Source organism: Rhopalosiphum padi, chromosome 3 (assembly GCF_020882245.1).
Source record: "Rhopalosiphum padi isolate XX-2018 chromosome 3, ASM2088224v1, whole genome shotgun sequence".
Lineage (NCBI taxonomy): Eukaryota > Metazoa > Arthropoda > Insecta > Hemiptera > Aphididae > Rhopalosiphum > Rhopalosiphum padi.
In genome coordinates this window covers 59273998-59332576 of record NC_083599.1, presented here as the reverse complement: position 1 = coordinate 59332576, position 58579 = coordinate 59273998, and the positions used below count along the sequence as shown (strand labels likewise).

At 26.9% G+C, this 58579-nt stretch overlaps 3 protein-coding genes and 1 pseudogene across 3 annotated transcripts; 2 read left to right on the top strand and 2 right to left on the bottom strand.

Moving 5' to 3' along the window:
* Positions 1-228: 228 nt before the first annotated feature.
* LOC132927719 (uncharacterized) lies at positions 229-1334 on the bottom strand. Its single transcript, XM_060992307.1, has one exon. The coding sequence runs from the start codon at positions 915-917 to the stop codon at positions 324-326; it is 594 nt and encodes a 197-aa protein (XP_060848290.1). The 5' UTR covers positions 918-1334; the 3' UTR covers positions 229-323.
* A 5967-nt stretch (positions 1335-7301) lies between these two features.
* On the top strand, positions 7302-8652 carry LOC132925244 (uncharacterized; annotated as a pseudogene).
* A 1479-nt stretch (positions 8653-10131) lies between these two features.
* On the top strand, positions 10132-16596 carry LOC132926171 (death-associated inhibitor of apoptosis 1-like). The gene is made up of 6 exons (XM_060990509.1): positions 10132-10622; positions 12442-12757; positions 12884-13099; positions 13163-13350; positions 13414-13472; positions 14807-16596. Exons 1-6 carry the CDS (start codon positions 10383-10385, stop codon positions 15273-15275), a joined length of 1488 nt encoding a protein of 495 aa, XP_060846492.1. The 5' UTR covers positions 10132-10382; the 3' UTR covers positions 15276-16596.
* Positions 16597-20630: 4034 nt separating this feature from the next.
* On the bottom strand, positions 20631-50509 carry LOC132925242 (inactive hydroxysteroid dehydrogenase-like protein 1). Its single transcript, XM_060989652.1, has 7 exons — positions 50375-50509; positions 42481-42763; positions 31465-31587; positions 23441-23551; positions 23033-23265; positions 21873-22100; positions 20631-20836 (listed from the first exon to the last, which is right to left on the bottom strand). Exons 1-7 carry the CDS (start codon positions 50507-50509, stop codon positions 20726-20728), a joined length of 1224 nt encoding a protein of 407 aa, XP_060845635.1. The 3' UTR covers positions 20631-20725.
* Between the last annotated feature and the right edge of the window lie 8070 nt (positions 50510-58579).

Here is a 58579-nt window from a genome sequence, read left to right as displayed (position 1 = left end):
ATAACAATATTAACGATATAATAAAAAAAACTACGCATTTTAGAAACAAAATATTTTTTTATAACAAAATTATTGTAAATGTAATGATTAATATGATGATTATAACAATATAATTCAAATAATAAATTTAATTTATTTAGGTATAATAATTAGTATATATTATTTAGTAACAATCATTGTAATAATTCAATGATGTTAATAAAAAATAATGATAAATGATAATATATGTTAATATGATATTCATATTAATTTAGAATTCGAAACATTTTTATAATATATTCGCCTTTAACACATCACGTTTTTCAAATAAATGATCCGATAGTTTATGGCTTTTTGGTTGATTCGTCATTGTAGAAAATGAAAAGTCTTTCTACCGGAGCTGATGACGGAAGCGGAGTATTAAAACGAATAAATACTTGTTTGATTGTCGGATATTTGTTTAGATTTTGAAGGTCATTTTCTTCATCAGCGAAGTAATGTAAAACTTCTAATTCTGATTTTGGTATACCGGTTAACGTCAAAGAAGAAGATCCAAAGTCAAAAAATTCGTCAGTTGTTTGATTTTCATGTGATTTTTCTATTTCTAATGGTGTATTTTTTTCAACAAGTATCTCATTGGCTGTTTTTTTGAAAATTTGTAAGAGCTTTTCATGAAATTCCGTTTTAACGCATGTCAACCAACGTTTTTTAAAACGCGGATAAGACAATGCTGCTATAGCAGCATTAAGAGATTCGGGAGAAGTAAAATCTAAATAATTTCCAAATCTTTTTTCAATACTTTCTAACAATGCATTGATTATAGGTTTACAGTATATCCAAGTATTATTGTCAGGGTTTGCTAATATTTTGATTTTTCTTCTCAACGCTAATAGGCATGGTAGTACTACACCATAATATGTATTTACCTCGCCTTGCATTATATCTAAAGCTTCCGAAATTGGAGCTGTACACTTTAAGTGTTCTTCAATGTAATTAAAGTCTTGTTCCCGTAAACAATTTTTGTTATTTATTTATAGAGTTCTGTTTAAATTTAAAATATTATTTTTAATGCTTAATATTTGTCGAAGTGAGTCGTATAAACTATTCCATCGCGTTTCTCCGGGTCTACTTAGTGTATGTCCTAATATATTTTGAATTACTTCAGCTGATTTTGGCCGCCCGGATAATTTCCAAAGAATATTACATTTTTTAATTACTTGGTCGTGTATTAAAGACAATTCAACAGAGCTTTTTATTACTTTATTTATGTCTGTAGTGGCACATAAATTAAGCGTATGAGCAAAACATCTAAAATGTACAGGCAATATATTTTCGAGTTCTATCGTATGACCTAACTTTTTTTTTCCAGACCAAATATCTACTGTAGTGCAAACAAATTTTACATCTTTTAATTCTTCTTTTATTTCATTTTTATTTTTTTCATAAAAAATATCAATTTTTCGACAAAAAGATCGACGACTTAAAAAACACGAAGTCCACAATCAGATATGTTTAAGGCATCAAACATTTTTAAAAAATATGGGTTTTCAACATATCTTAAAGGAATCATTGAATGTAAAAAAAAATTAATCATTTCAGTTTCGAATTTTTCTTTTCTTTTTTTTAGTTTTTAATTGTTTAACAACTGTTTTAATTTTTTTATTCAGTGTTTCAGTCGATTTTAAATAATTTTTATATTCTTCAACAGCATCTAGGCCATGTCGCCGTTTTAAATGCGTGACAAAATTAGAAGTTGAATTTCCATAACCTTTTAATACTTCAACTTTTGGCTCACATTTTACACATTGTACAACCGTTTTATTTTGTTGAGAACATGATTTATCATTCAAAAATTTAAAAAATGTACCATCAATTGATCGTGGAGGTGTAGGAGTAGGTAGAGTTGTTAGAGATGAAGATGTACCGGAGCTTTCGCTTTGTGATACAAAATATCCTTCACCGTCATTCATTATATTATCATGTAGTTAAATACAAATACAGACAATACAGATAAATATATTACTTGATCAATCAAAAAAAAATAACGAAATGCAATAAATTTATTGTGCGTTTGTAGAACTCTACTACTGAAATTGAGAAAATTATAGGACGTTATGTTGTATTTTTATATAAAAAAAAATACCTCCTAACATGTGTAAGATAAGATAACGGAAATACCTAATTAATGGACTATATAATAAATATAATAAATTCCTGGTTCTAGGACTTTAGTTGAAAGATTAGAAATTCATACTATTTAAAGTCTAAAGAAATATAATATAAATAAAATCAGTAATAACGATTAACGATTACAAATGTAACCGCCATTACTGATTACTTTAAAAAATGATTAAACGATTAATAACTTACCTCATTTGGTATTTTTTATTACATTGATATAACATTTTATACTTTTTATATTCATTTTTCTTGAACTTTAAAACCAAAATGTTGCCATATATTACTCCAAGCACTAGTTAACAGTACTAATTTAAAGTTTTCACTCATTTTGTTTAATATAAATATAAAATTATTAATTATTAACGAAATAAAATAATTATGATGACTCACCGCGAGTTAATAACCGGCACTGAATTCAGATTAAATTAATTAGTGTGATGATTTCTGTTAGTTTAATGTGTCTAGACATTTTTACATTAGTGACTGTCACACCATCCGATACGCTGTCTGTGTTAATAGTACCGTAACCACGCATTTTTTAAAAATTTAGCAGTGTATGTTTCATGTTTTTCGCGTTATTCGTGATGTCGTTAAATATGTGTTTTATTTGTGACAAAGTGTTTACCTAGGGTTATGGCGTTACTGTTAAACGAAAAGGTATAATAACATTTTTAAATTCAAGTTTCATTCGTAAAGACGGTAAAGCCGATGTTATAAAAAATCTCGAGTCCGTTAAAGTGCACGAAGAATGTCGAAAACGATACGCGAGAATTGATCGAATTAATCCGCAAGACACTCTTGACCAGCCACCAGTTCGTTCACCCGTTAAAGCCAAATTGCGGTCCACTAAACCAACATTTAATTTTAAAGAGTCGTGTTTTTATTGTGAAAAAAAATGTATGACGCATTTTTAATAAATGAACGGAAAACACCTCCGAATAAACGTTCTAAAGTGTATAATGTCCGAAGTTTATCGTACCGTGAAACAATAATAGAGAGGGCTGTAGAACGAGGTGATGATATTGGAAAAACGGTTTGGAGAAGAGTTATCAGTGAACCAGATCTAGTATCCGCCGAGGCCATTTATCATCACGATTGTAACGCAAGTTTTTTTTTAATTACTGCTACTTCGGGACAAAAAAGGGGACGACCAAAACAGGAGAATATATCTGAAGCTATGGATATTATTTTTGATTTGATTGAAAATAGTGAAGAATGTCAATTTTCAATTTCTGATTTAATCGACCAACTTAATGGATATAAACCAGACGTAAGGACTGTGAAATCGAGGTTAATAAAAAAATATGGCAATAACGTTATAATATCTGAAAATTCCAACAAACAGCCTATATTATGTTTGAGATCATTAAACTGTTAAATGAAAACTGGTATATCAATAGAAATTCGGATGCTCAGGAAGAATGTTTGCGAATTATTAGTGCAGCTGCAGAAATAATTAGGGAAGATCTATGGTCACAGGTTCATGAATGTTCATCTTACGAATTACCTATTGATTTTCTAAAGAATGTTGATAATGTTGTACCCGATTCCCTAAGAATATTTTTAGAGAGTATAATTTTGAAAAAGAAAAGATCCGAAAAAAATGTATTGCGATTGCACATTCAATAATGTCTGCAACAAGGCCTAAGTCATTTATATCACCTCTACAACTAGGTCTTTCTGTATTTTTACACAGAAAATTTGAGTCAATAAATATTATTAATATTTTATCGAGTCTCGGATTTTGCTCAACATATTATGATTTATGAAGCACTATTATTTGAAGCATCGTCCATATCTCACCCACAACCAGATATTTCACCAGATTCATTTACACAATTCGTTTTCGATAAAGCCGATTTTAACGTCAATACTCTAGATGGCTTACACACGTTCCATAGCATGGGTGTTATACAGTGTGTTACATCTAGATCTGATGTTTGTCTTACAAATAAGATAAATCGATTGAAAAATTTACCATCAGCAGAAAGTATGGGGAATTTCAGACAAATAACGTTTAAAACTTTCCAACCTACTAATAATGAAGGTCTTAAAAACGTAATTTTTGAATATATAGTTAATTTTTCTACTGTACTTGAATACGTAATATCTCAACTTCATCTACTTTGGATATTTGGCAAGTTTATGAACATTCCTTGTATTCCAGGATGGTCTGCATTTATGGCAGAAATTACGAAAAATGAACCATTTTCGCAAACAAGCATACTTCCACTCCAATTTGTAAATTCTCCGCCTAGTAATTACGACATTATATACACAGTTTTAAATTTTGCATCAAAGAAATGCACAACGATGAATCAAAACACCTGCTTCGTCACATTTGATCAACCACTTTATATCAAAGCTCGTGATGTAGTCGAAAAAACTCTAATGTTGTTGAATGTGATAGTAAGGCTTGGAGGTTTTCATTTACTCATATCATTTATGGGCGCGATTGGGTACATAATGGTCGGTAGTCGTTTGAAGGAACTTTTTAGTATTATTTATGCACCAAACACTGTCGAAAAAATTTGGGGAAAAAAGAAGAAATTCAATTTTAAAATCTGTAAATATTTTATCATGTACTATAATATTTTTTTGTTTTATTCTATTGTTCAGTAATGTTTTTAAAAACAAAATTTAATAATATTTTAAAATCATGTTACTTTATTTATCCTATATTCTTCGCAAAAAAATTTAGTTAATGATACAAATGTATACTATTCAGTATAAATAATTTAAAAATTTGAAAAAAAAAAGTTGAAAATTTATCGAATTACAATTATAACATAATAGTAATTTTTATAATTTAACATTTTGTTATTTATAATGTTGAATTGGATGTGTTGATTTTAATTAAGTAGAAATAAGGATGCCGGATCGGCCAAGTTATTTTATATAGTCTGTGCTATATAACCTAACATTAGTAACATACTAATATTATCTGGAATTCCTCGTGGGACGGAAATTCTCGTCATAATGACGTCTGGCATACGGGCGATACGCCGATACGCCACAACAAACAGCTTTCGCCTATGGTTCTGCATCGTATGAACGATCTTTCTCAGCCATGCGTCGTACCAAAAACTGGACTAGAATATCTATGACACAAGATCGTTTCAGTAATCTTTCTATATTGCACATCGAGAGAGATATTGTTAATAATCTCGACCTCAATATTATACTAGACGAATACTCAAAGAAAGACCGAAGTTTAGATTTAATATTTTAATAAAAAATGTGAATAAAATATATTATGTATCATGTAGAAAATATAATAACATATAAATTGATATAATATATTATTATTAATAAATTATTTTTAAAAACAATTTGTACTGTCCTGTGTAGACCCTGAATTATGGTTTTTGTTTTGTTTTAGTGGTTAATATAGGCAAATAGTGGTGTTCCCATCGAGTCACATACAAACCTAGAGCTTAAGCACCCCTAGTTAAAATGACTAGTTGCGCCAATGGTATTTACAAAAGATTTATATAAGTACTGCAGACAATATCTACAGAGAACAATGAATATAAAAAGTATAAAATGTTATATCAATGTTATAAAAAATACCAAATGAGGTAAGTTATTAATAATAATATATTTCAGCAATACTATTTACAAAATATTAATATGTAAATAAAATTATCTATAAAGTATCCATCAATTATAAATGATTGAAAGTAAATCTCAGATAATCAGATAGTAAAACTTAATAAACTGTACCTAACAATTTATAGGTAGGCAGTATCGGTATTATGCTATATTTTTTCTCACAAAATTAATGACTAATTTATTTTTATTAAGTTAATAAAAATAAATTATTATATTTTATTATACATAATTTATTATCTAAAATAAAGAGCATTGATTAACTGAAGTGTGTGAGGCGTATTGGTAAAAATTATTTAGTGACTAACAATAACCCTTTTTATAATAATAAAATTGAAATTAAAGTAATTTGTTGGTTCATTTTAGGAAACTTATCTTATGCCAGTATATAAAAAAAAGCCTAAAGGTTCACTTTATCAAAAATATCACAACACAATAACCAAGTTACGTTGTAATGATCTTTGGGTTAATGCAAAAAGAATTTCATCATCACATAATAATGCAGAACAAGAAGAATACTTGCAGGAAAGTGATGATAAATATTTAACTGCAATCAATTTACTTAACTGGTTTATTTTAAATCTATAAACAAAAATGTATGATGCTTCAAATTATTAAATCTTAAGATCTGAATTTAAATTTCAGATGATTTTTTGATCAACTAACGTTGGCTTTAATACAATATTGAACTAATACATGAAGTGATTAAAAAATGGAATGAAACAGCCAAAAATCTGGTGAATTATTTAAAGATTCCTAATATTAAAATCCCCAATATATTAGAACAGTGGTTATTGTATAAACAATCATTTGGACATATTGGACATAGTTTGGTATTTAAATTAGACCCAATTAAATTTCAAAACATTAAGTCATTAGGTACTTACTTTTAATATCAGTACATACAATATAATTTTTTTAATACACAAAAAAAAATAAAGTGTGTACAATTTTGCAAGTAAAACAAATAAATTTTCATATAATTAAATGTATTCTGTACTTTAGATTGACATTGATTTTGAAACATTATACACTGGGAAAAGTAATTTAATTTTTGAAAAGAGGAATGAATTTGTTATTAAGTTAATTCCTCTGATGAACAATAATATAAAAGATATAAATAGTAAATTATTATTCAAGGAACTAACTGAGTTAGATGATAAAGAATTGGGTGATTTTAAATTTAAATATATTAAATTACACAAGTATTTTAGAATCATATAATCTCATGCATACCAATTTTGTTTTATTTTCAGAATCTAGAAACAGTAGGAGGAACTTATTATTGATAATATTATTGAACTCTGTCCTTGTTCCAACATCCAAATCATACTCCATTGATGAAGTCTGTAATAAAAGAAAAATTGTTAAAACGTTTATTGCTAATAGACGCAATTCTCTGTGCCTATCTATGTGTTCCTACACATAATGATTTATATTGCCAAGTCAACACTTTAATAGAAAACTGTTACAAAACCAAACAAAAGTTGTAGCCTTGTATTTGTATTATTGGTACAAGCTATGTAAGTATGACAGAATTTTATATTTACTATTTTGGAACTTACAATAAGTTTTCAAACATTGTTAAATCAATTGATATGTGTCTAAAAATATTTGTTGTAGGTATTTAATTTAAAATACCCTGTGCAAAGTGAACTAGTGTAGACTTCTTTAGAAAAATATTTTTTCAACGTAGATTCTCATGATAATAGTAGTACTTCAGTAGCTTTATTAGCAGATTTAAAATTGAAAAATTAACATACAAATTATTTAAAATATTTGTTTCTTGTTTAATATGTAAAATTAAATTTCAGAATTTCAATATTTTTTTTCTCATTTAAATTTAATACATTTACTATCTTCTAAAAAATCTCAATTCAAAATTAATTCAAATTTTTATTAAAAGTATTTTATATAATTTTTGTTAAATGAGTATTTAAAATAGTAGTTTTTATTATATACACCTGTAGGCTGTAATCGAAACAGTCATAGTAGGTAGATTAGCAACAACTCTTCAAATAATCAAACAGCATAATTTATAAATGTAATCATTACTTAATGGGCTTCGCCTCAAATGTATTGTATTAAGTTATTATTATATAAATAGAAAGGCATAGCAAGACTAAGAAATAAGAATATTACATGTTTACCTAAACAGCAAATTGTATCTGCATCTCATTCATCCAATACAAACCTCAGAACTCACATTAAGGTAATAGCTGTTATGGTTGTTATATTTTTTTAAAATTTAATTCTAAGGGTTAAACATAAACATAAAAGTTCTAAAAAGTAAAAATAAATGTAACTATTAAATTATACCTAAATTAATTGTATTTAATTTTTTTTTTTTACTTGTTCATTCTTATTGTTTGAATGATTTCAATAAAGTCTATAAGAAAAGAAATTGTAATGACATAAATAGGTTCTTAAAAACAATCAAAGTAATTGAAACTCAGTGTAATTGGACACAAGCCTATTAAAAAATTAACTCAAATTGAGTTCAATAATACAAATTTAAAACTTATTAATAATAAGTTATTATAAACACAGTATCATCATTTTCCCTTAAAGAACATCCAGTTTTCATCGATTATTACAAAATAACATTATCAAAAATACCAGTATCTCAAAGAACATTCAGGACTTAGAAATTCTTTTTGGCAGTTTAATTTAAGAATTAAATCTGGAATTCAAAAAGTAAAATATGTTTGTTTGACAGCAAACAAAGGAATGTTAAATATATTTTTACTTTTTAGACTTATTTACCTTAAACACAGTAAAGATTTAGCTTGTAGGCAATTGCTTTAATAACTTACATATAATAAAATAGCTGAAATTCTAGATAAAATTATAAAGAAGTTTAATTTACAAAATAAGACAACAATTTTTGTTTTTGTATGTAATTTGAGAACAGATAACTGTAGATATTTTAAATGTTCACTAAATATTTTATTATTACCTAATCACAATACAATATTTCTACTCTTTTTGAACTATTCATAGGCATGAGCAACTTTCAAATTTTTTTTAAATATTTTTTTTCTTTAAACATCTTTTAAAAATTATTTGTTGAGTAAATACGCTTGAAATTAAATACAAAACTCATTATATAGGTACTGTTCGTTTTTCAATTAAAAAATATTAAAAACCTTAAGTCACAATGTTTTTTTATAAGTGTTTAAATTTAGAATTTTGACAAAATCTATAAAAACTATGATAATTAGCAAATAATATAATACAAGATTTGTTGTAAATTATTCAACCTATATAGCATAATTAAATTTTTATGAACATTTAAATGTTTTAGACATTCGATATTCACCATTAAAATACTTATTTCTCCTCAAACAATTTTTGATATTTTGTTGTATTTCAAAAAATAACAGTAAATAATATAACTTTTTACTTATTTTAATTAATTTCCAATCTTCATTCAAAACATCTTCCCGGTAACCCCACTCGCCGACTTAACAGAAATTGGTCGAGAGACCTTATCCAAAATACTTTACTTACTTAATTAGATTTAAGACCCACTAAAAGGTAGCTCAACTGTGAGCTTTCCTTCACTGCCCTATCACTGTCATCCCTCCTCCAATTTACTCATTTTACATAACTTGTATAGATTGTAAATATTCAATAAACGCTATATTTAAAAAAAAAAAAAAAAAAACAGTAAATAATTTGAACAATTTAAACAAATATAATTTGGCATATTACTATAATAAATCCAATATATTTGAAAAAAATATATCAACATACTGTAATATACTTAACCTAACCTTTATGTATGTTCATACTTGTAAATAAATAATACAAATTAATAATTTAAATCAAAATAGTTTATTAAATCTTTCTATGTGATTAATATTTTTGTGTATTGTGTAAATTACCTACACTAGTATCGTATTTTTTGATATTATCTTCTAAAAATTAGATTTCATCTCTGTTTTCCAGGTGTTGTTTAATTATATCGGAGCTTCGAACGACAATAACTGTTGTAGTATTAGCTTTAATACTGTATAGTATATTTAAAAATTTGAATACATTTGGTTACGATGATTAAAACTGCGAATGCCGTCGTAAAAGTAAACGCGTATAACCTCTTGTTAAACATAATATTATACGGTTTTGGGAGCCAATTTAATGATCTCATTTCTTTCCACCTATTCGCTCCGCTCAGAATCGGTAATATTTATTATTTACCATTAAACCGATAATGTGGTTTGTAGAAGAATACGATTTTATATATTTTTTTAATTAAAGATGATTAATTGTGCCTACTGTTATCGTTCGTGTAAATCGTACCTTCGTGTTATCACTTGTCGACGCGCGAACGGCAACGACGGAACGTTTGGCTCCGGTCCGCCCGCCTCATCATCAACCATTTCCTGGTGTCGTGCGGCGCCGAGTTCTGGTACCGTACTTAACCCGCCCGTACGTAATCAGCGCCTCAGCGTGAGACCGCCGGACAGACGCCATATACACCGACGCGCCCCCACACTAACGCACTCGTTAGTCGCTGTCGTCTGGCCGTCGCCGCCATAGTCCGATTGTGTGTTCTGTACGACGCGATCGTTGTTGGGCTCAGTTACTCATCATTCGCCGACACTATGGACAACGGCCATGAACGCGTCCCGCCGAACGACTCGCCCGCACGGTGCGACAACGATGTCGGCGTTGAAGACGATGTGCACGTCGTAAACGATGGCGGCAACGACAACGCGGTCGACGTCGCAAACGCAGTGGACGTCGAAGACGACGGCGGCAACGACAACGCAGTCGACGTCGCAAACGATGGCGGTAACGCCGACGAAGTCGTCGGCAACGACCACACCGCCGAAACCACCGCTGTGAGTAGAAAGTCGCGGTCCGTGAGGTTTATTCGATTTTTATTACTCGTGGTTTGCCGATGTGACGTCGTCGTCATTGTCTCGTCATTGTCCCGTACGATTATGGTTTTCATGTTTTTTCGGTTCGATAGTGCAGGGGTGGCCAACCAGTCGATTTTCTTGAATTTTTTAATTTTTTCTGTAAATTTCTATATATCTTTATATAAACGAATATAAAAATTATACTTAGAAAATGCAATAAATAACTATGAAAAATGAGATTATACACAGATATCGAAAAAAAAGAAGTGTAACACGCATGTACATAACATATATTTTTTTTTGTTTTTGGTCGATCGCAAGTCGATTAAAGTTGGCCACCCCAAGAAGGTCCTGGTTACCCATTGTTTCTGAGAGTATTGTTTGTCTCGTAATTGAAACTGTGGTGTTAAGTAACGGAGCTAAATTTCCCATTTATCGGGTCATTTGTCGGCAAGCTACAATCGGGGCCGGATTGGTCCGGCGAATTACCGAGTACAACTACTCGGTGGACAATTTTTGCGCGTTTGGTCAAATTTTTTTTTTTTATCATAGCGATAAATTAGTACAAACATGGTTAGAAAATGTAATTTATTCGAATTATTTAAATTGTACAGTAGCTGTAATTAAAAGTTAAAAATTTTAAAAACTGTAGGTAGATATCTTGCACTAGCTAAAACGCCTAAAAACTGTTTATGAAATTGAACATAAAGACTAACGAGCTACGAGCAGGTGCTGTAGTGTATGACATTTGACTTGTATGTAATTATGGATTATTTTGAATCCACAACATATGTTGTTTCTAAATTATTAGTATTCGACTAAATATTTCCATTGTCAGTATTAAAATATCTAGTTAATTTAACCATTGCTTTTCATTCAAAACTTGAACTAGATATACATATTTTTTTTTATTTATTGATTTAGTCAAACAATATTGTAAAAATATTTCAGTTATTCATTAAGTATTTTTAACTAGTATACTATTTAAATCATTCATTATCACTTATTTATAAAATATTAGGAAGATAACAATAAGTCATATGTATTTTGAACTTAAACGAATATTAGTAATAGTCGATTAGATGAATAGTAAAACTTATTTACTTATGATAATAAAGCTTTGAATCAAATAAATATATTATTGGTACTTTGAGTTACAGTTCTAAGTATGTAATATTAACATCTCTAGTTGGGTGTAGAAAATTAAACACAACATTAATCAATATCATTGAGAATTACCTATTTAATTTAATTTTACATTGAATGATGTCTGCTTTTTAAATTTTACTGTATATTATTTTTATATATAGGTGTTTACAATATAGTACCTACTATATTACCATTAATGACTTATATTACAGCAATATATAGTCACTATTTCTTAGTTGTAAGTGATCTGCAATTATGATGATGTGTAAGGGTTTTAGTATCTTGCACTGAGCCAGTTTTTACAAATTTAGTCATTAGTCGATGAACTGTTGATTCATTAGGTGCCTCATTTCTACCCATGATCCATTGAAGATTGTGCACTACTTCGGCCTAACATTCATTGTGACAATAAAACGTTAAAAAACGACCAAAACGTGTTCTTAAAGAGTAAGCTGTAATATGTTAAGATGAATAAAATAAGTCAAACAACTTTCACAGTATCTCATTGCTACGAGATAAGTGATAATATTTATGAACAAAAACAAGTCACCCAACCCACGAAATAAAAATAACTGGGCAATTTATAAATCCTGTGTTATTAATGAAACACCCTATAATTTTGTAACTATTTTTTTTTTTTTTTCTACAGATTATTCCATCTCCTAGTCATAAACCTGTTATACCTTCTCAAAGTTCTAAAAACATCACAAAATCACCAGAGTCTACCATTCCTATCTGTGATATGAAAATTTATGAAAATCGTCTGAAGACTTTTAAAAAATGGCCATTAAAATTTATTACACCCGATAAATTGGCCAGGGCTGGATTTTATTATACAGGTATTCAAGATAAAGTGAAATGTTTATACTGCCCGATTGAAATTGAATACTGGGGAAAAGATGACGATCCGTATATTGAACATAAATTAATATCTCCACAATGTCAATATTTTAAAGAAAAACAAGGTTAGCATTTTTAAATTACATTATAAATATGTTTTACATTTTAATATTTATTGTATTTATATTTTGAACTATATCAATGTATATTTAGTAAAATATAATTTGTTTAATGACAATTTATTTTTACAGAATTTAATTTGTGTGAACATAAATCTGATGTTATGACTGCATATGTTCAGAATTTCTTATGTTCTGTTGGTATTATGACAGAAACAAGTATGAGAGTTCACTTTAATTATAAAGCTTTGACCTCTTTGGAATCTCGTTTGAAGACATTTGGTACATTCACAAAAAAACTAAACCATGATGTTTTAACTTTTTGTAAAGCTGGATTGTTCTACTTAGGTAAACTTTGAAATATTTATAATTTGAATAATTATGTATCTTTAATAATTTATTTAATTTCAGGTGAAAAAGATAGGATGATATGTTTCTGCTGTAATCAAGGTCTGATGGATTGGGAAATTGATGATGATCCTTGGGTTGAACATGCACGTTGGTCACCACTTTGCAGTTATGTTCTTTTAAGCAAGGGCAAGCGTTTTGTGGAAGAGGTTGGTGGTGAAGTAAACTATAGTTTACAAATGAATATGGAGGTCAGTATTTTTAAATTAATTCTTAAAATATTATTAAAAATATGCATTGCATTATTTTTACAGGAATTGAATAAGTTATTTACAATTCACAGACATCTAGCTGTTGACAGTGATACAATGAGGTTTGTTCCTATGTATAATTTATGGTTTAGTCAAAAATTAATGTATCAACTATGTAGACCAAGATACCAAAACAAATTAAAAGTCTACTTAAATATCTATCTCATTTCACTGTAAATCATATGTTAAATAAGCATATAATGTATTAATAAAATAATAATAATAATCTAAATATTTTTTTCTAAAAAAAACATTAATTTTAATATAAAATATTTTTATTAGCTATATTATAAAAAATCAACGAAAAATTAGTTTTTATTTCAAAATTTATAAGTGTATATTAGAAAAATATTGAGCAATATGATTTAAACCTTGAATGATAATGTAACAAAGTTTGACTCAATGTTATCATCGAGTATATCATCACTGTAATAGGTGGCATATTAAATTTGTATTAGGCTCTTTTACTCGCCGACTAAAATGTAATCATACATATGCAACTCAAATAAATACTAATAAGTAGAATATTTTGAGTCTATTATATATGGTTATATAATTTTTAAAATCTCATGATAATTAGTTTAATGCTAATATAAATATTTGATCTAAATTTTAAGTTCAATTATTTACTTATGAATTAATAAAAAAAATCGATTTTGTGAGAATTTGGTTTTATTTAGAATAAGCAATTTAATTGTCTTTGTATTTTTACATTAATTATACTAAATAAACCTTTTTATATTGTTTATAAATACCTATTTTAATTAATAATCATTGTTAACAATAAAAAAATTAATGTTTTTTTTTATAAAATATCTAGGTTTTGAAGAATTCGGCACTTGTATTATAAAAATTGCAATTTTTACTTTTTTAAGATAATAATTATTTTTTATACTCCTGAAATTAATGTCTTTCTTAATTTATTGAACTATTTAAGTTGGATTATATTTAACCAAAAAGTGATATATTATCTAATATCTAGTCTATAATATTTAATCATATTTTTAGTTTCAAAAACTGCAGTTTAATATAGACTAAACAAATGTAGTCTTCATAAGCTACATGTTTATTTTATGATGTATTTTTATGAATAACTTGACAATATTACATTTCCAATATACTCAATTTTAATTATTTAAAAATATTTTTTTCAAGACAAAATTTTAAGATATTTTTTTATTTAAATTCAATTTCACTTTAGACTAATTCAGTTCAAAATTTTAATATTTATTTAAAATGTATTTTGTCGCCTTTTTAGTAGACATGTATGATTAATTTGCAAATTTGCAATATTCTTAATGTATATTTTAAATACATAAAATGGAATAACTTGATTCAACTAAAGCATTTATCTTAAAGTAATAATGTATTGTGACTAATTTTTAAATTTTTATAGGAATTTGGAAACATCAGTGGAAAGTAATACGTTCTCAGACTTTGTAGAACCTGTGACTATTATACGTGTAAATCTACAGGAACCACCAATACCTGATTCAGTCTTGTGCAAAATTTGCTTTAAAGAAAAATTGGAAGTTCTTTTCATGCCTTGTCGTCACGTTATTGCATGTATCCAATGTGCAGTCACGCTTGAACTGTGTGCTATATGCAGACAGCCATTTACTATGACTATGAGAGTTGGCATTTACGTTACTAACCTAAAACAATTCAGTCAAGAATATTTTGGGTCAGAGAATGCAAATGAACTAATTGATCCAGTTCTTTGTAAGATTTGTTGCAAAGAACAAATGCAAGCTGTATTTTTACCGTGTAGACACATATCTACTTGTTATACATGTGCCTCAAAAGTAAAACAATGTTTAGTTTGTTTTGAACCAGTTTTTGCATATATGCAAATATTCATATAGCATTTATAAATGATGAACTGATTTACAACTAAAATTAAAATATCAAAACAGTTAAATATACCAATATGAATTATAATTTTTTTTTTTTTATGTTCAGTTTAATATTAGTTTGTTAATCATTTATTAAGAATTTATAACTGTAAGAATCAAGTTAGAATTAAGTGAATGGAACAATATTGTCGTATTTGACTGATTACTTGTCTAATGTTGCATTCATATTTGATTAGATTAAACCACTCATAAATTTTTTTACCACCCTTATTTATTATTGTATAAATATACTGTCATTGATAATATAATTTACATTACTTGTATTATTATTAAAAAATTTGCTTTAACTTCAATACGAATAAAGTAACACCTTGGATACTGTCCAATTTATTGAAAAGAATATAAGTAAATATAATATTAAGTTGAAATTGTCTATTTAAGTGTTACTCCCAAAAATGTACACAATGATACAAAATAGTTATCTTATTATTTTCTTGTACTCTACCTTACTTATCTTTATATTAAATGCCAATTTTTATTGATTCTTGTGATTCCAAACATCAGTACTACTGTTCTATCAAGTATTAATAATTAAGTTCATTAATTTATATTGATATTTTATTTTATTACCTTTTTTATATTTAAGTATATATAATTTAAGACTGTAATATTATTGTATTGCCAATCTTATTTATTTTTATTCCTAATGATAAGTTTTATATTGCATATTAATTTCAAGATAACATAAATAAATATCTTAGATATATATAATATATACTATCATTGTTTAGAAAATATTTCTTAATGGCTACCACATTGTTTTAATGTCAGTTTAAAAATTAGCTTCTATATTATACCATCAACAGTTTTACATATTATTGACTTTTAGTAGAGCCTGGAACTTGATCACCTGAACGTTACAAAAACAAACAAGAACTATTTAAAAATCTATGAAAAAAAAAAAAATAGAAAAAATTAAAAAAATTAGGTTGAGAAATAATACATTTTTTTTAAATATCAACTTTTATTTCAATAAAACTATAATATAGCTATAATGCTATATGTTGGAAATTATATTGTGGAGTAGTCATGCAACGAAGTGAAAAAATAAAATATCATGAAGTATTACAAATATAAAATTAAAAAAATTATTTCTCGATCACTTTTTGTATGATGACAACAGATCAATGAACAAAACTGGGCTACCACATAGGCAAGGTTTTAATTTAATTTTTTTTACCTAGTTTTGAGTTATTGTTTTATAGAATAAGAACCTATCATTTCTAATTTGAAAAAATAAAATGATGTATATCGTTAAGTAAACTGTAAACGTGTGTATTAATTATTCTAAAAATCAATATTATACATAAGTATTTAAAAATTAATTATATTATACATAAGATATATTTCTTTGTAATTGTTGAGCTATTATAGTTTTCAATACTATTAGCTATAAATAATAATGATAAAAATATTTTAAAAAATATTGTTCATGTATAAAATAATTTTATAACAAAATAATTTTTACTATTTTTTATATAAAGAAAAAAATTAAATTATTATTATTATTCTATCAGTTGAAGGATTGCTGCATTTGTATATACGCATACCCTTTGTTAGCAGCCTTAAATTCCACTTGTTTTTAATAACACAAATAATGAACGATTTGTTTCTGATTACCCATAATACTTTTGACGTAAAATCAATTTAACTTTATGTAACCAGTTCATTTTCTACAATTTCTATTCAATGGCACTTATTAATTTTCTTAAACATTTACTTTATTTTTAATCAATTATAAAAAACAATATTATCTTCAGGTTTTTATTTTATTTAATTGAAATCTAAAATGTAAAGAAATAAAACATTCATAGTTCACTGTTTCGTAGCTACACATAATATTATAGCTATAGTTGTAAAGTTCAAAACATAATTGGATTATCGCTTATCGAGCGTACTATCATAATTTAAAGTTAATAAAAATCAAACTAAACTATGGTGTAGACCAAGGTAGAGTTATATCCACCTTGGTGTAGATATAAATTAAAAATTCAAAAATATTAATAAAACATCATTATTTAAGTAGTTTGCTTGGAATCAAGCATAGTCAACATATACTGTACAGTCTATTTCATCTACATTCGTTATACATTTTGGTATATTTCCACATTCAGCAACTATAATGATATGTCTGATTTCTATAAAATAACCAAAATTCAATATATTGTAGGTATTATAAATATAAAAATGTATTAGAGCTAATTTTAAGTAATAAATATTTATAATATATTATAATATGTCTTGTGAAATATTTAACTATTAAATTGCATAATAAATATTTTGTATTTTTAATCAAAGCTTCAGTTTGTCAAAACAAATTTACCTATAACTTATAATATACCTATTGCGACAGTACCTATTATACTGTATTTAATTATTGTTTAGAGTTTAAACTTTATAGACTATATGAAATGAACCTGTATAAATAAATATATCATAAGCTTTAATTTTATTTTATTTTATTAATTATTAATAATTTTGTTATTTTCAAAATTATACTTATCTATTAATATGTTCGCAGATCAATTTTGTATACACATACCTTTGCTGGTTAAAATTATGTTATTTTTGTGATATCTATTGGCGTCATTACTCATTACTCATTAGCGTCACTGAATTTTTTTTTTTAGTCAGACGTTGTTTTACTCCAATAGGATTAGTGATATAAATATATTAATAATAACAATTATAATTCAAATATTTTAATATTTTTTTACAATATTAGTTATAAAATAATTTTGTAAAAATGACAAACATTTTATTACCATATTTTTACTTTTGAAAAAAACTTACAAATGAAATTGTATACTTTTAAATTACTTATAGTTACTAAATATTCATAATTGAATAAAAAGTTTTGAAACATGATTGATGACATAGTCTCAGGTTTTCTATGCAAATATCACAAAAATATTTTATATAATATTAAAGTTGTAAGTTATAGTATTAAGTTTTAGTAAAAAAAAATATTATTATAAATGAAGCCTATTATATTCAGTCATATAAAACCTAAATAAAATTGTTTTGTTTTTGTTTGAGTATGTACTATGTATTAACTATGCTATAATTTTAAATTATAAAAATGTATAAAAGATGTCAGCATATTATTTGTTTTTTCTCTCTGACCGTAGCCCAAAATAATGAAACATTTGCGTTCAGCAGAACCAAACTTATGCAGTTAGCTTTGGTAGGCTAGTGTGAATACTTTTAACATCTAATATAAATAGCTTACATAAATGATTATATGTCATGTTTATTACCTACGTACTATAGTAAAAGTTTTTTTTGTTAATATAGTATTTAAAAACAAGATTTGTCAGTTGCCAGACTTTGGGAAAATTGAGTATTATTACTTAGTACCTACCTACCTGATCAGTAGTGGATTGCTCAAATAAGAAACTGTATTGTGATTTAACATGTTTGCCACCAAATAATTATAAAGATTTACATGATAAAAAATTATCATCTGATACACTACTTGAATTGTCCTATTGTACCTATTTGCTCACACTTTCTTACTTTCGTGTACACAGGTAGTGATATACATTTCAAATTGTATAATTATTATTTTATTACTTAATATACGATATATTTAAATTACTTATGTTGATTTACCACGTACCATGTGAAAGGCCTTTCTCCAAGTTAAAGATAATTAAGACACGACTTAGAAATTCATTGACTGAAGAAAAGCTAGAAGTATTAAATATTTTATACTTATGAATGTAGAAAAAAGTATATTACATAATATAGACTCGGCAGAAATTTTTGACATTATAAAAAAAAGTAAAGTTTTCTTAAGTAATAAATTGTCATATAAGTTTTTGATTAACATACCTAAACTTGAATATGACATAATTAATAGTTATTGATCTATATATTAATATGTTAATAATACTTTATAATTAATTGTATGGCTTGTATGGCTTGTATGTAATAAATTAGGAATATTAATTCATATATATTATATTTGACCCAAATAAAATAGTTATCTTTTTTTAATTTCACTAAAATTTTTACATTTAGTGTTTTGTGCCGGTGAAATGAAATTCTTATGGGAAAGTTAAAATTCAGAATCCGTCACTGTAAAAAATATGATTATCCCAGAAATTTAAGTCAAATTGGTCAACCTCGGCCTATAGGTTTATAAATTTATAATAGGTAATAACTAATAAGTATTTATATTTATATGTACATCAATAATGTATCAATAATTCTATTTTTGTTTTATTGATTTGTCGAGGTATAGTGAGAACTTATCAAAACATTATTTGTTGTATGATATTAATTGTATGTAAATGTATTGTATGTATGTAAATGTATTGTATGTATGTTATTGTATTAAATGTATGATATTAATACACTATAATAAGAGCTAGGATGTGCAATTAAAATATGTTTAATTAATATAAAAGAAATACTTAGAATGCAAAAGCAATCTCACAAAATACTACTCTAAATAATAAAATATGTTAATATGACAAAATGGACACTTAAAATACAAAAACATTTTTAAAAAGTTATAAAATCTAAAATAAATATTGTTCTAAATTATTAACACTATTTAAATATATTTATAAAAAAATTATATGGTATTTTAAATTTTCAAAAATAAACGATTTTTTGTTGGACCTTAATACATTTTTATATTTACTAAACTACGTCCGACCTCACATGACGTAATTTTCCTAGGAGTTAATATTGTAAGGGAAATTTTCATCCAGAATTTAGTATTATAAACATATATTTTATTCCTCAATTTGTTTTAAATAGATGCGTGATAAAGTAAAATTATTTTTATATAAATTAAATCATTTTTATATTTCAATTTGAAAATAAAGTTATAGTTTTTTTATCTGAAGACAAAAGTACCGATTTTATATAATTTAAATTATCAGCATAATATAACATTTACGTGGCATTTAGCCTAGTTCCTCAATCGCTCATGAAGCTTGAGCTTTTTCACAAAATATCACATTGCGACATCATAGTTTCCAGTTTCACAGCTGAGCTTTGAATCCCAATGATTTTCCGTCAATTACTAAATTATCGTTTAGGACTGTAACTCTGCAGTCATAAAACTACATTACGAGTGTATTTTATAGAGCTTATACAATGTAGCAAAATAAAAATGCAAATACATTAAATTCACAGTCTTAAAGTAATAACATAAAAGTATGAATTACGTTTTATACCAAAAATTGTAGAAAATAATTTCTAGAAACCAGCTTTCGGAAACTCAATAATTCAATTAAGTACCATTTTTAAAACTCAAGGTATAATATAATATTATGCAAAATAATATAATTAATAATAAAATCTTTATTCATACACAAATGTTATAATATAATATAATTTTTTTTTAGTAACACTTTTGTTACATATACATTCTTAAAAAATTACTCTACTTTTAAACCTTTTTTTGAAAAATAGTCACTTCTAAAGGAATGAGTCATAAATTCTCCAATCAAAGTTCTTATCCATACTGGCGGCAGTCTCATAAAGAAATGCTAAAAAATAAAATACAATACAAAATTACAAGACTATAGTAACAGAATAAACAATTACTATTTATGGGCATTCACCTACGCATTAAAAAAAAAATAATAATAACAAATAATTATTTAACGTTCTGCTATATTGATCTTTATTTTATTTTCAAGAAAAACAAGTAAAAGCCATCAAAGTTGGGAGTTCAACATATAAGTGTGAAGTATTTCAAAACATTTATATTATATTTGATTCTGAATTGTTTATGTTGAATTTTATTCAGTATAGTATTCAATTAAAAATAATTTAAATTGCGTTATTTAAAAATATAATATTGGGTTATGTTAATACAAACAAATCGATGAAAAAATGTCTAATCTAAAATAAGATATTGGTTTTAGGTACTATTTATTTTATCAATAGCTTTTTCGGACAGAAAAACAGGACGCTACCCATTCGTTTTTAAGGGGTCTATTGAACCTCGAAAATAGGCAGTTAGTGCGACGTCCTCCTAGTAAAAAAAAACTGGACAAATTGTGTATGTCACTATGCACGAGAGTGACAGATGATACATCACATTTTTGTGATTTCATAACAATTTTATTGAGTGAAATAAATAAAAAATCTACGTGAAAAACAATCGCTTATAAGTAATAACAGAATATTTAGATCATCTGTAAACGGCATGAAACACATACCTAAGTAATTTTTCAGATGCGAAATAGTCACGTACGTTATACGTATAACACAATATACTAAAATATACACCGCTGTATTCTGGAATGGCAACGGTCAATTTGAGGAAAAAAATATTATAAGCTAGTATAAAGAAGCAATTATTTGTTTTATAACATGTATTTGGAACTATGTATGTACCTCATACATTTTTGTTTTTTGTACTTCCGTACATAATGATTATTGAAAGAATTATTTTTTTTTAGTAAATTAATTAGAATTTTACATTGTCTTTATATTATTATTTATTATATCCCTTGGCTATGGCTAATAAAAGTGAATTTCAACGTAAAATTAATTAATGATGTGTCGGCGCTTTACCTGAATACCATGGGCCCAGTAACCGGTGGAGTGGTCCACCATACCCAATGTGTTCACAGCATTCGTGGCGTACATCTTTGCATCGGGTACGAATAAAGTCGTCTCTTGTAATTTGTAGCTGAAAGCGTTCATTTTTGTGTTAACGAACAACGGGAAAAGATGTTGCACCGTTATATTGTCTTCTCCATACTCGATGCGAAGCGCTTCGGTAAAACTTTTTATGTACGACTGAAAAAAATGAACAAACACAAATGCGCACAAGTCAATAACATAATATATTTTTTAATTTAATTTAATTTAATCGATGATTACTCTTATTTTTTAAATCGGCAAATAAGGTTTTTCATATTTTACGTGAGTCGAATCAATAAATATTGAAGTAAAATTTCTACAATACTGCAGTAGGTATGCAAAAATGTGATTCAAAATCAGTCGATTAGTTACTGATAATATGGAATGCAGTTCAAATAAATAATATTAATATATCTAGCTGTGCATATGTTGTAAACCCGTTTTATTGGGTTGAAATAATTTAAAGTTGTGATAATTTCAATTTTTTTTTTAACTTTCTTAAGCAGCTGCAATAAGTTCTTTCATTCTTTGTTTTGAAAACATTGGATACCTACTTTAAATTATGTGACTTTTTTTCTTTTACAAAGAAGTTTTTACTATATTAACAAGTAATAACTGTCGATTGATTTGAAAAATATTAGAACATTACATTCACAAACATGCATGATAAGTACTTTATTATTAAGATTCTTTTTCAAATAATTATATAATAAGTATTAAAATACATATTATACAATCATAAAAATCGTTTTGCACGGATAAACAAATATGCACATACCTATATAGTTTCGAAAAAACATAATATATTATAAAAAATTAATCCAATTAGTACACTTGTTTTCAACACAACTTTTTGTAATATTTTATGTCTTAAAACACAATTTAAACGAATTTTTTCGTTAAAAAAATATTTAAAAAAAATCATGTCTTAAACTCTTAACCGTTGTAAATGTAAATTAGTCACCCTTCTTCACTAATCGAACGACTTATCAATCAACTATTAAGTTTCTGTAAAGATATCCCTATGACTTGAAGTCTAGTCGAGAAGATAAAAGTGATGTAACTAAATAAAACTGAATTAGATGTACCCAGATTGCTACCTTGGTTGCTGCATACACGGCCAACAGTGGCATGGGCTGCAATTCTGCACTGGACGAAACGTTTACAATGGCTCCCCGTTTCCGTTTTTGCATGCCAGGCAACACGAGTTTCGTCATGTGTGTGGTAGCACCAACGTTAACATTCACCAAGTCCCATACGGTCGATTCCGGTACTTCGGTTATGTACATTGGATATAAGTATTGCATGCCAACGTTGTTGACTGAGATACAATTCATAAAAACGATTAGCAAATATTTATTTAAGTAATGTCTAAGAACTAAACGGTAGGTACAATAGGTGTACAATGTAGTTTAGTAACTATATACAAATTATATATTAAAGGAATTATTTAAAATATTATTGCAATATATATTATTTATATAAACGTTACAAACTCAGTATTCCGATTTCGATGTTGTCTAATTCTTTGGCGATGTGATCGAACACGACCTGCCCTTTGCTAAAATCGGCTTGTATAACTTTGACTTCGACATTAAACTCTTGTTCTGAAAAATATTAGTAGATGCTAAATGTAAAATAATGTATTCTAGTCTTAAATGTTTTCTGTTTTAGGTTTAGTTTACTTACTTAGCTTTTTAAATATTGTAATTTTAATATTTTACTGTATTTTAATCATTTAATTATAATTTATAGGTACCTACACCTTAATTTTATTATTTTTTTATTTATATTTATATTTTTGATTAAATTAATATTATTGTTTAATCGCATCACCATCACCATCAACTAATATATTTAAAACAATATAAATTTAGGATTATGGACAAAATAGTCAGTGGTCGAAATGGCTCAAGATAAGTGGAGGGATGCTTTACAATTCAGATTTCCTGATATCATCATAATATTCTTCACACTTTGTGTACCTATAATATTTTTTTTTGTATTTTTATTTTTTTTTTTTAGCTCACATTTTGTTTATGCATCAAAACACTACAATATTTTATTTTTATTATTATAAATAATCCTATTTAAAAAAAAACTTAGTAAGTATTTATTTTTAATATTTTTTTGTACAGATTTGAGATTATAGGTATATAGTTAAATTTATAATTAATACTGACAATAATCAATATAATATGTAATACAACAAAATCTATTATTATTATTATAAAAGTATTATTTAATATTTAGTAAAACATTTTTTGTACTTAATTTAGCAAACACTTTTTCTTAATTAAATTATAAAAGTAGGTATATAAAAAAAACTCAAGGAATACCTAACTCTTTATCAAGAGTGTTCTTTGAAAGTAAACAAATATACAAATTAAAATTATAACAAATTTTTAAATGTAAATGTATAACATAGAATATTTTTATTAATTTTTAACAAAATAGATAGTAAGGTGTTGATTATACTTTATCTCTTATATTGGATATGTAGATTACTTTAATTGCTCCCAAAGACTATTGTATTCTGTGTTATATCTTATTTCTTGCTTTGAAATGCATTGTGTATGGTCAGCACATCTTCTACCTTTAGAAACCCAAGACTCCACATATGTATTTGCATAAAATTCACATAAAGGTGGACCAACGCATTTAATCCACAAAAGATCAGATACACGTGAAACTTCTAATGTATTTCGAGTATCATTATGAACAATGTTCATGGCACTAAAGAGCCTCTCACATTCAGCAGTAGAAACTACCAATGTATTCACAGCTTGTGTTAGAGGTTTAAGGTTGTCTGGAATAACAGATTTATTATCTATATACTCACGAAAACCTCTAACTGACTCTCTTTCATTTATTTTAAATATGTTTGAAAGCTGCTTAATTGCTCTCTCTCCATATAATATATCCACTTCTAACGGCCATTTTTGTGGGTTTAAAACTTCTAGCAGTTGAATAAACTCAGCATACTTATTTGATGTGTCAGATGATGAAGATACGTGTGATGATGTAAAGTTTAACATTCTAGATTTTAAATTATCAGCTAAGCTTCGATAGAATTGTTTATAGTTTATTTTATTTTTATTATTTTCATGAAGTTCAATATTTTTAAAGGTCAAACTACATTCAGAATTCTCAGCTTCTTTATAAAAACCATCATTACACTTCTCAGACATAGATTCAAAAATCAGAATTTGTCTTCTAATTAAGTTATGAGCATCAGGTAGTTTTGTACACCGTTTTTGAAGTTCTAAAGAAAGATCTGATAGTTCTGTTAGAGCATCATATAGAAGACCTAAATTTAAAACAAAATCAGTTGATGTTATTTTATGTTTTAAACCTTTAAAGGTTGCTTTTTCTTTAGATGTTCTCGAGCTATCCAAACTACATTTGTTAAAATGTAAATAAAGTGCTTCATAGTTTCTCCAAACAGCTTTAACTGACCTCAAACTTGAAGCTACCCATCTTGTATTTAAAATGCGACCAATTGAAAGAAATTGTAAATCTAATTCTTTGGAACAACTTTTTAAACCATACTGGTTTTTTGGTGATGAACTATATAATGCATAGAGAGTATCAAAAAATATTTTGAAATGATTTATGCCAGCTACCTCGTTAACTACATCATCAACAGCAAGTTCAAGTCTGTGATTAGAGCAATGCCAGACCAATAAATCTGGATATTTGTCAGTTAAAAGTTTTCCCACACCAGCTTTTCGACCAATCATATTAGAAGCTCCATCACAAGCAAAGCAAATAAAATTTTGTATTAAGTATTCATGAGAAAATTTGTGTTTGTTTAGACTTGATAAAAGTTGCAAAACTATAGTCTCAGATTTTGTATTTTCTAATTCTATTAAATCTAAGAAAAATGTTATTGGGTCTGTTTCATTTTTGACATCTGTGGAAGCCCTAATACAAACAACCAAACAAGTCTTTTTCGACACTGATGTAGCTTCATCAATTAATACTGAAATTTTAAAATTATTTTTGACAAGAAAATTTGTAATTTTTGTTTTCATTTCTATTGCTATATGGCTAGCAATATCAGCACAAGCATGATCGCTGTGTAAAATGCGACCCATATCCAATCCATTTAACTTTTGAAGTTGAATATCAAATGGTAAATCAGTAAATGGTCTTGTTTTTTTAACAATACTGTATACAGTATTAAACACTCTTATTGTACTCTCAAATTTACCAGAAATCCCCCTTGACACAGCTTTTGGCAAAATATTTTCTTCTTGTGCTTTTAAAATTTGTTCACATCTTTTATGACATTCACTAATTTTATGCTTATGGATTTTTTTTCTTAAGGATTGTCTTTTATCTTTATCACTAGCTCCATAAGTATGTACACTACACTCTGTCCATTCAATAGCAAATCTAATACCTTGTGTTTTATATGTGGCAAGGTTTTGAACCTGCACGCATATATTACAACCCAATTTTTGGTCTTTTACCATTATCCAAGGATATTTATTAAGAAATGATAAAAACATTTCATTTGTCCAGATACTTGGATAATCATTATCATTTTTATCGCCACTTTCATTAGAATTGTTTGAACTATTATTAGTATTACAATTAAATTCTGTACTCACTGTCTCAGCTTCATTAGATGATGCTTTTATTATTGCTTGAGTAGAAACCAATGAATCGTCGATTGGGTTCACGTTTGTTTTGGTTAACCAATTTAATAAAGACATGCTTAAAATATAACTATTTATTCACAGTATACTAGAGAATAATAAAATAAACTGTCGTCGAACCATCGAACACTAATGTACTAATACTAATACCGTTGTACAAAATATGTTTAATATAACATTAATTACTACTAACACAGTAACACGCATAAACCATAACCATTATCAAAAGTACCTATACATGTTTTTCATAATACTCATAACCAGTTGTTGTATTCTATCCATAGGCTAAATTTAGAAATTGATTGCTTCACACATACACATTTACTTATCAGTTATCAGCAAAATATTGTCAGAAATGACATCGTTATTGTTCTGTGATAATAATATTATATATTAGCCATGGACTAAGGTATATTATCTTGGTCCGTGGCTCTAAATATTAATACGGGTATAATACGGGTTGCGAAACGGCTTTAACTAAATATAGAAGATTTTCAATAACACCATATCGTTACGTATCGGTTTTTCGTAGTGATACGTGATACGATAAGCCGAGCGCCCGGGCCTGAATGTTAAAAACAATTATTTTCATCGAAAAAAAAATGTCTTATATATAAATAATACGTATAATAATGATAATAAGTCTGGCATCTTGAAGTATCTAAACTCCTACCAAACAACCAATGTGGTTTCCGGCGAAACCACTCAACCCTAGATCACCTTGCATATTTACATACGGACATCTGCAACGCAATAAATACCAAACAACATCTTATTCTTATAGCACTTGACCTCGAAAAAGCCTACGATATGGTGTGGCGCAACAGAGTTCTTCAAATTATTAAAAAGTGGGGCATAACTGGAAAAATCTTCACGTTCCTCAAAAATTTTCTTACAGATCGCTCAATACAAGTAAAAGCTCACAATTACCTCTCCAACGTATATCCCATTGAAAACGGACTTCCCCAAGGATCGGTCCTTAGTGTAACTCTGTTTCTAGTTGCTATACATGACATCTTTCACCAAATTCAAAAACCCACTAAACATCTAATATTCGCTGACGATTGCTACATCTACTGCAGCGGAAACAACATCAGTACCACCATGGAAATCCTCAACAACGCACTTCACTCCCTACAAGAATGGGCTGACAAATCGGGATTCATTTTTTCCCCCTCTAAAAGTAAATGCATAAAATATAACCTCAATTCAAACAGCATTCATAAACTCTACCTTAATGATATTCAAATTCCGATTCACAACTCTATCCGAATACTTGGAATGATATTTGATAGCAAACTAAACTGGAATATGCATCTTAAACATCTAAAAACCACATGCAAGACTAAAATGAATATTATAAAAACTCTCACCCACCATACATGGGGAGCAGACCAAACGTCCTTGATCAACATATACAAATCATTAATTTTATCACAAATTAACTACGGATCCCAAATTTACAACACAGCCAAGTCTAGACACCTCAGAATCTTAGACCCTATACATCATGAGGGAATACGCCTCTCTATAGGCGCCTTCAGAACAAGCCCCACAGAAAGCATTTTATGTTTTTCGGGAGAAATGCCTCTCCAATTCATAAGAGACAAAAACACACTTTTATTCTGTATAAAAAGGAAAACTACTCCTGAGCACATAGGCCATACAGCTCTTTTCAAAAATAAAAACCCAATTATCAACCGCAATGTAACGAAAAAACTCACTACAATACAGGACATATACTCAAACCTATGCATTAAAATGAATATTTATACCTCGGTCGAAGAAAAAATCATCTTCCAAAAAACTCCTCCATGGATATGGAACTTTAAGCTCTCGACAGAATTATTCACACTCAAAAAACAAGAAACTAACCACAAAATAATAATGTCTAATTTTTATGAAATTATCCAAAACAGATTCCCTACTCACATTCAAATCTACACTGATGCTTCAAAATCTGAGCACGGAGTCGGTCTCTCAATTATCCACAACCAAACGATAATTCAACACAAGCTCCCTGAAATAACAAATATATTTACCGCTGAAAACTTTGCAATTCTTGAAGCAATCAAATTAGCAAACTCACTTCAAACAAATAACTTTTTGATTATTAGCGATTCCCTCAGCGTCCTAACAGCTCTAAAAAACCCGTGGCCTAAAAATGAAATCACCCAAAAAACTCAATCGGAACTAATAAACACCCAAAAAAACATAGAATTCATGTGGGTACCTTCCCATGTAGGCATAAAAGGAAACGAAATGGCCGACGACGCAGCCTCACTAGCTAGTAAAAATATAATCAATAACACCATTGATAAAATATCTTCCATGGACATCTTCACTTCAGTTAGACATAAAACCCTCAAGTCATGGCAACATCACTGGGATTCCATTCCTCCAACCAACAAACTTAAGCACATTAAAAGTTCAGTGAAACAGTGGTACACTCCCCCGGAACTCAGCCGTCGACAAAACATTGCCATCAACCGCATAAGAATCGGCCACACATTTCTTACACATTCCTTCCTCATCAGTAAAGAACAACACCCTATATGCAACATATGCCAAACTCGCATCACTATAAAACATATCTTCGAAGAATGCCCAATGTATGAACCAACCCGCACTCTTCTCAACCTCCCACGCAACATCAAAGAAGCTCTCAACGAAGAATCAACTTATAAAATCATCAAATTCATCACTATTAACAACCTTATAAACAAAATCTAATTTTAATTCAAACCCAATGTAAAGTCATTAATATTATTAAGCATTATTAGTATTTATATATTGTAAACATATTTCATAATTGTTCATATTATTAAGCAGCTTAAAAAATGTTGGCTAATAACCCTAGCAGTTGAAGCCTGTAAATCTTTAAATAAAAAAAAAAAAAAAATGATAATAAGTATATCATTTTAAAATACAAGTCTTAAGAGGAATGCGTTATTCTAGACAAAACAAGTAGAGGGATGAAAACTGTAAATACAAAAAAGTAGAGGGATGCCATCCCACCGTATCCCCCCCCACTTCGAGCACTGAAAATAGTCGATATTTAAATAATTTGTCATGCCTATTGTCAAAGATGTAAATATGATTGAAAGTCTGTGTGGTCTAGAAATATAAATTAACACATATTAGCATAATTTATAATAGGTACTCACGAGTTTAAACTATGAAGTATTAAGATCCTTTTGGAATTTTTTTTTTGGTAGAGAAACTAAATTCTCAATTTACGCCTATCAAGAAAATTGTTATAGGTAACCGATATTACGATAGAATGTATTTAAAACATAGACTGATATACATATATATATATATATATATATATGGAAAATAATTAGAATTTCACCGAATTTATGATACATAAATACGTCGTCACTAATTGCAAATTGTAGCGAAAACCTGGCATGAGTTGCACTCAATATATTATCTTTTATAAAATAGTTAAATTTAATTTTAGTCAAGGGGATTGCAAACGGTCAATTATTTCAACCAAAATATACGAGTATTTTCAATTTTGTCAATCAATATTCAATACGGATCGTCATGCGATTTAAAGTTATTCGACTTTTGAAAACTAATATGAATTATTTATTATGCCTATTTGAGATCGATTTGTCCACTTTATTAAATTTCATATCCCAACTCTTAATTAAATTTATAAAAAATTAATATTAATCATTATTTTATTTTTCCCAAATTTTGGTATGAATATTTACAATTTACGAAATTTGAAATGTTGATCGTTTTACATTTAAATCAAAAATCTTAAAGTGTGGCTTGATCGATCTCAAGAAGAAATTTTAAAGAATTCAAAAAATTTCCAGAAGATTCAACGTATTATCAGCCATCAGGTATGTCGGAAGAATTAATAAAAAGTATATACAAAATAATGTAATATTTTTTTTTTTTATTCACGCGCAAAGCATTGGCGCATATTTGTACGTGTACCTGCACTAATGATTATACTTACTCTACGTACACATTTAAAATAATGCGTGCACGTGCTTATTCTTATATTGAAATCTATAAACATTGTCTATTTCCCTTTTATAAGTTTTTTAGTTCTAAAATCACATTAGAAAGAGTAATGATTTAACAGCCATGGCTGAAAAAAATACTACTACTATATTGACAAAATAGATTTGTTTGAAATTAACAAAATATGTAATATCTATTGAAATGGCATTATTTTATGACTGACAAAAATATTATTTGATTAATAAATTATTATTATTACCTATTTCTTATTTTGTCAAAATTATTGGAGTTGACAATAAATTGATAATGTTTGTTAAATATAATATAATTATTTAATCACCCTAATAAAATCGATTGTAAAAATGTACAAAACTATTATACTGTTAAATGCAGTGTATTTTTATACAAATAATAGCGTTTCTTTTAGTTATAAATAATAATTATTATTTATATAAAAACATTTTAATCGATATGGAGAATATCTTACAAAAATTATTTTAATATTATTATAGGTACGTAAAAGTTACTTATTCAAGTTGGGTTTTTAATTTCCACAACTTGGGTATTCTGTATTATAATACAATACAACCATAAGAAACATATTAAAATGTTTGGAAAATGCCTATATAAATATGTAGTGACTCAATTATTTAATCAATGGGTATTGAGCTACTAATATACATGACTAAGTAAATTTATCATAGTTCATAAATATATATTGATTTTAATCATTGATATGTTACTTCATTTTTTAAATTTTTTATGAAGTTGAACCTGCGGATGTTATTATTCTATCAATGAAATTTTTGAGTTGGTGAAAAATTTCCGATATCTCCGAATTGCGTGCGAAAATTACTATATCTTACCTATTTCTGAAGCAATCTTATTTAATTTATCAATTGATCTGCTAATCAATACAATGTTGAGACCTCGCTTGGCTAATTCCTTGGCGTATTCTTTCCCAATACCGTCTGTAGAACCAGTGACCACTATAAAAATTAAGATAACATACAATTATTAGGTATGTATAAACATTTATGATATGTCATATACTTATCAATAAAAATATTAAATTTTTAATTTTACAGTTCATTCTTATGCTGAATAGAACTACTATTTTAATTTATTCAAATTTATATTTTGTAATCTTTAATAGGAAGTTTCACAAGTATATTTGTAATTGTTATCATTACATTTTTGACAATAATTCAATATATTAACTAAGTTATCAAAATTAATTTAATTAATAGTTAACTCACCATGAGTCGCATCACGGTCTAAAAGACCGTGAGTTTATTATTTTACTAATAAGTCATTGTGAGTAATTTACTTTATTTAGTGCATTTTGTAATTTTTTTGAATTAATATACGGCAAACTAATCTTATTACCTTTTGCGATCCTCGAGCAATTTTAGGAAAAACGTTTGTCAGCGGACAGCCAAAAATTATATTATACGACAAAAATTAAAAATAAACTTAGATCCAAACATTTTAATTATTTTATTTACGATAAAAACGTTGGTGGAGTAAAAATTGATAAAATTATTAAATAAGTTAAAATTTCTCAAAAATAATAAAATGGAAATATGCTCTAAAAAAAAATTATATGCAAAATTTAATTTCAAATCTAGCTTTGTGAACACTAAACGTATTTGTTTTGTACTCTGCTATTTTTGTCACTGTGCAAAACAAATATGCAGTTGCTACAAGTTATCTGCCTTAATTATAAAACATAATCAATTAAATTAATTGTGTCTACCGATATCTCATTTAATGTTATGGCTTTGTATTTTTTTTTTCAATTTTTGTAGTAAATCAAGAGAAATGTGAATTGTAAATGTAACTATTAGCCACCAAGATAGCCAAAGTGGGTTAGATTATGTAAAAACAGGTATGAAAATTAATTTGAGGTGGTCGATCAGGTATACATTGTTAGGTAAGTTGACTGTTGAGTTACTTGTTACATAAGTACAAGCATAAATTATTTTATGATTAAATGTTATTAAGTACCTACCGGTATAAACATTTTTTTTATAACCATAGTACCTATATATACACAAATTAAATCTATTATTAGGTATCTACACACAATGAATTTTTAATTTCTATTATTGCTATATAAGAAATTTGTAGCGTAGATTTTTTTGAGAATACTTTTCGCTTATAATTATCTTTTATATTTACTAGTTATTTATAATTATAACGTTTTCAATAATGCTATAGTAACAACCTTTTAAATGATAAAAACTTTAAGGCAGCGTTAGAGAACTAAGACAATTTAACTTTATAATTGTAATAAATATTACAAAATATTTAAAAAATATGAAACTTTTTAATGAAATTTTTACTCAACCATCTCCAATTCTTTTTTTTTTAACTCAATATTTATTATCTTTTTCAACAACCAAAATTATAAAAATTGAGCTCAACTCGTATTATTAATTGTTATAAAATGCTATGTCATTTTTGTTTTTGTATTTATGCTTTGTTGATGTAAACAGTCTCGAAGTATTACAGTTGAAGCCACAAGCACCCAAATTTACATCTAATTCCCATTTATTATACTTTATACTATTAGGGATACCTATTTAGATATTTGAAAATCATAATATATGTATTATGTAGTATAACCCAATGTAAAATGTAATTTAAAATCTTATATTATTTAATGTTAAAATATTATAATAAGTGTAGGGAAAATAGCTTTTTATTTTTTATAACCTTATTTAGTGAAGTTAACTGTTAAGCTATAGGTATTTATTCTTCAACAATCTTGGTCGATGACCAATTTTTTAAACGTTGATTCCCGAAGGTATATTTCCTCGACCCCCTACTTGAGAAATTCAGAAAACTGACTATGCCAATTGTTTGTGCTCTGTTTGTGCATTAAATTAAATAAATCTATATTAGATAAAAAAATCAATGTTAAATTAATAAAATCTGTTTAATAAAAAAATCTATATTAGATAAAAAAAACCAATGGTAAATAAAAAACCTTTATTTTATTTTATAAATCGGTTAATCGATTGAAAATATGCAATGCTGGGCGGGACAGTTATGTTAAATTGATATGTCGGAAATATCATCTATAAACCAAATCAGAAAACCAAAAATAGTTTTTATCCTTACGCTAAATGTTAGCATTAGGCAACCAAACTTAACACGGATGTATTTTGTACAGGCAACGAAGTGCATGGGGACAGCTAGTATACAATGTCATATTATATTTATAAATATTTAAATTGTCACAATTATTATCGTCATATGTGAATTTAACGATAATTTTGGTCATTCAATACTGTACTCTTACCCTTTAGAGTTTAGGGTGTTACATATATTCATGTATTTAATAAAAATCTATTATAATAATTATTATTATTATAATCATTTATGATTCTATATTCAATAAAAAAAAGACCTTGATTGAATAAACTAAACCTAATTAAAAAAAAAATAAAAAATCTTAACCAACAAGTTTAATATCAACATTTTTTTTTATAAAATATAGAATATTTCAATTAAATGTAGATTTTTTGTATCAAATATAGTTTTTTTTGTTAAGTATAGATTATTTTAATTTTATGTATTTTTTATTTACCATTGATTTTCTATCTAATATAGATTTTTTTATTAAACATAGATTTTTTAGTTTAACATCGATTCCCGATAATTTATTGAATTTATATTCAACAGAAATAGACATACACATACAACAGCATGCGTACAATAATACATAATAATCAACTATATGAGAGTAAAAATACAAAATTACCAACGAGGCCATGAACCGTTAAGGTCGATGAATTACATATTATGGCATATTGCGTACAACAAAACGATTATTGTAGAAAGGTAGTGCAGTTGGTCAAAGAAAGTGAAATTACAGTGTCGCTTTCCGCTTCCGCCAATATACATATATATATATTGCAGTATACCTACTATATTTGTACATTTTGTAGACAATAGACGTATATACAGTTTTGTACACTATATACATGATATATTATCATGTAATTTTTATTATAAATGTATACGAAGTGATCCATTTAAATGAGTAGGTATATTAATTTTCAGTAAACTTTTGTGTTAAAAAAAAATTATTTTATATAATATATTATTTACGAGTATAGTTTGAAGTTTTTTTCAATGACCTATATTTTGTATTTATATTCAGAAGCAGAGTACTTTTATAAAAACCGTTGTGACATAAATTTAATATTGGATGGTGAATTAACATATATTTTTTAATAATAGGTAAACATTTAAAATTTTTAAGAAAATTAGTGTAATGAACCAACATTTTTACGGGATAACCTATCTAAACTCATAAAGTCACAAATTTAAATGCTTATATATATTTGTAATACAACTTAAAAAAATATATATTTATGTTCGTTTAAACGGATCATCACGTCATACATAAAAAAATGGTATAATATCAAATAATAAAAAGTTATTGGTTTACGTCGACCATCGTTTTATTATTTTTACTATATTAGAAATAAATGTATTTATTCTTTATTCTGCTGTTATTTTAACAATTAAAATCCTACGTTTATATGAATCTAGTGTATATTTAGTGGTAATGACTGGTCTGAAGCTTACACGTTTTAGAGTGAGTATATCTATATTTATAAACTGCCAATAGATTTTTTTTTTTTATGAGTTTGATATAGGCAATTTTAAACAAATTTAAAATAATTTATCTAACATTAATTAGTACTATTGACAGTGTTGTTGAGTAATTTATTAAATAATAGTTAAGATATTATATTAAAAAACGCGGAACAGAAGTAAGAATAACACATTTTAGCCAAAAGTAAAGAAAACTTTAACTGTATAATATAATTTTATTTTTTCAATATCAATTTTGAAAAACTTAAAAATAATGAATGTAAAAAAAAAAAAATAATAATAACTTTTTTTAAGAAAATAAAAACGATATTGCATGGAAGATAATGTACCTCCCTTTTCATGATGAAAATTTGGTTTTTTATAGTAACTTAATTATGTTAGGTAGTCCTTGTTTTACTACATGAAGGTTTTTAACAAGCTATCCATGGAAATGTGGCGTTATTTGTATGACACGATCCGTTAGGTTACTTTTAGTTATTCTAATCAATGTTTGTCAGTGTTTTGTTTAATTTTTTAATTTATTGTAATTAATAGTTATATAGTAGTAACATGTAAGTAGTAGCGACAGTGATTGATTGATTAAAATCTATATCTATAGATTACATAAAACCTTGAAATGTTATTTAATTATTTTAAGTCACAATTTTAAAAATACACCGTTTACCTATTTCTAGAAAAATATATCTGTGGCAGGTAATAATTGTTTGTAGGATTATAATAATCTTTACCAAAAAATTAATAGTCCGGTTGAATAAAATGTCCACATTCTAAAATATTCATTTTTATTCGACCGTTCAAAGTGATTAAGAACCAACTATTATTTATACTGTGAAATTATTTTTACGTAAACAATTATCTACATTACTTTATCACAACATTATCATACTAATAAATTGTTTAAGTTATGATAAAAAATCTAGTTGTATTGAAAATACATACAACACTGCAGATATGCCATCTACTGTTACATCACAAAAGATCCAAACAAATCGTGTGTAAAAACATTTTTATACATAGTTTATACCATTATACGTCTTATATGCATACACATTATATAATTACAGGTTTGCGCAAACGTGTTAAATGGAGTGAGATTCTATACAATTATTAGTGTATCTAGGTAACTATATAACGTAATTCAATGTTATGATAAATTTTTATTTTTTCTAAGTATTTATTTATTTTTTTTATTTTTGTTTCCACATAACTCAATCATTAAACCATTTGTATATACATAAATATATAGTAAAATAAAGAAAGGTAATTCGACACATAATCATTATCGAATGTAAGTTTCTCAAAATATAATTTCACAATTTTATTCACAATTGGTACATCACTATAGCAATTTGCATGTTAATAAACAATAATAAATAGTAGGTATCTATCTAGGTAGGTAAGTTAAAAGTTAAGCGGTTACAAGATGTAATCTATTACGTCTTGTATATTATATTGAAATGTTATACCGATTTTCTGTGCCAATTTGTGCGCTTCTGAATTGTATGTTTCTACAAAGTTTAAGCTTTTGAAGGGCCTTACCCACACCGCATTATGCAATATACATCTACCTACTATTTTGCCAAAAATTCTTGTTCCATTGTTTTTTATAACTGACTATTTTATTTTGACTTTTTATTAAAAAGCGCTAAATAACTTAAATTGTAATAGTCATATAACTTTAGTATGAAGTTCCGGAACTAAGTATAACCTATAAGATTATCTCAAATTTATAAATATTTTAAACATTTTAGTTAGAAGTACTTACTAATCATCATGCTTTAACAAAAGTGATGTGTTTATCATTATTCTAAAAAATATTAGTCAAAAAATTATAGTTTGAATACATACAGGTGTAAAATATGCCTTAACTAATAATTTAAACATTTTTGTTTTCAGACTAATATTTGTGTAAATATATGTACGGTGTACATGTTTACATATAATATAATATGTAGGAAGAATAATAAGCTTTAGTTTACTGTTTAGTACTGAGTAGTTTAATAGGTACTTAAAGTATATAATAAACATTATATTTATTATTATTCATAGTGATTGTTTTAATCATTATTTTGAAAAGAATTAATTTGTTTAGATATTTTTTATTAAAAACGTAAAGATATTTAATAAAATTGTAATATTTATAAAATGCATGGGTCTTAGTATGTGGTTATAATAAACACCATAACACAGTAAAAAATAAACCACAGTAATTATGAATACATCATACATTTTTTAAATTTAAAATTAATATTTTACTTTTTATTGAAAATTTGATTATAGGTATACATATTTTATAAACATCAACTTATAAAAGCATTCTGTCGTAGATTCTAAATTACAAGTTTAAGTTGTGATTTAAAAAATAAAAAAAATTGTCCATTATTTAATGTATTATTTGGAGGTAGTAAGTGGATGGTAACAGTAAGTATGCAAACAATCACGATTGTACAGTGTACACACTACCTATGTATCTATTTATATTATACACTGCAGTGCAACGTCATTGGCTCTTACAATTTCTTGACTTTCACGAAACCGTAGAGTTTATAAATGTGAATAATATCATCGAACGCCTTTCTAAATTAAATCAATAAAAACACTCGACTCTTGGCCAAATAAATATTGCAATAACCGATGATGATTATGGTTTTTATATTAACATTACCAAAATATTATATATTTTAACCTAATTAAAACAATGCTTAATATTATAAATTACAATACATAGTATTATCTCGATCTCTGAGCTCACAGTTTCACATATTGCAACATCGTCGTGAATTTTTATTGTTATTGTAAAGATAATATACCTTTAAAATTATAATACATTATTACAAGCTATACAACTGTAACAAAAGGAAATAAATAAAACTAAAAATGAATAGTTACTAATAGTTATAACATCGTTGACGAATAACGTACAATAATATACCTAATGACAACTCAATGTTTAATTTAATTAATTTATTAATATAAATTTCCAGTGATTTCCTAAAACAAATTATATTTGATTCGTTAATTAGTAGGTTTACATATAATAGGTACAAAAAAATAATGTTACGTTTCGAGTCTTAAAACTGAAATAAAAATATTATATTATAGCTCACGAGTGTTTCGTTGTGGTTAATCCATCATAACTTTATTTATTATTTATTTAATATTTTTTTAATTTTTCAACTTATTTGATACTTTTGATCAAAATCAAAAAGAATGTGTGAGTTGTGCTATGCTCGCATATCAGAGACTGATACATTTTTATCTAGTTTCTAATGATTTTAAATTAATTTAGTTTTATAGATTAGCCAATTAGTATTTATATAAAATACCAATACAAACTCTAAAATTAATTTAAAATATATATAATATATACAGTAAACGCTGGTTTTAAGACTCACTTTATGTGAAGTGGGGAAAAAAACAAATTTTAATTACATATTTATAAATTTTATTTTAATTTACTACATATTACTTATTACAATTGTATAACTATCTACCGGAATCAAAAATAAGTACTTATTAGAGCATTATTATTATTTATTACTTTACCTACTTCAGCCATGGGCGTGTACAAACAAAATAAACAAGTTAATTCCAGTGTTTTCATCATTCCTCTTTGATGATTAGTAAAGATTAGTTGATGCATTTTAAATTTTTTTTGGAATTTTTTAGACCAGCGGTTCCCAAACTGTGCACCGCGAACACTTTCTAAGGGCACTGTGGACCGCTGTGGTCCACGTAAAATTGGTTATCAATGAGTATTTTTAAAATTTAGACGATGCTCTCCTAGCCACAAATGTGTTTCATTAGTATGTGAATCTGAACTAATTTTTATTTTGAATTTTTTGGTGTTTATTACTTTCTAAGTCATTTTTTCACAGTTTTAGGTCATTTTTACTGATTTCACATTAGTTCACTTTTTATCATTATGCCGATAACTTACTTAAAACTTTGAAATTACCACGGACTAAGAATAATACCTATCCGATTTTATCTCACCGATTACAGTCGTCTTTGTCGTGTTGTAATGAATATTATATACCTACATTTTATTAATTTTTTTGTAAAATTTTCGAAATATCAAAAAATGTTAAGGACATTTTTTGTCATTTTTATGTCATATTTACATATTTTTTTAAAGTTATTTTTTAATGTTTTTAAGGTCATCAACTTCCGAGCCCTAAAGTTATTAGTGAATAAATGAAAAAATTGTGATAAAATATTAAAATTATATTATTACAAAAATGATTACTTATTAATAAAAAATTATGAATTATGTATGTACATACTTATAATTTATGAAAAAATATTTGTAATTTTGGTTTTTTTCGAATTATGTTATTTTTTTTATTATTATTTATTTGTTGTACACATTATATAGCATGAATCGAAAACAGTAATAACCAGCAAAAATATGTAATTTTTGAAAACCAATTTTTTTTTAAATTTTAACCGATAATGTTTAATTTCTACAATTTTTTTTTTGAGTCTTACAACAGAATTTGTTATAATGTTTTTAGATACGTCTGGACAATTTTAAGTCTAATAAGCGACTGAACCTTATATCCGTGAGTCTTATAAGCGGCGTCCACTGTATTGTATATATATTAATCAACATTGATCATGATCGCCGATCAATGTATAATAAATATTTATTACCTATGTATACCGAAACTGCGATATCAAAAATCAACTCGGGTATTAATTATCATATTTGTTAAATCGGTAAAAAAATCTTAACATAATATCAGACTTGCCCGATTGGAATTCTAAAAATAACGAGTAATAAGTAGGTACCTACCTAGTAACGTAGGTATTGATTACGTCTGTACCAACACAAAATAATGTGTAATAAATGAATACATATAATATAATTTATGTACCATGTAAGAACAAGAGGAAGTTCCAGATAATTCTATACGTTCACAATTTTTTATACCCATATTATAATTATAAGTCTTGTTTCCTCCAGGCACTTTTAAAGGTAATAAGCTGTAAGATATAATACAATTCGAATATCGGTAGATACACAGTCGTCTTTGCATAAACAATAAAATTGCACTCAGATAGATTTTAATAAATTTTGAATGCTTACGTTTGTTCAGCGGTTATGTATATCTAATGAGGAAACTAATCATTAAAGAGGAATGATGAAAACACTGGAATTAACCACGTTTAACTTGTTTATTTTGTTTGTACACGCCCATGGCTGAAGTAAAGTAATAAATAATAATAATGCTCTAATAAGTACTTATTTTTGATTCCGGTAGGTAATTATAAAATTGTTTATTAAAAATCCCACGTACGTACCTCTGCGTATATCATAATATTATCCTCTTCGATATTACCTTTATGTGGACCCCATTCCATAAGCATATAATTTATTTTTAAACAAAAACAATAATAATAATAATATTGTTTTGTATTTATATACCAATATATACCTATACCTATTACCTATGCAATATGCACGTTCACGTGTAAACGCTGAAGTTACCGACTTACAAACTTGATTTTGAATGCAAATTTTATGCAATAACGAAACATTTTTTTTTTACTTTTATCAAATAGATACACGATATTAATATATAAGCAAAGTAACACAGTATACTAAATGACCTAGAGTGTAAACGTAATGTTAAATTATTCATCACTATCCTTCCTCTTCTAAATGAATACATTAAAATTTATATACGTAACTATAACATAATTTTAACAACAAATAGGTTCGATTAGCTACATTCAATATTTTATAAAACGTGTTTAACCAATAAAAATCTGCCTAAATTTAACAAAATATAAATTAATATTTATTTTTTTAAAACAAAATTATTCAGACCAATTAAGTATTAACACAACACAAGAGAATAATAAATTACTAGTATTAATATTAATATTTTTTGTTATTTAAACGTGAATTTTTAAGCTAAATTAAAAGTTAAAATATTATTATTCATCACGAAGTATTCATTAATTTGTGAATTTTCAATTGAAGTATTCAAATTTTATAATTTTATTTTAATAAATTTCTGTTTAAAAATTGCCCTTATCAATTTTTCAATAAGAATGCAAAAAATAAAGCAATATATTTTTATTTTAAATTTAAACAGACACACAGTATTACAGAAGAAATATATGCCTAACTGTTGAAAACAAAACTTAAAAATAATGAAACTATGAGTTAGAAAAATATATTAGTGAAAACAAAAATCTTACTATAAGTTGCAATAAGTTAATTGGCATATCTATATTTAAATTTTTAGTCAAGGGAATTATACGTGGAAATTTTTTAGTACAATTCATTGTAAAAATATTGGCGTACTAACTACTAGGTAACTAATTATGTATATTTAAATGTATTTTATTTTAATTTAACGGTATCTATACATTTTAGAGATCAAGGTTGTGTGGCCACGTGTCACAAAATCAATATGTTTTAGCTAAAACAAGTAAAATAAATGTAGTTGTATGTATAAATTGCATTAATACCTATCGAAATAAATAATAGGTGTCTACCACTTTACAAAAAAAAAAAAAAAAAAAGGTTTTCATATGAAATGATAACATTTATGATACATATACCTAAATTGTCTAACTAAAATTAATTTTATGAAATTTGGTATATTTAGATAAGTTTAGAACAATTGTTAAAAACCAACTTTATTTTTATCAACCAAAATATATGATGACTTTTTAATAAATAATAATTGTAACTTATAACACAATATCGAATACATACCATATAGGTAGGTAATTATCTCATTATACACCAGCATATTGATGAAATATGTAGATACAGACATATAGTATTTTATTCATCTAAGTATTTTTGTGATATTTACACATTTATTTAATTTCAATTCTAATGAAAATATATTATTTTATTTGATTGAATAAAATTCAAATTAAACTTAAACCAAGAACTATTTTATAGTTAATATAGCGAACTATATTACATAAATATTTTTAAAATAATAACGAAAAGTACCATATGTAAATAAAAATAATATGGGTTGGTTAAAAATATTCAATAAAAAATTTGGGTATGCAAACATAAAAAAAAAAATTAAAATTGAGTGAGTTACACATATTTAAAGTTCAAAACGTGCACAATTTTTGTGAAAATACGCTATAGGTAAATCTAAAATTTGTCGAAGCTCATTTTGTCAGTGTCTTTTTGCAGAACCAACGCGTGTTACCTCCTAATATTTAATGTATTTTACAGTTCATCAACATCTGATTAGACTGACCTGCCCATTTGCCGTACTTGGCACTCAGCGGAGTCCGGTCGGGTATCACCAGTGGCAAAAGATGTGCCGCACATCCCTTCGCAATCTCGATTAGTACGTCGCATATCAGCAGCAACGCGGCGAAGAACCCGATGACGGCGAACCCGAGTACGATGGGTCCGGTCAACGAGTCGTTCGAGTTGAACACCTGTGTGAATATGGACGCCGTCTTGACGATTTTTCGGACGGGGTTTAAAATAAAATAAATGCCAAACACGAAGTCAAACAACTGTCCGGGAATAGCCTATGAGAGGGCCAGAAGAAATTGAACGTGTCGAGAAAGTGTTCGCGTTTCGCCAAACGATCGTGCCGACGGTCTCAGGCGTTTTGAACGGTGGCGGCAACCGGCAGTCGTAGTGCGGCTATGCACATTATTATTCATTCTAATCCGGTCCGGGTAAACGACACCGGCGATAGCGGTGGCATAACATGCCATTAATATTATATTATCGTGTTATTGTATATACATACGTCATCGTCGTGTTTTGGTGGAGGTGCCGAGCCGGCTGTACTTCGATAACTACAGCGCCACAGCGGTAGCCTATATTATTATTCAGCACGAGAAACTAGGTCACAATACAATATTATAAATTATAATGTACAATAAAAAATATTCATATAATATATAATAAGTATAATTATAATATACGATAAAAATGATTTTGTACGGAGACGGTCTGTCACATATATGTCTACTAAGTAATTCACGATTTTGAAATTCGTTAAGATTTTAAATTAAAACACTCATAAAATATAATGTATATAGTTTTATATTAGACTTCTTGTAAGAAGAAAATTATGATAAATCTCGCGTTAAATTTTCGAATCTTAGATATCAAAATTTAAAATTTGAAAAATAGTTTTCGATAGCAAATTGGATTTAGTTTGTACTTTAAAAAGGTAAAAATCCCAGAAATTTATAAAAAAAAAAAATGAAGAAAAACAAAGTGTTTTACTCAAATAGATACTGCAGTTTTTGTCAAAATCAATTTTATTTTATTTTTTGTTTAACTTGAAAACAAATAACCAGAATAACTTGAAATTTTCATCAATAGTTTATAATATAATTTTCATAATATTTATACTCTTTTTGAGCTATTTATAAAATTTTTAATTTTTTTTGTAAATGTAGGTAAAAAAATTATACCTTAAAATGGATGTTGACCAGTTGCCCTCAACTGAATGTGCCTGCCCTCACATATTATTATATACAAACCCGTTAAATAAGGGAAGTAAATATGTAAATAATAATCATAGTCTATAAAAATAATAAAAATTGTATTAATAATAATAGCTCACCTGATAAAAAGAGAGAATTTTACCAGAATGCGTAATTTTAGACTTATTTCAGTAGATAGCCAATAGACGATAGACGAGGCTTTATCGCATGTTATTATATCATATTTTATTTTATATTTATTAGTAGTGTTAGGGTTGTTAGAAATTATTATATGTATACTTTGTTGGGTACATTTTAGTAGACGAAAATCTCTGACATCATGGAAAATGAGTGTATACTGTATAGTGAAATAGCCAAAATTTATTAGTTTTAAATAATTACACTTTTTATAAAGATAGCTTTACACAAGCAGGTGTTATATAACAGTGTACATTAAAGTCATGTATTTCAGCTATTTATAAGTGAAGATGAAAAGGTATTTTTAAAATCGGTACGCGTAAAAATTTAATTTTATGTTAAAAAATACAATACCTATACATATCTTTATATTTATAATTGCAAATATCAATTTTTTTTCATAATTTTATATTATTTTACTTTTTTGACAAAATGCAGTATATACCGCTTATAATTATTGTATTTATCTTTCTACTATAAATATTATTATTTACATATTTACCTCCCTTATTTTATGGATTGGTATTATTTACGTATTATAATCATGTATATTATAATATGTGTGGGCAACAGGTACAAGCCCCTTAAAATGCTTGAAAATTTAATATAATATACCTACTTTATAAATTGTTCATAAGTTTATTAAATTTTATTATTTTTTTTAAAAAAATGTTGTAACTATAATTTTTAATAAAGTATTCAAATTTATAATTTTGACATAAATACATAAAAAAAATGTCTTCTGATACCTAAAATTTGAATGTTTAATACAAGGTTCTTTATAAGGTTTTTAATCTATATGTAAAAAAAAATTTCTACCACTCAAATAATTTTTTGACGAGCGTTTGAGCTATACATTTTTACAAAATAACATATTAACTATAAAATAACTATTTTTTCTCAAATAGTTTTTGATATTTTGTTTTAATTAAAAAACAAATATTCATAGTTACTTAAAATTTTCACTAAATGTGAATGTTGAGTTATACATTTGATATTTTCATATTTTTTTTCAGTTTTATTTCTAAAAATCACGTTAAAATGTTCTTGATTAAGAAAAAAAAAAAGCTTGAAAATGTAATACAAGATTCTACTCTACATAAGTTGTTTTCATAGCAACTTAAAATATTTAAATATTATTAAAAAGTTTTTGAATAATTTATTTCTATAATAATTTAAAGTTAAAATTCTTACAAAATTTATTTTAATCGAGAAATTTGCAAATTGTTTTGTAATTGGAAATGTATAGAGTATGCAATTTTTATAGCTGAAGCTTGAAAGTTTCTCATAAGGTCGAATGTAGACGAAATTATAAATTTAAACTATGAATAACGATATTCGTTATTTTTTTTTAGTTCAAAAACAATATATTATTCGTATGAACATATTACATTTTATATACCTATTATTATATTTTATACACGCAATAATATTTTCAAATTCAAAAATTCATAAAAATTGATTCAATACTCCAATCCATTGTATCATAAATAGTAAAACAAAATACTTAATAATACTTTTTTTAATATTTAACTGTGCTGGTTATATTATCGTAATATAATTATTATTACCTATGTATATAATTGTATATGTAGTAGGTACTATGATATAATGTTGGCGTAGCGGAGAATATAATATCGCAACTTTCTATTTTCACTCATGGATTACACAATGTCAATGCACCTTTCATAAAAACATATTACAAAAATAATAATAAATGTAAGTAATTTTTTTTATCTAACGGGTGATTTAACGGAGCCATAACACCGTATAATGCTGTTACTAATTTATTATTAATAAAAAAATTATTTTTGTTAACAAAAAACAATAAAAACTAATTACTTTTTTTTATGGTTATTGTATGATATCATTAAATCGTATTGACAGCGTAAAAAGACAAATACCTACATGGTTGTGTTTTCTTTGTTTATAACTGATTAATGCTGATAAACTCGTATCAATGCGGCAATGCATTATGCATTACAAAATATTATTTTATTCATAAATATGTACCAACCAAATATTATTATTATTGTTTGTCTATGGTATAGAATGTAGATATATAGATTAAAGATAGGTAATATATAATACGAGTAATAATAGTTATTTATTTTACTATATAGTATATTAAATAATTTAAACTACTCCATGTACAGTGAAATATCTATTAGTAAAGTAATAAAGTTAAATACTTCATTGATATTCGTCTTTTTAAAAATATCGCAATAACTAATTTTCAAGTAGGTACCTATAAACCAATACTTATTGTACTTAATGATAGCATATGCAAAAGTGTAAAAGTTACAAACTTAGACAATTCATAAGGCTATATAACACATAACTGGCATGTTTAGATGTAATTTTGTTATACAATATTCAATATTCAATGTACCTATTATAATAAATAATATTTATACTATTTACTATAATGTAGGTACACAAATAATCTACAGGATTATATTTTTCTTTATATTATATTATTATGAATATTGAATACATTTTCAACATATTCAAATTTATTTTTCTAACTTACAAGTTAGGTACATCTAACATTTTCATAAACACTGAATTATCTGCTGAAGAATTTAAAAAAATTATACACCTGCGTCACCTAGGTGTATAATTAATAATACGATGCAACGTGACTAATCTTTTATTTATTAATGTTAATTACTAATCATTAGTATTAAATAGGTAATTAACTGCACAATATATATTATTGTAAATTAAACTCGTATTTTGAAATAAAGCTTTTTGTTTTATATAACTACTAGTATAGGTACCCATAGTACCCACATATCTATTAAGAAATTTATAAAATATAGGTTAGGTACCTACTTATGATGTTTATATTAATACAATTTGATTGAAATATTTCAACATCGACAATTTGCACGAAAGAATAATTGATACTTGAAAGTTAACCCCAATAATATTGATACCTACTCCATGTTAAGTTACGCTTAATTATAATAGCAATGTATAGTGTATTTTAATATTATTAGTTACTTATCAGAGCCAAGTATAATATTATACACTTGCTCACAAAAAATTTTCAATGACATATGTACTATATTATATTATTATCTATGTACATGCGTATAAAAATCAAAATCAAATATTTTAATATTAAAAATATGATTGAGAATGGACTCTTTAGATTTAGTAACGTGATAAGAACACTTTTATATTTTTTCTGGCGCTGCTTTATTCAATACTTTGTATGGAACAATTGAGGTTAAAATACATCTTAGATATTAGTCTAATATATTTTGATAAGTATATAATACGGCATTACGCCTAACTTTGCAATAAGATATAATTATTGTTTTATGAAAAATCAACTAAAAAAAAAATAAAACAACCTCAGAAGTAAAAAACCATAGAAAAAAAAGAATTTACATTAATAATTTAAAATGAAAGCATTATTGTTTATACTGTTTATAATATTTATTATTATTATTAAATATTATATACTAAGTTTTTAAGTGATATTAATAAAATGTTATTTTAGAAACGAGTTACAGGCGAGTAGCCCTGTAATAAGCTTACCAAAATTAATATTTTCAGTTTCATCAAAAAAGTAATGTAGTTAATTATATTTAACTATTTAAGTACTGAATAACATATTTTTGAGAGTGAACCAGAGGATATGCATAATTTTCTTGATTGGCCTAATCAAAATGGTTCTAAAAATGATTGTAATAATAATTGATAATACTATTAATATGCCTCAACGAGTGTTAAAAATAGGTGTTAGACGGATCTAGTATAAACATATTTAAGTACTGAATAAATAATTATTGTAATTATTATTATATTATTATTACATTGTTACATTACAAATTGCAATTCTTTAATTTTGATTTTGCATATTTTTTTTGTTATTTGACGTTTGTTTTTCAAAATTTATTTTATCATACGACATTTTACGGTATCATAACAATCCAGTAAGTATATATTCCTAAACGACATTATACGGTACGTTTTAATTATATAAAAATTGATGCAAATACAAGTGTTACATTGAGTCACATTGTGTTGCCTATCCTCTATGCCGCAAAGACAAATTCTTTAACATAAATAAAAGCCTATCAGGTACTAATGTAATATTGATTAAAATTGAATGACATTATTATAATAAGAGCCAAGAGGTTAGAGAAATAAAATATGTCAATTGTTAAAAACGGTATAATGGCTATCAAATAATATGCAAATACAAGTGGATTTATTATAAATTAGTATCCGAGATTTTGTAAAAATCAACATGATATGGTTTTGCAACTCACTGACAAACAAGATCATTGGTGTTGTTCGAAACATGATTGTCAGCAATATGGAATAATGTCCATTGCGTGCGGATAATTTTCTGGCTGATTCTCGTCTCAAGTCTTGACTACAAAACAATAGTTCATCTATTTTTGGAGTAAGGCAGGGACGTAGCCAGGGGGGTCCATTGGGTCCGGACCTCCCCCCCTTCCCCCAAAATGTCATTGACGAAATTTTTTTTAGAATGTTTTACAATGATGTTTTTTTTGTGCTCGTAAACCTAATAATTAATAATATGTTATGGAAAAAATTACAAAATGATACTGAAATCGCCTTGGTGTGATGAAAGATATTATTAATTTATTCAGGAATATTTCTTTAGCCGGATAAACTCTTAAAAATTCCACTTTAGAACTTATTCCAGAAACCAAAAAAACACGTTTACTTGGATTATGTGAATCACGTTTTATTGAACGACACGAAGCAGTAAATGTTTTTGTAGAGCTTTTTGAACCAATTATAGTTAGTCTGCAAAATATTCAAGAAACAGATCGTGCAATTTCAGCAAAGGCTTGTTCACTTTTGGCAGCTGTAGAAAAAAGTTGTTTCATAATTTCATTACTTGTCTGTGAAAATCTTTTAAGTTTCACTCTACCATTGTCACATTATTTGCAAAGCCCTAAACGTGATCTTTCATCTGCTGTTGATTATGCTAAACATATTATAAAGAGGCTGAAACATATGAGACAAAATTCAAATGAATCGTTTACACAAATCTTTCAAGAGGCTAGTAAATTATCTAAAATGTATTTTGTTACTGAAATTATAGGGATAATTATTCATGTAATTCACCAGAAGAGTATTATAAAATATCTGTATTTTTACCGTGTTTAGATGGTTTTATTTTACATCTCGAAAATAGGTTTGAACAGAATAATGACATTTTATCGTCAATAGAAATATTGTTACCAAAATTCGCTTTAGAAAAAAACGTCGAAAAACTAAAAAATCTCACCATTTATTTTGAAGATAAAATTAGTGAAAAAAATATAGCAAGTGAGTATTTACTTTGGTGTGAAAAGTGGAAAAATAATGAAGAAACCCCTACAGATATTATGGCTATTTTAGAGTCGTGTGATTCGACTTTTTACCCAAATATAAACCATTTGTTACGAGTTTTGGCTACCCTCCCAGTATCTACAACTGAAGTTGAACGATCATTTTCAACTTTAAAAAGAGTAAAAACACTACTTCGAAACCAAATTGGAAATGACCGTTTAATAGGGCTAACTCTTTTATCCGTTCATTGGGAAATATCAGTTTCAGCAAAATACGTGCTGAATATAATAGCAAAATCAAAAAGAAAATTATAATTTTATTACATATATTATGTTATATTTTAGGTATACCTACATTTTTTTTTATTTATACAATATTTTTATTTATTATAATACATACATAATATATAGCATTCTGTAGGCCATGAGTTTACTTAATTAATTAATAAGAATGGATATTATTTCTTTCTATTATTATTTTTTTTTACTTGACTTGACCCCCCCCCCCCCCCCCCCAAATAAAATCCTGGCTACGTCCCTGGAGTAAGGAATAAACTTCAATCAAGTTTTGTGAGGTCGAACTAAACATGAACCACAACACAACGGTTGACTGGATTACTAGAATATGTACATGCGTGAAGTCTGAATAACAAACAATAAAGCTTGACCAAAGTGGAATCTACAGCCTTTAACTGTTATCCAGAAAATGACTTCTTCACAGCCGTATGGGCAGCTATTTCAAAATCGAGATGGATAATGTTTATATTTAAAACTTGTCCTAACTCCGAAAATTCGAACATATATTTTAATATTGACCCACATTTTTAAGTAACACGATTCAGTTTTAGAGGGTAAAACACAATGTATTAAAGGAAACTAATAATTTCTGCTCCATCCGTGTTATAGTATACAGTTGATAAAAATATTTTGGCTTGTATGTAAAAGTACAGTCAGCCAAATATGCATCACAATGATTACATAAAAATTCAATATTTTTTTTACACGTAACAATTTTCATTTCATCTTATTTATACACGAAGGTCATTTTTTCATATTGGTAAGTTAAAATGTCGCTATTTGATACAAAGTTTAGAGCGTCTTCCAAACTTTTCGGTAAAGTTGGTAAAAGTTTCCTACGTTAATTATATATCGACTTCCTTATTAAGCTTACGTCATTGCTTCCTATTACTTCATTATTCTCTATGGGTGACATCTCTTTCCGTATTATTTTTCGTGGTCTTTCATGAATGTCATTAGAAGCCTTGCGTTTACATCCATTACGTACCTCTTGAATTTGAATTTTCATTGCTCATGTTTGTGTGTGTTATTAGTTTTTATTATATTCTTAATTTGACTGCATGTTGTAACCGGGGATGTACAATTTTTAATATAACACCACCAAATCCATTATTCGCCATTTCCACTATTATTGACTCTAAATTTTCTGTATTTAAAATAGTCAAGTAATAAACACTTGCCCCCTTTATTACTTTCAATAATTTTATAATATTATGCTTCCTTCCGTTATTAAAAATCAACTTTGGAAAACATGAGAGATTATCATTTCCCTGTTCCTTATAATATAAAATAGGGTTTTCGTCTCCTTTATCCATCATCTCTTATACCCAGATATTTACACTCATTAAAATCATTTGCATGTCTCTTTGTAGAGTATGCTATAATAAAATCTCTTTGGATATTATGTATATCTTTTTTTTCGAGCAGATAAATTTTTTTAATTTCTCCTTCAATTTTCGTTGACCTTATATCTTCCATTAATCGATAGTCGATTGCCTTAGGCAAACATTTTTTTTATAGCCCTTCGACTGGCCATCGACCATCGTATTAAGATTTAAAACATTTTAATGAATATTAATAAATAATTAAAAATTTGAAAAATACAAAACACATAATCACGATTAACGATATAATAAATCGTGATACAGTTATGGCGACACCGATTGTCACCACCACTTTACTGGTCGATCCGCCCGACCGATGTTACCATTTTGTATACGTGAATTTTACCTTATTTTATATTCGTTTTGATATTTTTACTTGTATGTGACCTGCAGGCCGAAATGTGCAATCTGACCGCCGCAGCTCCAAAAAACTATCAGCAACCCGCTCGCGTTTTGCCAAAACGCCCGCGCCTGGTGTACTATTACCACCAGCGGTATGGCTAGTGGTAATGGAGATTGAACATATTCTTTATATAGCACACAAACTAAATAACATAGTTAAATGTCCTTAAAATTATTTTCTGATGAGTTTATATTAAAATATTTATTTTTAGGCTTTTTCTATTTTTAGATAGTTTAAAAATTATTTTTTCAAATCATTTAAAGATGTATACAGAAAACTGTTGAGAATGTGGTTGTTAGAAACTTTTATCCCTAAATGTCAATGTGAAGTATATTAAAACAAATTTGGAGCTCCTTAGTCCTTACCCCCGGAAATGTGTTTTTAGTTACGCTCTTGTTATACTGTGTTCAGCGAGAGAGTACGCCGTTTCTGCGCATACATATGCACATTGGGAATATACGTATGGTTGGAAAAGGCAGAACGGCCGTGGCGTGCTCCCTCGCTGAACAGAGTGTAGTATCTATCAATCTATGATACAAATTCGCCCCCTCCTTAAACGAGCTTTAGATCCGCTACTGCGATGTTATTAAAAAAACCGCAGCTTCCAGCAAAAAAAAAGTACAATTAGCTCGACCAATAAGTCTATGCAGAAAAAAACATTTATGATTTATACACGATATATTTACAAATATAGGTAGTTGTGGCGTGGAAATAAAATGAATCCACGAATTGGGGCTGGAAACAGTACAACGGTAAATTAAGTCCAGTTTTCACAAAAAAAATTACCAGCACCGGATACTCTTTTAAAAGTAATTAGTTATGCCTGTACTTGTGAACACAATTGCAGCTGTCGGAAATTCTATATTCGGTGATATGCAAACACTGTCAAGGGAGAACATGTTCGAATCAGTAATCAATAATTGATGACGAAGACGAGGACAAATATTTATTTGTGGATAAGATAGAAGAAAACCATACACCGCCATTAATTAAAATGAGATTCACATAATTTAATTAATTAGGTACAGCATGATTTTAATAATTAAATATATAATATAATCAGTGCTGTAGTGGAGGGTATACGGCGATATACGCCGTATACCTTCTGATTAAGGTCGTATACTCTAGCTATTGTAGTGAAATCATCACCAAATAATATAAAGAATAAAACCATTAGATTATTATTATTATACCAGATAATTTTATACCCATTTTAAATACTAGCGCATCATTACCATGTTCGACAGCTGAGTGCGAAAGAGGTTTCAGCCTTATGAATAATATTATTACACATTTGAGGGCATCACTTTTAATTTCAAACGTGTCAAGTTTAATGTTTATTAAAAGTAACGGACCACCTATTGAAGTGTTTAACCCAGAAATGTACGTAAGGCCGTGGCTAGAAGACCATCGATCAGCTGATGACAACCAATCAAGATTGAGAAGAAATAATTTAACAAAATCGGGATCCCCACAACATTTATGGAATATTTTTCAATAAAATATTTTAGTAAAATGCTTTAATAAAAAAATTGTTTAGTTTTAATTTTAATTTTGTATAAATGTATGTGTGTTGTGTTATTTACCCTCCACCAAAGTATTCGGTTAGACGATTATGTGTTTTCGCTACCTACTTTAAGAGTTTAAGACACGATACCTAATGATAGTATAAATGTTTAATATTATAACTCATAATATACCCTCTACTTTTTTTAGGACTACAGCACTGAATGTGGGGATAGAAATATTCCCTCTAGGAGCGTTGTCGTAAGACTTCAATTTTTGAGCAATCAGGAGCAATTCAGAGAGCACAAAGAAAGTTCAGTAGACCTCAACCCACTCAAGGCTATCTATATCAAGAGATTGGTATAGGGCAGTACGGTGGTAGAAAAAGGGGAAAGTCTACCAGACGCGAAGAAGTCCAACAACGATAACGGAGAACGGCAGCATAGACTATGGGCTACTAAAGCAGAAAGATATGCGGCAGCGAGAAGGAACCGTGAGAGCGCAGCTATGGGTACTCTCGGCGGGGATGTGGGAGCGGCCATAGCCAATGCAAACCCTGCATTACAAGCACTGAATATAATATAAATAATTAAATATGAAAATATTAAGTACATAAATTATTTTTATTTGGACTCACAATCCAACACTAGAAAATATTATTAAAATTTAATTTAATAACATAGTCTAAATAAATAAAAAAAAATGTACCTACAATTTTTAATTTTTTGTATTTATTTTATAAATTGTAAAATAATATTTATTTCATGATTAATTTTTTTTTTATATTTCAATTTTATTAATATATGTCATAAAATAATGTATTATTACATTTTAATTTTAAAATTAGTTTTTAATTTTAGTCATATCAATTTTTTTGATAAGAAGCGAAACCAGTTAAATAAGCGCTAGTATAAACAAATAACGAGATGGTAAACTGCGGCAAAAAAAATTTAACATTATACAATCTTCGAAAAAACCGATAAAATACATTATACAAACTGCGGCAATTTATTTTATATACCTATACCTACTATAATATATAGTGCATGTTTTATTTGAGCATTCCCATTTTTTATAACCACTTATTTTTAATTCATGTTTAAATTTAAATTTAAAATTGTTTACCATTCTAGCCAGGGTTGGACTAGCTTTATAGAACGGTCCGAGCAAAATAATTTCGAATGGCCTCAATGAAATTTCAAAAGTATAATAACTAAATTCGTCAAAAAATTAAGAAAAACCCGTCATCAGATAATCAAAAAAAAAAAAAATGGAAAAATTGAGTTATGTCCTTATCCGTAGGGGTGTTGGTGCAACATTGTAAATTTGTAAATTCAATATATTATTTAAATATAGTTCTGCTCAGAACGTCACTGCGTTTATAATGTATTCAGAGGGAGAAAAAAAGTAAGTAGAAAATTCTAAAATGTATTATTTTTGTACAAAACAGCTATACCTAGATACTTAAGTGATTTTACCATGAATCATGATTAAATAATATTTACATTATGATTGCCAAACTAGTGTTTTACGTATAATTTCACTAAGTATAATTTTATATAGCTGTCCTGAAACGACAGAAAAAATTTACGCTGGAAACAATTTTTTTTTTGTTTATGTTCATCCTGTACGTATATTTTATATTATATAGGTATTTATACGAGGTTGTTCGTGAGCACGTGCGTGTCGAGGGTTCGGCGTGCTCGCTGGGTCGCGTACACTGCACATAATACTATAGAAATATAGACGAACGCGCGAGAATATAAACACGGTCCGCCGCCTCCTTTCAGACGCACCTCAAACCAAACAACCAATTACGCGTCACCCACGGGCGGGGCCGATCTCCCGGAAATAAACATATAAAATAATAATAATGTATAATTCGACTTTCCGGGCCAATTCACGCGCGTGCACACTGCACACGTCCTTTATTCACCCTTCCTTGCACGCGATGTACCCATATTGTGTACGTCGCACACTTCTAAATATCTTTTGCACTCGCACACACACATTATTTGTTGTTGTAAACGGCAACTGACGACTACGACGGTTATGATTTTTTTTCGTTTTCATTTTTATCTGTGTACCCATCGTTTCCGGTTCGAGCGCCGCGCCATATGCATCGGCCCTGCTCATCTTATACTATTGAACGCAGACGTTTCTATTGTATGACTTTATATTATACATATTATGCGTACCTATTATAAATCAATATTATATTATAATGTCGTTGGTGTAATTGAGTTATTCAAGTATGTAAAAAGAACTATATACAAAACTACTAACACTACTAAGTGACTAAAACACTTATTTCTATTTAAGCAATTTTAATTGTTAAAAACGTAGTTAGCAATAAATTAACATGAATTGTCTCTAGTTCTCATTATATCTACAACGTTAAAAATAGTATTAACCTTAGATCATTTATTTACTATAGATATAATTATGTATTATCTAACATCATCCCCATCAACTTCAACATTTCTGTACACTACAGATAAAATAAAAATATTATTATTTAATAGTAGGATCATTGTTGTTCTTTTAATTCGAAACGTCAGTTAGTATTGATAACACCATACATTTTGTACATTTCAAATATTACTAGCTGACCCAACAAACGTTATACACGCTAATGGTCGCGGCTCATTCAAAATCCCATAAAAAAAAACCACTTACAGTTTTTGTTAAATTTTTAAAATTTTTCTATCCCTAAAAACATATTCAGACTATTACGGGCATTTTTTAAAAAAATAAACAGAATGGTCTATTCGTTTTTAAGTTATGTGTTTGTCATCTATAACAGTATTTAATTTATACATATGTTTATGATATTATATTATTATTTATTATTAAACAATTTTTTTTATGAAATCTGTGATTTATGATAATAGAAAATATGTTAAATAAAATAAAATATTAAAATCTTTTGTAACGAATAATAATTAATAATATTACACTATTGACTAATAAATAATACATACTTCATTAATACTCATTTATCCAAAATATAAGTGTAAACAAAATTAATTAAATTTAACTATTCATTAAATATGTAATTAAATCAAAAAATAATACAATTTACTAATACATATTTAATAACATCAACATTTGTTATAATTAATATTATAGATAGTTACTGCAATACAAAATACAATACACAGAAACTATTTCCATTAGAGGACTATGGGGAATTTGGCTAATAAAAATATTAATTTATTTTCGGCGACGGGTACAGGGTAGTTGTCAGAAAAATGATAAGAATGTATAACCATGATTTATACCAGTGATCAAGCAGTAACGCCAACGAGAACAAAAATCATCGCAATAATAATTACAATCGACAAATAGACAACACTGATGACAAAATCTTTATATTATAATATTAATAAAATATTATGTATTAATTATTAAATATAATATAATAATTATTAATTTTATATCTTAAGCACGTCTATTAAATAAATGAAATAAACAATATTTTTTAATATATTTAACAACTGTGGCATTTCTGAATGTTAGCGAATTATTAAAGTTGTAGATATTACTAGATGGATTTGACGTAGTCATTTAGAATGAATTTGTGAAAATTTGCCATAATATTAGCCTGTTCCTTATGCTATAACTTCAAGCAAATGGATAAAGATACAAAGCTAGCTAAAGACTCTTATTTTAGAAAAAAGAAATGCAAGACTTATGCAAAAAAATGAGACTGAAAATATGAGAAAAAAATCTACAGACAAAAACCAAGTTCATATAAAAAAAAAAACCCACTCATTAGTTCTAAGGATTTTATATTTAATAAGGATCGAGTAGGAAAGTTACCTAGTCAAAAGAAAATGTTGTTTATTTTATAATTGTTTTTAGTGCCTAATGTGCAATAGTTTTCTTCTATAGTTTTTTTTAGTAAACTATAATTATAATATATTATCTTATAAAACAATAGTAAAAATCAGTATTCATTTACAGGAGTGATGGTGTTCATTTACTGGACAATATGTTCATTCAATGGGAAAACTTGTTTTTTTTTTAAAAATTGATTTTTTAAAAACTATTCTACTCTAACAATTAACAGTTGTAGGTACTATAATTTAAGGTGTTTTACATAATACCTATCATAATTTTTGTGCCACTAAAACAACTAGATTTTTTTTAATTACTCTACGTCTAAGTGTCTGAATAATAATTTTTAATACATTCAACAATTGTGGTATTTCTTATGTTAGCGGATTATTAAAGTTGTAGATTTTACTAGGTGGATCAACGAATTAATGGGTATCAATGAGTGATAGCAATAAATCTTTCATTCTTCTATAGCATAATATTTTTATATATTAAATATTGTGTTTATTAATTATACTACTAGATATATTTTATGATAAACTATGAAAAGATCGGTGATTGCAGGGTGATTGCAAACAACCAGGTGATTGCAAGGTGATAGATTGCGAGGTGACACAAATTAAAAATTACACATACTCCATAATTGTAAAAAATTTAAATATTGACCCAGTTAAGTTCCATCTAAATTTTAATACCGTATTAGCTAATTATCGAAAAAGCCTGTGTTCATTGACTAATTATGTGAAGTTTCTCAAATTTAATAAAATCCCCAACCCCAGCTGCTGCTTGATGATTATGTTGACACCAGAATCTGAAATAAAGGGAAACAAAAAAAGGTTGTCGACAAATAAATTTTACAAAAGGTAAATGTAATACTTGAAAAAATAAACTATTTGTAATTTATGTATAATTGTTTGAATTTTAAAATGAATGGTGAGCAAGTAATAAAAAAATTAAAATACTCTGTTTAAATGTTTTTAGATATTTTTTTTTAACCTTTCTATCATGCTACATCAAACTCGCAGGTATAGTAGTCCGGAACGTCTGTATTCTAATGGTACAGGTTTCAAATCGATCGCACAATTATTAGATTTGTAATTAATTCAGTCTTATTTTAATTGCTAAGTATCCAAAATGCATTTCCCAAAAAGGGGACATCCTTACGAATCCAGAGATGTGCTTGGCTAAGTCGTAGTACAATATTTCTTTTTTTTATGAATTATATACCGAATCGTTTCTACCGGAGTAGAGTATATTACGTTTATTTTTTTTACATGCAAATGACGGGGAGGGTAGCTGGAGACGTGTGTTATCTAATGGTGAAGGTGTCGACTCGGTGAATAATACCTAATTTAATACTTTAATTTTTGATTGTTATATATTTAATTATTTTAATTTGGCTTTTTTTTCCTACATTCGAAAAGATCACTACTTTCTACATAGGGAATTTCCAGTAATAAAAATTTATTTTACTCTATATTTTACTATAAGTTATGGTATAATAAAACTTGTGGTATAATATAGAGTAAAATACATTTTTATTACTTGAAATTCCCTACGTAGAAACCATAGTGACCTTTTCATAGTTTATCATAAAATATAACTATTAGTATAATTATTTGAGTGAACAAGATTTAGTCTGTTGGCAGTTACTGAAATATCAAAGTCTTGTTAAATTGTATAAAAATTATATTCTGTTGACAGTCAGTTTATTTTTGTTTTCATTTAAAAATTGTATAAATTATGGCTTTTAACGGTGTTGATGAGCTTTTGGATCTCGATTACTTACAAGTTACAAGGTAGATCTACACTCCTATTCTATATTATTTTTATAATAAATTAATATATTTGAATTTAACTATGCATTTGACTACTAACATGTCGTGATTTACTATATTTATAAATTAAAATAAATTAATAATTTTTTATTCCTCATTTTATG

Excerpts from the sequence above, each read along its gene's own strand:
- LOC132927719 (XM_060992307.1), bottom strand. The coding sequence starts at position 917 with ATGCAAGGCGAGGTAAATACATATTATGGTGTAGTACTACCATGCCTA.
- LOC132925242 (XM_060989652.1), bottom strand. The coding sequence starts at position 50,509 with ATGAAAATTCAAATTCAAGAGGTACGTAATGGATGTAAACGCAAGGCT. Across the intron at positions 31,588-42,480 it reads CAAGTACGGCAAATGGGCAG|TGGTCACTGGTTCTACAGAC; the intron begins GTCAGTCTAATC and ends TAATTTTTATAG. Across the intron at positions 23,552-31,464 it reads TAAGATTGCTTCAGAAATAG|AACAAGAGTTTAATGTCGAA; the intron begins GTAAGATATAGT and ends AATATTTTTCAG.
- LOC132926171 (XM_060990509.1), top strand. The coding sequence starts at position 10,383 with ATGGACAACGGCCATGAACGCGTCCCGCCGAACGACTCGCCCGCACGG. Across the intron at positions 10,623-12,441 it reads ACACCGCCGAAACCACCGCT|ATTATTCCATCTCCTAGTCA; the intron begins GTGAGTAGAAAG and ends TTTTTTCTACAG. Across the intron at positions 13,351-13,413 it reads GTTTACAAATGAATATGGAG|GAATTGAATAAGTTATTTAC; the intron begins GTCAGTATTTTT and ends TTATTTTTACAG.